Genomic DNA, 70848 nt, shown 5'->3' with positions numbered 1-70848 from the left:
CAGGAGACACAACTAGAGTGCTCCAAAACACCTTCAATTGGAATGTTGTATTCGGATTGTAAATCCCCTATGATCTTGCCATATACACTACTAGAGTGCTTCAAAACACCTTCAATTGGAATGTTGTATTCGGATTGTAAATCCCCTATTATCATGCCATATAGAGACACTACTAGAGTGCTCCAAACACATTCAATTGAAGTGTTTTAGTAGGGTTGTAAATGCCATATTATCTTGCCTTCTAGAGACACTACAAGAGTGCTCCATACACCTTCAAATTGAGTGTTGTATTTGGGTTGTAAATGTCCTATTGTATTGCCATATAGAGAGACACAACTAGAGTGCTCCCAATACATTCAATTGGAATGTTTTATGAGGCTTGTAAATGCCCTATTATCTTGCCATCTGGAGGCACTACTAGAGTGCTCAATACACCTTGAATTCGAGTGTTTTATTATGGTTGTAAATGTCCTATTATCTTGCCATATAGATACACTACTAGAGTTCTTCAAACACCTTCAATTGGAGTGTTCTTTTTGGGTAGTAAATGCCCTATTATATGGCCATCAGGAGACACAACTATAGTGCTCCAAATCACCTTCAATTGGAGTGTTGTATTAGGGTTGTAAATGCCCTATTATCTTGCCATATAGAGACACTACTAGAGTGCTCCAAACACCGTTAATTGGGGTGTTGTATTAGGGTTGTAAATGCCCTCTTATCTTGCCATATAGTGAGACTACTAGAGTGCTTCAAACACCTTCAATTGGATTGTTGTATTAGGGTTGTAAATGCCCTCTTATCTTGCCATCAGGAGACACAACTAGAGTTCTCCAAAACACCTTCAAAGGGAGTGCTGTATTAGGGTTGTAAATGCCCTATTATCTTGTCAGATAGTGACACTACTAGAGTGCTTCAAACACCTTCAATTGGAGTGTTGTATTAGGGTTGTAAATGCCCTATTATCATGCCATGAGGAGACACAACTAGAGTGCTCCAAAACACCTTCAATTGGAGTGTTGTATTACGATTGTAAATGCCCTATTATATTGCCATATAGAGACACTGGTAGAGTGCTTCAAACACCTTCAATTGGAGTGTTCTATCAGGGTTGAAAATGCCCTGTTATGTTGCCATTTAAGGACACAACTAGAGTGCTCCAAAACACCTTCAATTGGGGTGTTGTATTAGGGTTGTAAATGCCCTCTTATCTTGCCATATAGATACACTACTAGAGTGCTCCAAACACCTTCAATTGGAGTGTTGTATTAGGATTGTAAATGCCCTATTATCATGCCATAGAGAGACACTATAAGAGTGATCCAAAACACCTTCAATTGGAGTGTTGTATTAGAGTTGTAAATGCCTATTATCTTGCCATCAGGAGACACAACTAGAGTGCTCCAAAACATCTTCTATTGGAATGTAGTATTCGGATTGTAAATCCCCTATTATCATGCCATATAGAGACACTACTAGAGTTCTACAAACACATTCAATGAGAGTGTTTTAGTAGGGTTGTAAATGTCATATTATCTTGCCTTCTAGAGACACTACAAGAGTGCTCCATACACCTTCAAATTGAGTGTTGTATTTGGGTTGTAAATGCCCTATTGTATTGCCATATAGAGACACGATGAGGCTGCTCCAAAACACCTTCAAATGGAGTGTTTTATTAGAGTTGCAAATGCCCTGTTATCTTGCCATTTAGGGACACAACTAGAGTGCTCCTAATACATTCAATTGGAATGTTTTATGAGGCTTGTAAATGCCCTATTATCTTGCCTTCCGGAGGCACTACTAGAGTGCTCAATAAACCTTGAATTCGAGTGTTTTATTATGGTTGTAAATGCACTATTATCTTGCCATATAGATACACTACTAGAGTGCTTCAAACACCTTCAATTGGAGTGTTCTTTTTGGGTAGTAAATGCCCTATTATATGGTCATCAGGAGACACAACTAGAGTGCTCGAAATCACCTTCAATTGGAGTGTTGTATTAGGGTTGTAAATGCCCTATTATCTTGCCATATAGAGACACTACTAGAGTGCTCCAAACACCTTTAATTGGGGTGTTGTATTAGGGTTGTAAATGCCCTCTTATCTTGCCATATAGTGACACTACTAGAGTGCTTCAAACACCTTCAATTGGATTGTTGTATTAGGGTTGTAAATGCCCTATAATCTTGACATCAGGAGACACGACTAGTGTTCTCCAAAACACCTTCAAAGGGAGTGTTGTATTAGGGTTGTAAATGCCCTCTTATCTTGCCATATAGTGACACTACTAGAGTGCTTCAAACACCTTCAATTGGATTGTTGTATTAGGGTTGTAAATGCCCTATTATCTTGACATCAGGAGACACGACTAGAGTTCTCCAAAACACCTTCAAAGGGAGTGTTGTATTAGGGTTGTAAATGCCCTATTATCTTGTTATATAGTGACACTACTAGAGTGCTTCAAACACCTTCAATTGGAGTGTTGTATTAGGGTTGTAAATGCCCTATTATCATGCCATATAAAGACACTACTAGGGTGCTCCAAAACACATTCAATTGGAGTGTTTTATTAGGGTTGCAAATGCCCTGTTATCTTGCCATTTAGGGACACAACTAGAGTGCTCCAAACACCTTCAATGGGAGTGTTGTATTAGGGTTATAAATGCCCTAATATCTTGCCATAGAGAGATAATACAAGAGTGCTTCAAACACATTAAATTGGAGTGTTGTGTTAGGGTTGATAATGCCCTATTATCATGCCATATAGAGACACTACTAGAGTGCTCCAAACACCTTGAATTGTGGTATTTTATTAGGGTTGTAAATGCCCTATTATCTTGCCATTTAGAGACACTAGAAGAGTGCTCCAAAAAACTTTAATTGGAGTGTTATATTAGAGTTTTAAATGTCCTATTATCTTTGCAAAAAGATACACTACTAGAGTGCTCCAAACACTTTCAATTGGAGTGTTTTATTAGGGTTGTAAATGCCCTATTATCTTTCCATCTGAAGACACTACTAGAGTGCTCAAAACACCTTCAAATGGAGTGTTGTATTAGTGTTGTAAATGCCCTATTATCTTGGCATATAGAGACACTACTAGAGTGCTCCAAACACTTTCAATTGGAGTGTTTTGTTAGGGTTGTAAATGCCCGATTATCATGCCATATAGAGAGACACTACTAGAGTGCTCCAAACACCTTCAATTGGAGTATTTTATTAGGGTTGTAAATGACCTATTATCTTGCATTATAGAGACACTACAAGAGTGCTCCAAACAACTTTAATTGGAGTGTTATATTAGAGTTTTAAATGTCCTATTATCTTTACAAAAAGACACACTACTAGAGTGCTCCAAACAGTTTCAATTGGAGTGTTTTATTAGGGTTGTAAATGCCCTATTATCTTGCCATTAGAAGAAACTACTAGAGGGCTCGATACACCTTCAAATCGAGAGTTTTATTATGGTTGTAAATGCCCTATTATCTTGGCATATAGAGACATTATGAGGGTGCTCCAAAACACCTTCAATTGTTGTGATGTGTTAGAGTTGTAAATGCCCTTTTATCTTGCCATATAGATGCACTAGTAGAGTGCTCCAAACACCTTCAATTGGAGTGTTGTAGTAGGGTTGTAAATGCCCTATTATGATGCCATATAGAGACACTACTAGAGTGCTCCAAACACTTTCAATTGGAGTGTTTTGTTAGGGTTGTAAATGCCCGATTATCATGCCATATAGAGACACTACTAGAGTGCTCCAAACACCTTCAATTGGAGTGTTTTATTAGAGTTGTAAATGCCCTATTATCTTGCCATATAGAGACACTACTAGAGTGCTTCAAACACCTTCAATTAGAGTGTTGTAGTAGGGCTGTAAATGCCCTATTATCATGCCATATAGACACACTGCTAGAGTGCTCCAAACACTTTCAATTGGAGTGTTTTGTTAGGGTTGTAAATGCCCGATTATCATGCCATATAGAGACACTACTAGAGTGCTCCAAACACCTTCAATTGGAGTATTTTATTAGGGTTGTAAATGACCTATTATCTTTCCTTCTAGAGACACTACAAGAGTGCTCCAAACAACTTTAATTGGAGTGTTATATTAGAGTGTTAAATGTCCTATTATCTTTCCAAAAAGACACACTACTAGTGTGCTCCAAATAGTTTCAATTGGAGTGTTTTATTTTGGTTGTAAATGCCCTATTATCTTGCCATCAGAAGACACTACTAGAGGGCTCGATACACCTTCAATTCGAGTGTTTTATTATGGTTGTAAATGCCCTATTATCTTGGCATATAGAGACATTATGAGGGTGCTCCAAAACACCTTCAATTGGTGTGAAGTGTTAGAGTTGTAAATGCCCTTTTATCTTGCCATATAGATGCACTAGTAGAGTGCTCCAAACACCTTAAATTGGAATGTTGTATTAGGGTTGTAAATGCCCTATTATGATGCCATATAGAGACACTACTAGAGTGCTACAAACACTTTCAATTGGAGTGTTTTGTTAGGGTTGTAAATGCCCGATTATCATGCCATATATATACACTACTAGAGTGCTCCAAACACCTTCAATTGGAGTGTTTTATTAGAGTTGTAAATGCCCTATTATCTTTACATATAGAGACACTACAAGACTGCTTCAAACACCTTCAATTAGAGTGTTGTATTAGGGCTGTAAATGCCCTATTATCATGCCATATAGAGACACTACTAGAGTACTCCAAACACTTTCAATTGGAGTATTTTATTAGGGTTGTAAATACCCAATTATCTTGCCTTCTTGAGACACTATGAGGCTTCTCGAAAGCACCTTCAACTGGAGTATTTTATTAGGGTTGCAAATGCCCTGTTATCTTGCCATTTAGGGACACACCTAGAGTGTTCCCAATACATTCAATTGGAATGTTTTATGAGGGTTGTAAATGCCCAATTATCTTGTCATCTGGAGTCACTACTAGAGTGCTCCATACACCTTCAATTCGAGTGTTTTATTATGGTTCTATTATTTTGCCATCTGGAGTCACTACTAGAGTGCTCCATACACCTTCACTATGAGGGTGCTCCAAAACACCTTCAATTGGAGTGTTGTATTAAAGTTGTAAATGCCCATCTTGCCATATAGATACACTACTAGAGTGCTCCGAACACCTTGAATTGGAGTGTTGTATTAGAGTTGTAAATGCCCAATTATCTTGCTTTCTAGAGACACTACAAGAGTGCTCCAAACAACTTTAGTTGGAGTGTTATATTAGACTTTTAAATGTCCTATTATCTGTCGAAAAAGACACACTACTAGAGTGCTGCAAACACATTCAATTGAAGTGTTTTATTAGAGTTGTAAATTACCTATTACCATGCCCTCCGGCGGCACCGCTAGAGTGCTCCATACACCTTCAATTCGAGTGTTTTATTATTTTTCTAAATGCCCTATTAACTTCCCATAGACACTATGAGGGTGCTCCAAAACACCGTCAATTCGAGTGTTTTATTAGGCTTGCAAATTCCCTGTTATCTTGTCATTTATGGACACAACTAGAGTGCTCCACTCACGTTGATTTGAATGTTGTAATAGGGTCGTAAATGCCCTTCTATCTTGCCATAACGAGACACTACTAGAGTGCTCCAAACACCTTCAATTGGAGTGTTGTATTAGGGTTCTAAATGCCCTATTATCTTGTCATATAGGGACACTACAAGAGTGCTCCAAACACATTCAATTGGATTGCTTAATTATAGTTGTAAATGACATATTATCTTCCCATCTGGAGGCACTACTAGAGTGCTCCATACACCTTCAATTCGAGTGTTTTATTATGGTTGTAAATGCCCTATTATCTTGGCATATAGAGACACTACGAGGGTGCTCCAAAACACCTTCAATTAGAGTGATGTGTTAGAGTTGTAAATGCCCTATTATCTTTCCATATAGATGTACTACTAGAGTGCTCAAAACACCTTCAAATGGAGTGTTGTATTAGTGTTGTAAATGCCCTATTATGATGCCATATAGAGACACTACTAGAGTGCTCCAAACACTTTCAATTGGAGTGTTTTGTTAGGGTTGTAAATGCCCGATTATCATGCCATATAGAGAGACACTACTAGAGTGCTCCAAACAACTTCAATTGGAGTATTTTATTAGGGTTGTAAATGACCTATTATCTTGCATTATAGAGACACTACAAGAGTGCTCCAAACAACTTTAATTGGAGTGTTATATTAGAGTTTTAAATGTCCTATTATCTTTACAAAAAGACACACTACTAGAGTGCTCCAAACAGTTTCAATTGGAGTGTTTTATTAGGGTTGTAAATGCCCTATTATCTTGCCATTAGAAGAAACTACTAGAGGGCTCGATACACCTTCAAATCGAGAGTTTTATTATGGTTGTAAATGCCCTATTATCTTGGCATATAGAGACACTACGAGGGTGCTCCAAAACACCTTCAATTAGAGTGATGTGTTAGAGTTGTAAATGCCCTATTATCTTTCCATATAGATGTACTACTAGAGTGCTCAAAACACCTTCAAATGGAGTGTTGTATTAGTGTTGTAAATGCCCTATTATGATGCCATATAGAGACACTACTAGAGTGCTCCAAACACTTTCAATTGGAGTGTTTTGTTAGGGTTGTAAATGCCCGATTATCATGCCATATAGAGAGACACTACTAGAGTGCTCCAAACACCTTCAATTGGAGTATTTTATTAGGGTTGTAAATGACCTATTATCTTGCATTATAGAGACACTACAAGAGTGCTCCAAACAACTTTAATTGGAGTGTTATATTAGAGTTTTAAATGTCCTATTATCTTTCCAAAAAGACACACTACTAGTGTGCTCCAAACAGTTTCAATTGGAGTGTTTTATTAGGGTTGTAAATGCCCTATTATCTTGCCATTAGAAGAAACTACTAGAGGGCTCGATACACCTTCAAATCGAGAGTTTTATTATGGTTGTAAATGCCCTATTATCTTGGCATATAGAGACACTACGAGGGTGCTCCAAAACACCTTCAATTAGAGTGATGTGTTAGAGTTGTAAATGCCCTATTATCTTTCCATATAGATGTACTACTAGAGTGCTCCAAACACCTTCAAATGGAGTGTTGTATTAGTGTTGTAAATGCCCTATTATGATGCCATATAGAGACACTACTAGAGTGCTCCAAACACTTTCAATTGGAGTGTTTTGTTAGGGTTGTAAATGCCCGATTATCATGCCATATAGAGACACTACTAGAGTGCTCCAAACACCTTCAATTGGAGTGTTTTATTAGAGTTGTAAATGCCCTATTATCTTGCCATATAGAGACACTACTAGAGTGCTTCAAACACCATCAATTAGAGTGTTGTAGTAGGGCTGTAAATGCCCTATTATCATGCCATATAGACACACTGCTAGAGTGCTCCAAACACTTTCAATTGGAGTGTTTTGTTAGGGTTGTAAATGCCCGATTATCATGCCATATAGAGACACTACTAGAGTGCTCCAAACACCTTCAATTGGAGTATTTTATTAGGGTTGTAAATGACCTATCATCTTTCCTTCTAGAGACACTACAAGAGTGCTCCAAACAACTTTAATTGGAGTGTTATATTAGAGTGTTAAATGTCCTATTATCTTTCCAAAAAGACACACTACTAGTGTGCTCCAAATAGTTTCAATTGGAGTGTTTTATTTTGGTTGTAAATGCCCTATTATCTTGCCATCAGAAGACACTACTAGAGGGCTCGATACACCTTCAATTCGAGTGTTTTATTATGGTTGTAAATGCCCTATTATCTTGGCATATAGAGACATTATGAGGGTGCTCCAAAACACCTTCAATTGGTGTGAAGTGTTAGAGTTGTAAATGCCCTATTATCTTGCCATATAGATGCACTAGTAGAGTGCTCCAAACACCTTAAATTGGAATGTTGTATTAGGGTTGTAAATGCCCTATTATGATGCCATATAGAGTCACTACTAGAGTGCTACAAACACTTTCAATTGGAGTGTTTTGTTAGGGTTGTAAATGCCCGATTATCATGCCATATATAGACACTACTAGAGTGCTCCAAACACCTTCAATTGGAGTGTTTTATTAGAGTTGTAAATGCCCTATTATCTTTACATATAGAGACACTACAAGACTGCTTCAAACACCTTCAATTAGAGTGTTGTATTAGGGCTGTAAATGCCCTATTATCATGCCATATAGAGACACTACTAGAGTACTCCAAACACTTTCAATTGGAGTATTTTATTAGGGTTGTAAATACCCAATTATCTTGCCTTCTTGAGACACTATGAGGCTTCTCGAAAGCACCTTCAACTGGAGTATTTTATTAGGGTTGCAAATGCCCTGTTATCTTGCCATTTAGGGACACACCTAGAGTGTTCCCAATACATTCAATTGGAATGTTTTATGAGGGTTGTAAATGCCCAATTATCTTGTCATCTGGAGTCACTACTAGAGTGCTCCATACACCTTCAATTCGAGTGTTTTATTATGGTTCTATTATTTTACCATCTGGAGTCACTACTAGAGTGCTCCATACACCTTCACTATGAGGGTGCTCCAAAACACCTTCAATTGGAGTGTTGTATTAAAGTTGTAAATGCCCATCTTGCCATATAGATACACTACTAGAGTGCTCCGAACACCTTGAATTGGAGTGTTGTATTAGAGTTGTAAATGCCCTATTATCTTGCTTTCTAGAGACACTACAAGAGTGCTCCAAACAACTTTAGTTGGAGTGTTATATTAGACTTTTAAATGTCCTATTATCTGTCGAAAAAGACACACTACTAGAGTGCTGCAAACACATTCAATTGAAGTGTTTTATTAGAGTTGTAAATTACCTATTACCATGCCCTCCGGCGGCACCACTAGAGTGCTCCATACACCATCAATTCGAGTGTTTTATTATTTTTCTAAATGCCCTATTAACTTCCCATAGACACTACGAGGGTGCTCCAAAACACCGTCAATTCGAGTGTTTTATTAGGCTTGCAAATTCCCTGTTATCTTGTCATTTATGGACACAACTAGAGTGCTCCACTCACGTTGATTTGAATGTTGTATTAGGGTCGTAAATGCCCTTCTATCTTGCCATAACGAGACACTACTAGAGTGCTCCAAACACCTTCAATTGGAGTGTTGTATTAGGGTTCTAAATGCCCTATTATCTTGTCATATAGGGACACTACAAGAGTGCTCCAAACACATTCAATTGGATTGCTTAATTATAGTTGTAAATGACATATTATCTTCCCATCTGGAGGCACTACTAGAGTGCTCCATACACCTTCAATTCGAGTGTTTTATTATGGTTGTAAATGCCCTATTATCTTGGCATATAGAGACACTACGAGGGTGCTCCAAAACACCTTCAATTAGAGTGATGTGTTAGAGTTGTAAATGCCCTATTATCTTTCCATATAGATGTACTACTAGAGTGCTCAAAACACCTTCAAATGGAGTGTTGTATTAGTGTTGTAAATGCCCTATTATGATGCCATATAGAGACACTACTAGAGTGCTCCAAACACTTTCAATTGGAGTGTTTTGTTAGGGTTGTAAATGCCCGATTATCATGCCATATAGAGACACTACTAGAGTGCTCCAAACACCTTCAACTGGAGTGTTTTATTAGAGTTGTAAATGCCCTATTATCTTGCCATATAGAGACACTACTAGAGTGCTTCAAACACCTTCAATTGGAGTGTTTTTCTAGGGTAGTAAATGCCCTAGTACCTTGCCATCAGGAGACACAACTAGAGTGCTCCAAAACACCTTCAATTGGAGTGTTGTATTAGGAATGTAAATGCCCTATGATCTTGCCATATACACTACTAGAGTGCTTCAAACACCTTCAATTGGTGTGTTGTATTAGGGTTGTAAATGCCCTATTATCATTCCATATAGAGACACTACTAGAGTGCTCCAAACACTTTCAATTGGAGTATTTTATTAGGGTTGTAAATGCCCTATTATCTTGCCTTCTAGAGACACTATGAGGCTGCTCCAAAACACCTTCAAATGGAGTATTTTACTAGGGTTGCAAATGCTCTGTTATCTTGCCATTTTGGGACACAACTAGAGTGCTCCCAATACATTCAATTGGAATGTTTTATGAGGGGTTTAAATGCCCCATTATCATGCCATCTGGAGTCACTATTAGAGTGCTCCATAAACCTTCAATTCGAGTTTTTTATTATGGTTGTAAATGCCCTATTATCTTAGCATATAGAGACACTATGAGGGTGCTCCGAACAACTTTAATTGGAGTGTTATATTAGAGTTTAAAATGTCCTATTATCTTTGAAAAAAGACACACTACTAGAGTGCTCCAAACACATTCAATTGAAGTGTTTTATTAGGGTTGTATATATTCTATTATCTTGCCTTCTAGAGACACTAAAAGAATGCTACAAACAATTTTAATTTGAGTGTTATATTAGAGTTTTAAATGTCCTATTATCTTTCTAAAAAGACACACTACTAGAGTGGTCCAAACACTTTCAATAGGAGTGTTTTATTAGGGTTGTAAATGCCATATTATCTTGCCATCAGAATACACTACAAAAGTGCTCCGTACACCTTCAATTCGAGTATTTTATTATGGTTGTAAATGCCCTATTATCTTTCCATTTAGATGCACTACTAGAGTGCTCCAAACACCTTCAATTGGAGTGTTGTATTAGTGTTGTAAATGGCCTATTATCATGCCATATAGAGACACTACTAGAGTTCTCCAAACACTTTCAATTGGAGTGTTTTATTAGGGTTGTAAATGCCCTATAATGTTGCCTTCTGGAGACACTACAAGAGTGCTCCAAACACATTCAATGGGAGCGTTTTACTTGGGTTGTAAATGCCCTATTATCTTGCCTTCTAGAGACTCTACAAGAGTGCTCCATACACCTTCAAATTGAGTGTTGTATTTCGGTTGTAAATGCACTATTTTCTTGCCATATAGAGATACGAGGAGGTTGCTCCAAAACACCTTCAAATGGTGTTTTGTTAGGGTTGCAAATGCCCTGTTATTTTGCCATTTTGGGACACAACTAGAGTACTCCCAATACATTCAATTGGAATGTTTTATGAGGCTTGTAAATGCCATATTATCTCGCCATCTGGAGGCACTACTAGAGTGCTCCATATACCTTCAATTTGAGTGTTTTATTATGGTTGTAAATGCCCTATTATCTTAGCATATAGAGACACTATGAGGGTGCTCCAAAACACATTCAATTGGAGTGTTGTATTAGAGTTGTAAATGCCCTATTATCTTGCCATATAGATACACTACTAGGGTGCTTCAGACACCTTCAATTGGAGTGTTCTTTTAGGGTAGTAAATGCCCTATTATCTGGCCATCAGGAGACACAACTAGAGTGCATCAAATCACCTTCAATTGGAGTGTTGTATTAAGGTTGTAAATGCCCTATTATCATGCCATATAGAGACACTACTAGAGTGCTCCAAACACCTTTAATTGGAGTGTTTTATTAGGGCTGTAAATGCCCTATTATCTTGCCTTCTAGAGACACTACAAGTGTGCTCCAAACAACTACAATTGGAGTGTTGTATTAGGGTTGTAAATGCCCTATTATCATGCCATATAGAGACACTACTAGAGTGCCCCAAACACATTCAATTGAAGTGTTTTATTAGGGTTGTAAATGCCCTATTATCATGCCCTCTGGAGGCACCACTAGAGTGCTCCAAAACACCTTCAATTGGAATCTTGTATTAGGGTTGTAAATGCCCTATTATCATGCCATATAGAGACACTACTAGAGTGCTCCAAACACATTCAATTGAAGTGTTTTATTAGGGTTGTAGATGCCCTATTATCATGCCCTCTAGAGGCACTACTAGAGTGCTCCATACACCTTCAATTCGAGTGTTTTATTAGGGTTGTAAATGCCCTATTATCTTGCCATATAGAGACACTTTGAGGGTGCTCCAAAACACATTCAATTGGTGTGATGTGTTAGAGTTGTAAATGCCCTTTTATCTTGCCATATAGACACACTACTAGAGTGCTCCAAACACATTCAATTGAAGTGTTTTATTAGGGTTGTAAATGCCCTATTATCATGCCCTCTGGAGGCACTACTAGAGTGGTCCATACACCTTCAATTCGAGTGTTTTATTAGGGTTGTAAATGCCCTATTATCTTGCCATATAGAGACACTATGAGGGTGCTCCAAAAAACCTTCAATTGGAGTGTTTTATTAGGGTTGCAAATTCCCTGTTATCTTGCAATTTAGGGACACAACTAGAGTGCTCCAAACACCTTCATTTGAGTGTTGTATTAGGGTCGTAAATGCCCTTCTATCTTGCCATATCGAGACACGACTAGAGTGCTCCAAACACTTTCAATTGGAGTGTTGTATTAGGGTTGTAAATGCCCTAATATCTTGCCATAGAGAGAAAAGACTAGAGTGCTTCAAACACATTAAATTGGAGTGTTGTATTAGGGTTGTAAATGCCCTATGATCATGCCATATACACTACTAGAGTGCTCCAAACACCTTGAATTGGAATATTTTATTAGGGTTGTAAATGCCCTATTATATTGCCTTCTAGAGACACGGGAGCTCTAAAAAACTTTAATTGGAGTGTTATATTAGAGTTTTAAATGTCCTATTATCTTTGCAAAAAGATACACTACTAGAGTGCTCCAAACACTTTCAATTGGAGTGTTTTATTAGGGTTGTAAATGCCTTATTATCTTGCCATCTAAAGACACTACTAGAGTGCTCCTTACACCTTGAATTCGAGTGTTTTAAAATGGTTGTAAATGCCCTATTATCTTGGTATATAGAGACACTATGAGGGTGCTCCAAAACACCTTCAATTGGTGTAATGTGTTAGAGTTGTAAATGCCCTTTTATCTTGCCATATAGATGCACTACTAGAGTGCTCCAATCACCTTCAATTGGAGTGTTGTATTAGGGTTGTAAATGCCCTATTATCATGCCATATAGAGACACTACTAGAGTGCTCCAAACACTTTCAATTAGATTGTTTTATTAGGGTTGTAAATGCCCTATTATGTTGCCTTCTGGAGACAGTACAAGAGTGCTCCAAACACCTTCAATTGTAGTGTTTTATTAGGGTTGTAAATCCCCTATTATCTTGCTTTCTAGAGACACTACAAGAGTGCTGCAAAGACCTTTAATTGGAATGTTATATTAGGGTTTTAAATGTCTTATTTTCTTTCGGAAAAGTCACACTACTGGAGTGCTCCTAACACATTCAATTGGATTGTAAATGCCCTATTATCTTGCCATCTGAAGACACTATTAGAGTGCTCCATACACCTTAAATTCATGTGTTTTATTATGGTCGTAAATGCCCTATTATCTTAGCATATGGAGACACTATGAGGGTGTTCCAAAACACCTTCAATTGGAGTGTTGTATTAGAGTTGTAAATGCCATATTATCTTGCCTTCTAGAGACACTACAAGAGTGCTCCAAACAACTTTAATTGGAGTGTTATATTATAGTTTTAAATGTCCTATTATCTTTCCAAAAAGATACACTACTAGAGTGCTGGAAACACATTCAATTGAAGTGTGTTATTAGGGTTGTAAATGCCCTATTATCATGCCCTCTGGAGGCACCACTAGAGTGCTCCAAAACACCTTCAATTGGAGTGTTGTATTAGGGTTGTTAATGCCCTATTATCTTGCCATATAGAGACACTGCTAGAGTGATTCAAACACCTTCAATTAGAATGTTGTATTAGAGTTGTAAATGCCGTATTATCATGCCATATAGAGACACTACTAGAGTTCTCCAAACACCTTCAATTGGAGTGTTTTATTAGGGCTGTAAATGCCCTATTATATTGAAATATAGGAACAGTACTATTGTGTTCCAAACACCTTCAATTGGAGTGTTGTATTAGGGTTATATATGTCCTATTATCTTGCCATCTGGAGACACTACTAGAGTGCTTGAAACACCTTCAATTGGAGGGTTGTTTTAGGGTTGTAAATGCCCTATTATCTTGCAATATAGCGACACTACTAGAGTGCTCCAAACACCTTCAATTGGAGTGTTTTATTAGGGTTGTAAATGCCCTATTATTTTGACATCTAGAGACACTACAAGAGTGGTCCAAACACCTTCATTTGGAGTGTTTTATTAGAGTTGTAAATGCCCTATTATCTTGCCATCTGGTAGCACTACTAGAGTTCTCTAAACACCTTCAATTATAGTGTTGTATTAGGGGTGTAAGTACCCTATTAAGTACCCTATTATCTTGTCATCTGGAGACACTATTAGAGTGTTCCAAACACTTTCAATTGGAGTTTTGTATTAGGATAGTAAATGCCCTATTATCTTGCCAACTGGAGACACTACTAAGGTGCTCAAAACACTTTGAATTCGAGTGTTGTATTATGATGACTCTAAATGAGTACTTCTTACTTTTAGTATATATAAATATATTCTTTGTTACCCTAATGCTACTCTATCAGATTACAAGCGCATAATCCTACCGTGTAGTAGTGTCGGGTGTCGATCCACAGGGATAGATCTAAGTTATTCAACAACGTTGGCACTAGTTGATAAGGTGGAAATTAATGCTAATAATATTTATAACCCTAATAAATTGTATCAAGCAACCTCTGTTTCCAATTCTCCCTCTCTTTCTCTCTTTCTCTCTTTCTCTCATCTCGTGCCCTTGGGTACAATCTCTTCCTTTTGCAATCTTTATTTCTCAATTTATTCTCTCAACCAACAATTTGGTACGTGAAAAAAAATCCAATTTGCTGGTAGTTCTTTGTCATTCCCAAGAAACACTAGGAAAAAAAATCAGTGCCTTTGAGGAAGGTGCCTCAGTAGAAAAAGAAGGAAGTTCAATATGGATCTTTCCCAACCAATCTCTGCCTTTTGCTAATCAGCCAACCAGTCTCTATTCACGTTTTACACAAATTAAATTCAATCTCTATTCAATATTCATGTCCTCTCTTTCGCAATCTTTGTTTCCGACTCTCTCTAATCTCTTGCCTTTCTCGTAGGTACGCATTTGTATTTTCCAAATCTCTATTTCTCATCTCAGCCCTCTACTCGATCTGTTGCCATTGGGTACACAGTATCTCTTTCCAAAATCTCTAATTCTCATCTCTCGTGCTTATTAACCAACCAATCTCTGCCTTTTGCTATTTTCATTCTGAATTTAGTACATGTTCTATCATTCACCAATTTCGTACATGTTTTAAAAAGAAAATTACATTTTGCTACACTTGTTATTTGTCATTCCTAAGCAAGGGAAAAAAAATGCAGCGGCTTTGCGGAAGCTGTCGCAGTAGAAGAAAGAAGAAACTTCAAGATATCTCTTTCAACCATTGTTGAGTGGGCGGGGTCCGTTGTTGTCAGTGAACTTATCAGCATGGGTTTTACGTACTTGCATGACCATGTGCTGCCAGATGACAGTACAGTCGAGCTAAAGAGGATAGAGGTAGCTCTTCCCCACATCACAGCTGTCATGGGCATTGCTGAAGCACTCAAGATGAAGCACCCGGATGCTAGCTAGTGGGTCGAGCAGTTTAGGAAGGCTGTTAAAGCACTTGAAGACGTGCTTGATGAGTTGGAATACAAAAAGCTGGAGGATATGGTGAAAGACCGAGATGAGGCGAGCGGATCCGCTTCTAGTTCAAATAAGAGAAAATCATGTACTATCAATGATGGTACTTCGGAAAGGTTGAAGGAGGCTGTCACAATATTGGACCGGGCTACTTTTGGGGTTGAACGTCTCCTCCAACTTGCCCCTGAAAAAGGTACTTCTGATCTTTTTGAATCACAACAAGCAGCTGATGATGTTTTAAGGTGCGAAACTTCCTCCTTTTTGGTTGAAAGAGAGGTGTTTGGTCAGGAAGTTGAGAAGGACAAGATAATTGGTTGGCTGATAAAAGAAAGTGATGCTGCCCCTCTTCTATTAGTATTGTTGGGGTGGGTGGTGTAGGGAAACACCACCCTTGCGCAATTTGTATATAAAGAATAGTGTCTATTTAATTATTTCGACAAAAAAATTTGGGTTTGTGTTTCTTCTAACTTCAGTGTTGAAGATGTAATGAGACAGATACTAAGTGAACTAGGTGAAAGTATCTACAGTGGTAAAACATTAAATGCACTTCAGGAGACTTTGAAGGAAAATATATGATCAAAAAGAAAAAAAAAACTGAGATTCAATCTCAATAACTTGTAAAAAATGTCATGACCCAAGTGAGAAATAAGTTTAAACAACATATTAATCAAGCATAGCAATTACCAAACCAAGAAAAATCAATTCGATTGGACAAGCGATAAATCAACAATTTAAAGCACCCGATTGGTTGTTTAAACCATCCTTGATTCACATAATTAGAAAAATCAAGGAGCTCGAAGGCTTATCAAAAGAAAGAAACCACAGGGACTTGTCAACAACACACTAAGTCCCGGGGCTTTGTTCAACATCAAAATTCACAAGAAAAGATAGAAGGCAAGAGAGCTCGATTGAGATGGAGAGATATATAGTAGAGACAGCCAGAGAGAAGGCGGGGGGGCAAGTGAAGGCATAGGCCACTGACATATGGTGTTAGTTTGTAATAATCTAGAAGTCAATAATACGATAAATTAATCATAAAGCTTTGTTCATGAATTGAATGTTTATTTATATATCATTTTGTTGCCTTGAGTATTATTGAAATTATGGATCATTTCGAGTTCATGACTGAAATTGTGAAACTCCGTAATATAGATAATATATACTCTTAAAAGTCACTGACCAAGGTAATTAGCAGGAACACTAATTACCACGATAAGGTTAGCATGTGGATTAAAAGATGGTTAAGTTTTACAAACCACCTGACACGAGATGTCATTTTAATCACATGGATACATGTTCTAGGAACATGGTATTTGACAGACCCCGAATGAAACATTAAATAAAATTGTGTTCGTGTCATTTATGTTTTCATTCAGTGTCAAAGTTCTACAGTATGAGGTATTTATCGTTCCCACTAAGAAATATATATGAGTAAGTGTTATCTAACGCTGTCCGTAAAAAGCAGCCATAACGGTAGCATTTCCATATATATAACTTAGCTGAGGAAGTGATAGTCTGCCAAGAATACTACTTGTCCCTCGTATCTCTATACGAGCTATAGCATCACTGGGCCCCTTGATAGAGTTAGATTATCTGCATGCGGTATAATTACAAGAGTAATTATATTTGATAATCTACTCAAGATCAAGAAAAGATACAGTTACCAAGGATGACACACATCTACCTTGAAACTGATCTGATAGCTATGAGACAGAAGAACTGACACAAGTAAATTGTTTACTGGATCGTGATATTGTACAGTACAGCATCATCTGTGTAATTGGATGGTCATGATGTGTTGCCAGACGCCACCCATGATTATAGAAGTTAAAACAGTTTTAACTCTGTTTACCAACATAACACACATCCTATTGGGTCACACCATATAGGAGCTACTCGGAGAATCTTACTGATTAATTATAAATTGATTATAATTAATATTAAGATGGTTATAATTAATTATACATGATATAATTAAATTATAAATGTCATTTAGAATGACAAGCAGAAACAACGGTTAATTTATAAACGTACACGTTACGTTGTATAAAAGTTACCGAACAACAACCGAAAAGAAATATAATTGTATATGACAATTATATATATTTGATTTGGATTTTAATTTTTTAATTATGGGTTTGAATTATGGATTTAAAAGCCCAAAATAATCAAAGCCTTAATTAAAATTAAAAGCCCAAAAGTCAAAGCCCAAAATCAAAGCCCAACACTATTCATGCCTTAATGGACCAAGGGTAAAATGGTCTTTTTACCTTGGTGCCGACTTCCCATGTGTTGACATGTGTCATGTGAGGTGGCAAGGGTATTTTGGTCATTTCACATGATAAAAGGATGAGGTGTCAAGGGCTTTTGGTAAATAGATTTGTTTTGAGGGGTATTTCAGTCTTTTGCGAACCTTCTCAAAACTCTATAAATAGAGGGGTAGGGGTAGAGAGAAAGACTCACTAATTCACGTGTTAATCTGATTACTTCGTTAATCGGGTTTTCTCTCTTCCTTGATTTCGGTTATTTCGAGATTAGGAAATAATATATTTTGTGTAATCCTGCGGTTTAGCTTTTAAGCAAAACCGAGTTACTTCGGGACACAAATATATTTATTTCATCATTTTCTCGGTGAATAGTGTTTCTGCAGAATTCTGCGGTTTACGGTATTTCTGACAGAAGAAGTAAATCGCTCTCCGGTTAGTCCTGGTGGATAACCAATAGAGGTATCACACGTGTGATACTGCGAGTCGATTCCATCCCTGGTGAGGCTCTACTCGCTCGGTCTGCATTCCAACCGAGATTTGGAATCAAGGTATAAATTGTTATATTAATCTATTTAATTTGTAAATAGATTTAATGCTTTAGGAAATCAATTATGGAGTAGATCTGTAAATAGGATTAAACGAATCTTCTTGATTCATTTAATCCGTAGCTTAAGTTAGATGTAAAAAAAATTTGTTTTACTCTTTCCGCAGCTTAAGCTAATTAAATGGGTTTGAACCGTTCCACAAAACCCAACAGTGGTATCAGAGCTCAAGGCTCTCCCGCTGATTGATTTTCTAAAGTTATAACTTATGCAAATAAGGTGCATGTACCGCGTATCGGTTTAAATTCTTACATTTGCAGCACAAGTCCAAAACCGATTAGAAATGAGATTTTCTTGGTTCGGTTTTTCCGACTAAGAAAGTTAAATTAGATTTACGCTTTCTTTATGCTTTCTTTATATTTTCGTTTTCAAAAACTTTTGATCGCGTTAAAGTTCATCGAAGAATGTGATGAAGCAATAAAGTACCTTAGTAAGAGCTGCCATTTCCACACCGTAAAAGAGATGGTTATGTCTAGGAAAGATTGAGTCTAAGCGGTCCTTGTGACCCCGATCTTTCCTGGGAGCCCCTTTTACACATCCTAATGGCTGGCCGAAAAGGAACTTTGTCACGTTACCAAATTGCTTTGACGCTTTTGAAATGAAAAAATTTAGTGTAAATCTTTCGCCTTTTCGAAAACCTTCGGAAAATAAAGTTCATCGAAGAATGTGATGAAGCAATAAAGTACCTTAGTAAGAACTGTCATTTCCACACCGTAAAAGAGATGGTTCTGTCTAGGAAAGATTGAGTCTAAGCGGTCCTCGTGACCCCAATCTTTCCTGGGAGCCCCTTTTACATGTCCTAATGGCTGGCCGAAAAGGAACTTTGTCACGTTACCAAATTGCTTTATGGAACGAAAAGAATATCTGTTTTAAAAACATGTAAACTGTTTATATGCTTTAAACGGTATAGAATAAAGAACTGAGCATAGCTGCAAAATAAAGAATTAGGAACTGATAAATATATATACCTGACTTGGTCCCGTATATTAGTAAATTAGATTTACTGCTTTGATATGAACTGAATAAATTAGATTTATCGCTTTCATGGAACCGTGAAAGAACGTGATGTCAAAGAAAGATTTGTGAAGGAACTCACCGTTGTCTTTCTGGCAGACGACTTTCACGTGTCCGCTAGAAATGTCTAAAGTCAGTTGCAAGAACTGACTGCTTAACAAAAGCTAAGTATATGAAAGAGATACTGCTAAAAGAAAAGAAAGTAATGGGGATCATATTCGGTATCCTTTCTAGACTTCCTTTCCACGACTGCTTAATGAAGCATATGAAAGAGGTCTCTTTAGATACGAATAAAATCACATTAGTCGTTCTTTCTGGCACGTTAAGGATAGAAAATAATGCGATCACATTTCGTACTATAGACTTCCTTTCCACGACTGCTTAATGAAGCATATGAAAGAGGTCGCTTAAAGATACGAATAGAATCACATTAATCATTCTTCCTGACATATCTCTTTTAGAGATTGCTGGCACTGTTAAGCATAAACACCAACCCATTAAATACTAAGTAGTATGCCCTTCCCACTCTATCCTCCTCAAACCATTGTTCATTGGTTGATGATTAAACTACTCAGTAGACATCGCCTTTTACCTTTGGTGGTCGAGGGTTATGTTCGACATATCAAACCAAATAGAGTGAGGTTACTTACCAATGATTTCCAAAACAGTTTTGGGCTTGGGGCAAAGTCTTCGTTAAATACACGTGATGTTTTAACGAAACCAAGAATCACAAAGAGGTGTGATTAGCAAGTTTGCTTACCTAAGATAACTGATAACCATGATATGCATACACTGCCTTGGTTATTGGTGAAAATAGGGATCTTGGTCCTACTGCAAAACGGGAATATAACAAATTTGTAGTGGGAGTTTTATCATTAGAATAAAACATTACATGAACAAAGCTAAAATCTTTACATTTAACATTGTAGTAATATGGCTAAAGAAACATCATTCTCTCTACGCTCCCTGCTCGAGAAACAAACACTGAAAGAGGACAGATCCAATTTCACTAATTGGTTCCGTGCTCTCACCATTGTACTAAGACGTGAAAAGAAAGAATATGTCTTAAACTCACCTATCCCTGCTGAGCCAGAAACAGATGGCAAACCAGAGGATATCACTAAGTACAACAAGCACAAAGAGGATGAGCTTGATGTACAAGATCTCGTAGTAAGTATTATGGGTCCTGAATTGCAGCGTCGATTCGTGGACACCAAAACTTATGTCATATGCGATCAGCTCAAGAACATGTTTCAAGAGCAAGCGCGTATCGAGAGATTTAAAGTGACAAGATCTCTACTTGGTCACAAGTTGGCCGAGGGAGGCTCTATGGGAACTCACATGCTCCGTATGACGAGCGATGTTGAGCAGCTCGAGAAGCTGAATGCTCCGATAAGCAAGGAATTTGCAACAGACATTATCCTGCACTCACTCCCTCCAAGCTTTTCGGGGTTCATCATGAACTTCCATATGCTAGGAATGGATAAGAGTCTACAAGAGCTCCAAGGGATGCTTCGGATCGCTGATGGGGACATGAAGAAAAAGTCTTCTGTTCTCATGATCCAAGCTGGTGGGAAAAAGATAAAGAAAGCCCCAAAGAAGGTGGCTCCCAAGTATCAAGGCAAAGGGAAAAAGATTCTTAAACCGAATCCTCCCAAGATAAAGGTTGCTGCTTCCTCTGAATGCTATTACTGCAATAGCAAGGGTCATTGGAAGAGGAACTGCCTGAAGTACCTAGCGGATCTGAAGTCTGGAAAGGTTTCCAAGGCTTCAACCTCAGGTATTTTTGTTATTGAAGTTAACGTTGCTACCTCTATAAATGATTGGGTATTGGATACTGGATCATGTGCTCATATTTGTTCAAATATGCAGGTACTAAAGAATAGAAGAAAGCTACGTAACAAGGAGATACAACTCCAAGTTGGAAACGGAGCACGAGTTGCAGCCGTAACAGCTGGTAGTATAGAGTTGTATTTGCCCAGCGGGCTTGTAATGGAATTAGAAAATGTATATTTTGTTCCTAGCATTTCCAGAAACATCATTTCAATCTCATGTTTAGAGATGAATGGTTTCTCTTTTGTGATAAAGGACAATAGATGTTCTATATACAAAGATGAATTATATTATGGATCTTCTTATATGATGAATGGTCTTTATATACTGGAAATGAATAAACCCGTGTTTAACATAAATAACAAACGACTCAAAGCATCACATGAAAGCACGACTTACATGTGGCATTGTCGCATTGGTCATATAAATGAGAAACGCATCAAGAAGTTATATAAAAATGGACTTCTTGGTAAATTTGATCTGGAATCAATTGACACATGCGAATCTTGTATACGAGGTAAAATGACCAAAGCGCCTTCTCCAAAAAGGGCGAAAGGGCAAGTGACTTGTTAAGTCTTATACACACGGATGTATGTGGACCTATGAGTACTTGCACAAGAAATGATTTTTCTTACTTTATCACGTTTACTGATGATTACAGTAGATACGGTTATGTCTACTTGATGAGACATAAGTCTGAATCCTTTGACAAGTTCAAAGAATTCAAGACTGAAGTAGAAAATCAATTGAACAAAAGTATTAAGGCTCTACGTTCTGACCGTGGAGGCGAATACTTGAGTTTTGAGTTTAAAGAATACTTAAAGGAATGTGGGATAGTCTCACAACTCACACCTCCAGGGACACCACAATGGAATGGTGTTTCTGAGAGACGAAATCGAACTCTATTGGATATGGTTCGATCCATGATGAGTGAAGCCACTCTGCCGAAATCCTTCTGGGGGCACGCACTAGAAACTGTTGCACGAACAATAAACATGGTTCCATCCAAGTCAGTAGAAAAGACTCCATACGAGTTATGGTTTGGGAAAATCCCAACTTATCTTAAAATTTGGGGTTGCGAAGTATTTGTCAAACGTCCGACGTCTGGCAAACTTGATCCCAAAGCTGACAAATGCTTTTTCGTAGGGTATCCTAAGGAAACGAAAGGATATTATTTCTATTACCAATCCGAGAACAAAATAGTTGTTGCTCGACATGGTATATTTTTGGAGAACGAGTTTCTCGCAAAAGGAAGTAGTGGGAGTAATGTAATACTTGAAGAAATTCAAGATACATCACACAATACAATATCTGAACCAGATCAGATTAACCCACCTCTTGATACTTCGGCTGATGAGCATCTGGAAGTACCAAATCCACAAGTAGTTGTGGATGAGGTTCTAGTCCCGAGCTCAAGTACTTCAACGCAAGTTGAAGAAGAACTAGATCCGCAGACTGCTGTGGATCAAGTTCAACAGCCTGAAGAACAAGTGCTACGTAGGTCAACAAGAGTAGTCCATGCACCTGAAAGGTACTTGGGACTGCACGAGATCTCAGCCTATGACACTGAAGATCCTTTGACCTATGCGGAAGCAATGGATAGGCCCGACTCTGATAAATGGCTGGAGGCCATGAGATCCGAAATACAGTCCATGTATGACAACACGGTCTGGAACCTAGTTGTACCACCTGATGGGATAAAACCCATAGCTAACAAGTGGGTTTTCAAAATGAAAACAGACATGGATGGTAAGATGACTGTACACAAAGCACGGCTAGTAGCGAAAGGTTTCAAACAGATTCTCGGTGTAGATTATGATGAAACTTTTTTGCCTGTGGCTATGTTTAAGTCAATTCGGATACTCCTAGCAATTGCCGCGTTTCATGATTATGAAATATGGCAAATGGATGTCAAAACCGCCTTCTTAAATGGAAATTTAGAAGAGGATGTGTACATGACACAGCCTGAGGGTTTTGAGGATTCAAAGAATGCTGGGAAGGTGTGCAAGCTTCTTAAGTCCATTTATGGACTAAAGCAAGCGTCACGGAGTTGGAATCTTCGATTTGACGAAGAAGTCAAAAAGCTTGACTTCGTCAGATGCGAAGAAGAACCATGTGTATACAGAAAGACTAGTGGGAGTGCCATCGCTTTTCTTATCCTATATGTAGATGACATACTACTAATGGAAAATTATATTCCTCTTTTGCAACAAGCCAAGTCTTCGTTGAAGAAAGTCTTTTCAATGAAAGACTTGGGCGAGGCTGTCTATATACTAGGCATAAAGATCTATCGAGATAGATCAAATAGACTTATAGGTTTAAGTCAAAGCACGTACATTGACAAAGTGCTGAATCGGTTCAGCATGCAGGATTCTAAGAGAGGATTCCTGCCAATGTCTCATAATGTTCAGCTAAGCAAGACTCAGTGTCCTTCGACAACTGATGAGCGAAGCATTATGAGTAGAGTACCATACGCTTCGGCTATTGGCTCTATCATGTACGCCATGTTGTGCACTCGCCCTGATGTCTCGTACGCTTTGAGTGTGACGAGTAGATATCAGGCTAATCCAGGCCAAGAGCACTGGATTGCTGCAAAGAATATCCTTAAGTACTTAAGAAGAACTAAGGATATGTTTCTCGTCTACGGTGGTGATTCCGAGCTTGTAATAAATGGATACACTGATGCCAGTTTCCAAACTGACCATGATGACTCGAGATCACAGTCTGGGTATGTGTTCATACTCAACGGTTGAGTGGTGCTGTGAGCTGGAAGAGTTCAAAGCAAGAGACTACAGCAGACTCAACCACCGAAGCAGAGTACATAGCTGCATCCGAGGCAGCTAAAGAAGGTTTCTGGATCAAGAAGTTCCTTAGCGAACTTGGAGTGGTTACCAGTGTTCAAGGCCCTGTGGACCTCTACTGTGACAACAATGGAGCTATAGCTCAGGCCAAAGAACCGAGATCGCACTCGAAATCCAAGCATGTTCTACGGCGTTTTCACCTGATACGAGAAATCGTAAATAGAGGTGATGTAAAGATATGTAGAGTTGACACAGTCAGCAACACAGCTGATCCACTCACGAAACCTCTTCCTCAAGCCAAGCACTAGATGCATATTGCCTCTATGGGTCTGAGACACATAGGAGACTGGCTATGAGTTTTTCTTTAGATCTACGAGATTTTTAGAATACTAGAGATTTGTATAAGTAGAGCCTACGATGATTGGCTCCTAGCTTAAGTGAGAGATTGTTAGTTTGTAATAATCTAGAAGTCAATAATACGATAAATTAATCATAAAGCTTTGTTCATGAATTGAATGTTTATTTATATATCATTTTGTTGCCTTGAGTATTATTGAAATTATGGATCATTTCGAGTTCATGACTGAAATTGTGAAACTCCATAATATAGATAATATATACTCTTAAAAGTCACTGACCAAGGTAATTAGCAGGAACACTAATTACCACGATAAGGTTAGCATGTGGATTAAAAGATGGTTAAGTTTTACAAACCACCTGACACGAGATGTCATTTTAATCACATGGATACATGTTCTAGGAACATGGTATTTGACAGACCCCGAATGAAACATTAAATAGAATTGTGTTCGTGTCATTTATGTTTTCATTCAGTGTCAAAGTTCTACAGTATGAGGTATTTATCGTTTCCACTAAGAAATATATATGAGTAAGTGTTATCTAACGCTGTTCGTAAAAAGCAGCCATAACGGTAGCATTTCCATATATATAACTTAGCTGAGGAAGTGATAGTCTGCCAAGAATACTACTTGTCCCTCGTATCTCTATACGAGCTATAACATCACTGGGCCCCTTGATAGAGTTAGATTATCTGCATGCGGTATAATTACAAGAGTAATTATATTTGATAATCTACTCAAGATCAAGAAAAGATACAGTTACCAAGGATGACACACATCTACCTTGAAACTGATCTGATAGCTATGAGACAGAAGAACTGACACAAGTAAATTGTTTACTGGATCGTGATATTGTACAGTACAGCATCATCTGTGTAATTGGATGGTCATGATGTGTTGCCAGACGCCACCCATGATTATAGAAGTTAAAACAGTTTTAACTCTGTTTACCAACATAACACAGATCCTATTGGGTCACACCATATAGGAGCTACTCGGAGAATCTTACTGATTAATTATAAATTGATTATAATTAATATTAAGATGGTTATAATTAATTATACATGATATAATTAAATTATAAATGTCATTTAGAATGACAAGCAGAAACAACGGTTAATTTATAAACGTACACGTTACGTTGTATAAAAGTTACCGAACAACAACCGAAAAGAAATATAATTGTATATGACAATTATATATATTTGATTTGGATTTTAATTTGTTAATTATGAGTTTGAATTATGGATTTAAAAGCCCAAAATAATCAAAGCCTTAATTAAAATTAAAAGCCCAAAAGTCAAAGCCCAAAATCAAAGCCCAACACTATTCATGCCTTAATGGACCAAGGGTAAAATGGTCTTTTTACCTTGGTGCCGACTTCCCATGTGTTGACATGTGTCATGTGAGGTGGCAAGGGTATTTTGGTCATTTCACATGATAAAAGGATGAGGTGTCAAGGGCTTTTGGTAAATAGATTTGTTTTGAGGGGTATTTCGGTCTTTTGCGAACCTCCTCAAAACTCTATAAATAGAGGGGTAGGGGTAGAGAGAAAGACTCACTAATTCACGTGTTAATCTGATTACTTCGTTAATCGGGTTTTCTCTCTTCCTTGATTTCGGTTATTTCGAGATTAGGAAATAATATATTTTGTGTAATCCTGCGGTTTAGGTTTTAAGCAAAACCGAGTTACTTCGGGACACAAATATATTTATTTCATCATTTTCTCGGTGAATAGTGTTTCTGCAGAATTCCGCGGTTTACGGTATTTCTGGCAGAAGAAGTAAATCGCTCTCCGGTTAGTCCTGGTGGATAACCAATAGAGGTATCACACGTGTGATACTGCGAGTCGATTCCATCCCTGGTGAGGCTCTACTCGCTCGGTCTGCATTCCAACTGAGATTTGGAATCAAGGTATAAATTGTTATATTAATCTATTTAATTTGTAAATAGATTTAATGCTTTAGGAAATCAATTATGGAGTAGATCTGTAAATAGGATTAAACGAATCTTCTTGATTCATTTAATCCGTAGCTTAAGTTAGATGTAAAAAAATTTTGTTTTACTCTTTCCGCAGCTTAAGCTAATTAAATGAGTTTGAACCGTTCCACAAAACCCAACATATGGGTCCATTCTGAAATTTAATTTATTATTATATATATTTTGTTTTTCAGGTTATAACATCCTTAATCAAGAGTCAATAAGGACTAATTAATCTGTGTATTAATTAGTTCAGTGTGAACTATGTCACACTGTGGATTTTTGGGAACCTACAAAACAACTTGAGCTAGGTTTCATACTTGATCAAATTTGGCTCCTTCAATCCTTTTGCTTTCTTAAAAAAGAAAAAGAATAATTTTGTAATAATTATCCTAGGCGTTTTTATAACACAAGAAACTTATCTTTCTTAGAAGCATCACCATTTGGTTCTTTCCTGAAAAGCTCTGGCTAGGTTTGTTAGGAATCATATAATTTTCTGGAAGAATCAAGCAGCTTCGATACCATGAAAGAAAAGATGCATCTTGCTTCTTGTTCGTAAAGGATTTGAATTAGGGAACTTTGAAAAATTTTATGTATATTTTTAAAATTATTGAAATTATAAATTTTTCTTTCTAAAATTTATAATATCATATTTAATCTTCTAAATTTTAAAAACTCATTACACAAGTTAGGTATATATATTCAAATTTGAGGCATGATATATTGGATTTTATATTAAAACTCATTTTAAATTTATAAATTTTTTATTTGAGACTTTATTAATATATAAAAGAATATATAGAATACACAAAATAAATGTTTAGTCTTTTAATTTGTTAGTTTGTGACAATAATTAATTCAATACCTCACTTGTTGTGTACAAACAAACATGTATCTTTTATGAATTCTCAATTGAGAATTTTGTGGTACGCTCAGAATCCGAAAGCATTGCAAAGCTATTCTATACATTGATTTTTTAACTTTACATATAAACAAAGTTGAAATGTGATAATTTTTTATGAGAACATAGAGAAAATAATATAAATCACATCTAATGTAAACTTTTGCCTATTTACTTGAGTTTCATTTTGGGCCTAGAAGATAATTCTTTTATCTGAGCCCAATTAACTGAGTTTCATTTTGGGCCTAGAACAATTCATCAATGGATATATATTTGATGGTACACAACAATTAATTCATCAATGGATCTTCTATACCATTCAAGTAAATCAACTAAAAATAAATTACCACAAGTAATTGGGAGTACAAGTAAAAGAAGCCCAAGTGACAATAAACTCTACTTAATTTCTGATTTAGGTTTTTGCGACAACTCTTAACACCTTCAAATCTTGCATCTCCCTGTTCTCCAATCCAGCTTATACTTTACTGTCGTTTTCATACACTCTTATCTTTATTCATCTGTTTATCCCTTTACAAATGTATAACAAATTAAAATCCAACCATAATCTTAACGAGGAAAATATATTTCAAAATTATTTGTTTTATTAATATACAATAAATTAATCAGTGCAAACTCACCTTTGAAAAATAAAATACAATGCTTGAGCAAAATCAGCAAGGAGGTTTGTCATCAGGGGGAGGCAGCATTTTTGCCTCTGTACTATTACCATTCTTTGTTATAAACACAGTATCCATTCCCCAGATTAAGTGTGTTTCATAGTGACAGTGCATGAACCAAACTCCTAATTTAATCGCAAAACCAAAGTATTTTATGATTAGTATCTGAAAAACACTTAAAACAACAATTTTTAACAATAACTAATCTAATATTTGATTAATTTTGCTGATCAACTATCTAATCAAATATTGCTAAAAAGATCGTTCTCATTGTAGTTGTGTAACACCTTTAATTGTCAAAATTAAATCTATAAAAAAGATTCAATAAATTGATATTTAAAAGAAAAAAAGGAAAAATAATAAACTCACCTGGATTAGCTGCCCTAAAGCGAATAGTTGCCCAACCGTTCTTCGGCACACCCAAAGTGTTCTGATATGGTGGATCGACCAAGTTGTAACTCAGAGGATCTGTTGTGTTGTCGAAGTTGCCGGTTCCTCTTCCAATGACATAGAATCTGTGGCCGTGCAAGTGTATTGGATGGGTAACCTGTCCATCTACTAAGTTAGTGCCCTGAAACACAATCTCCACGGTTGTGTTATACTCAAGAACTTTCACTTTTGTCGATTTATCAACAAATTTTGCATTTTCTTGATATTGTGCATCAGTAAAATTGAAGAAGAGCGGTGGTTGGTCAGGGAAGTCAGTGGTGTACACACCGGCAATAGAATTATAATATGCATCTAGCACAGCAATTTTTGGGTTTTGGAAACTAGCATTGTTCATACTAGCAGCAAGTGTAGTACCGTTTTGACCATTACATCTACTTGTAGGGCACCGTTGTTCATTCGCAGATATTGTGATATACATTTTGACATCGACAGTTTGGGTTAAGACAGCTGGGTCATCTGAGCCGGCTAGCGAGCGAAGACCACTAATGAACGCAGCGGATGCATTAGTGTCATTGTAGTTTGGTAAGGATGTGTAAACCGGTCTTATTGATGGAGAGAAATGATTAGTTTTGTATTCTAAAATAGCTACACTTTCATTCCTATCTCTAGGGGCTGCAGAACTTCCATCAAAGTATAGATCCGCGATCATGTAATAACGGAATGGGGAAGAAGAGTTTTTGAATTGATTGGCCTGTAAGAGGAGGTCCATTGTTTGGCCCGGGTTGATCATTATATATTTATTCATGTAAGGCTTCGTATAGCTGGCGTCAATTCCAACCACCGTTACATTGTGGCCGGAAACCCCAAAAAGGAATGCATTTTCCATGGCTGCATTTATTACACGGAGGAGGTACATTTTGCCTTGTTCGACTTGTGCCTTAAAAGTTTCTGCAACAAAAATAAAAATGAAAAAATATACATAGTTAGACAACATTTTATTTAAAAAAAATAATAAATTTTGATGCTAATTTTGTTTAAATTGATAAAGTAAAGCACATTGTCAAAGAGAATCTCCATCTTATGAAATATTATAAATAAACAAATTCCTATACCAGGAACAATAAATTACCATTTGCTGAGCATGGCATGAAGTCACCAGGCTGTCCATTGATGGTGTTGGCATCAGAAAGTTCGATTTGACCGCGATATTCAGCTGCACTTTGGTACATTTCTGTTATGTTTCTGTTCCACCATTCTCCTAGAATCAAAGTGAATTCTTTATGGGTTTTGTGGAAGGGGAAGGTGGTTCCGAGCTTCGGGTAAATAACAATAGCACCGTGAACAGTAGCACGATCATATTCGCTATGTGCATGCCACCATAGCGTGCCTTCTTCTTCCGTAAATTGGATCCGTTGTGTGTAGTTGGCTCTTGGTTGGATAGGGCACTGAGTAATGTATTCCGGTCCATCTGACCACGGGTCCCTAGGCTGGTTTATGCCATGCCTATAGAAATTAGATGAATACTTGTTAGTCTTGCATGTATTGAAATAATTCCTTAATAGTGCAAATAACATATTCTTTATGTATGTACTATGTATATATACCAGTGGATGGTGATGTTCTTGTTCCCTCTGTTGATGATCTTGACAAAGACTGTGTCGCCTCTGCGGGCGGATATAGTGGGTCCCGGATATGATCCATTGACAGTTAGCATGCTCTTTGTATGATTGCAGAGCCGGGTGTAGGTAGCTTCTTGAATCTGTTTAAGGGAAATATAAAAAAAATAAAATATATATATATATACATATAGCAAGTTACAAGTTCATACTTCATAGTTTGGTTTCTCTAGCTGTAAGTATATTTTATTTTGAACTGGTTCCGATCACTAGTTGGATCTGTGATGGATACTTGCTAGAAAAGCATGCATAGGGAAGAGCTGGCATTCATTTTATTGTTTAATTGTGTTATGTAAACCAAAGCCTGAATTGGATGAAGACGAGCCGGTCTTCTAGTAATTTTATCGCCCGAGCAAATTTTTGCCGAAAACTCGTCTGACTCGTATTGATCTTGTGATGATCATAGATGTAGCTATTGTGAATTCGAATTGAAATGTAGTATAAATTAGAGAGATAAGTGAGTTTGAGGAAAATAAGAAAGACGATATATGAGTAATTAAGGAGAGGTAGCACAGTTTGTTGAGATGTAATTCAAATATGCAGGGGTATTTTAGTCATAGTCTGTTTTATTTTTAGCCAGTTTTTTTATTTACTACGAATAGGTGTGTGTTTTTAATTACAGCATGTTTAATTGAGTGATGGAGGGAATAGCGGTTATTTTTAGAAAAGGAGGGAGATGCCAGAGTTAGTTTTCTTTTTATTATTCCGAACTCTATATATATGTATGTTCTGTAATAATTGGATCCATCGAGAGAAATATATTACAGAGATAAACTAGTTCTTGTTTTCTTTCTTCTTGATCAAGTGAGTTTCTGTGAGTGATTATTGCCAACATTGTGGTATCAGAGCGAGGGATTGAGGGCCAAGAATGAGTAGTTCTAATCAATTGTCAGTTCCTTCGTTCAATGGTGACAATTATGATTTCTGGAAGATCAAAATGACCACTGTATTCAAATCGCAGGGGTTATGGGATATAGTTGAGAGTGGTACTCCAAATCCAAATCCAAATCCTGATGAAACCAACAAACGTGATGCCAAAGCCCTGATGTTGATTCAACAAGCCATGGATGACTCCATCTTTCCTAAAATTGCATCGTGCACTAAAGCAAAAGATGCGTGGGTGATTCTGCAAAACTCCTTTCAAGGGACTGCAAAGGTAATGGTTATCAAACTACAAAATCTGAGAAGAGAGTTTGAAACTCTACAGATGGGGAGAGATGAAAAAATGCAGCAATTTCTGACAAGAGTGCAAAAGATTGTGAATCAGATGAAGATCTATGGAGATCAATTGTCAGATCAGACAGTAGTGTGCAAAGTACTGAGAAGTCTGACTGATAATTTCAACCATGTAGTTGCAGCCATTGAGGAATCCAAAGATCTTACAACTTACACCCTTGATGAACTCATGGGCTCTTTGATGACCCATGAATCCAGACTGATGAAAGCAGAAGAGAAATCAGAAGAGAAGGCATTTTATACACAGAGTCAGTTTTTTAGAGGAAGAGGAAGAGGCAGAAGTAGAGGAACATCAAGTGTATTTGGTAGAGGAAGAAGAGGAAGAGGGACAAGTGCAGGAGGAAGAAATTCAGATTCTTCAGGGTATAAGTCGATTGATGAAAATAGTAGAAAGGTGAGATGTTACAATTGCAATTAGGTTGGGCATTACCAGTCTGAATGTCCTACTTCAACCAAGAAGCATGTAGAATGTTTTCATTGTGGTAAATTTGGTCACTATCAGTCTGAGTGTTACAAGAAGATGAGGGAAGAAGAACAAGCCAGTTATGCCAAAGAAGAAGAAAGTGAGAGGGATGAAGGTGAAGCAAGTATGTTCATGGCTTACACTGACTGTCAAACAGCAACTAATGACATTTGGTTTGTTGATAGTGGGTGTTCAAACCATATGTCAGGACAGAAAGAGTTCTTTGAGGATTTGGATGAGACTCACAGATTGAAAGTGAAGCTGGGTGATGACAAAGCAATTCAAGTAGAAGGAAAAGGTATTGTAAATGTCAAAACATCAATTGGTTTGAAAAGGATAAAAGATGTGTATTTTGTTCCAAGTTTATCTCACAATCTGCTGAGTGTGGGACAGTTGACCAAAAATGGTTACTCAGTTGTGTTTAAAGAAGGCTTATGTAAAATCATAGATGAAAACACATCTCAATCTGTAGCAGAAGTGAAAATGTCAGGTAATAAGCTCTTTCCCTTAGTTACAACCAGTGTTAAAGCCTTAACAGTACAAGAAACCAGTATCTCAGACCTTTGGCATTGTAGATTTGGGCATCTGAGTTCAACAGGCTTGAAACAATTAAGCAAAAAAGGGATGGTTGTTGGTTTACCTGAAATTGGAGAAGTTGAATTCTGTGAGAGTTGTGTGTTTGGTAAACAGTCCAGAAGTTCATTTCCAAAAGGGCAAGCAAAAAGGGCAGAAAATGTGTTGGAATTGGTTCATGCAGACCTATGTGGACCAATGCAAACTGAATCAATTGGTGGAAGCAAATATTTTTTGTTATTCACAGATGACTTCAGCAGAATGAGTTGGATTTTTTTCCTGCATCACAAGTCTGAAACGTTTCAGAATTTCAAGAAATTCAAAGCTGTAGTGGAGAAGCAGTCAGGGAAGAATATCAAAACTCTTAGAACTGACAGAGGGGGTGAGTTTTTATCTAAAGAATTCATTAATTTCTGTGAAATGGAGGGAATTCATCATGAGTTGACCACTCCATACACTTCAGAGCAAAATGGAGTGGCTGAGAGGAAAAACAGATCAGTGGTTGAGTTAGGGAGGAGTATGTTAAAGTATAAGAGGCTGCCAAATCGTTTTTGGGCTGAAGCTGTTGCTACAGCAGTGTACATTCTAAATGTTTCACCAACCAAAGCACTTATTGACATAACACCTTTTGAGGCCTGGACAGGATCGAAACCAAGTGTGTCACATCTCAGAATATTTGGGTGCATTGGGTATGGTTTTGTTGAGCAGCACAAGAGATCCAAGCTTGATGACAAGTCCATAAAGTATATTTTTATTGGGTATTGTCTTCAAACCAAAGGCTACAGATTGTTTGATCCCTTGAGTGAGAAGGTAGTAGTGTCAAGAAATGTGAAATTTGATGAGAAGGCCAGATGGATTTGGGATGATGTGAAAGAAAAGTCAGAAGAAAATGAAGTGGTGGAGACAATTGAAGAGGATGATGAGAGTGAATCTGAGAGTGATGAGGAGGAAAGAAATGAAGTAGAGCAGACACCTGTAAGGGTGTACATGAGGCGCAACAGAAGCCAGTTTTCTGATGTTGCTGGTAGGAAAACCAAAACATTAGATGATCTCTATAATGCAACACAGATGCTATTAGTAGTTGATCCTGAAAATTATGAAGAAGCAGTGATTGAAGAAGAATGGAGAGTAGCTATGAAAGAGGAAATTGATTCAATAGAAAGGAATCAGACATGGAGCTTAGTTGAAGCTCCTAAGGGTAAAAATGTCGTTGGAGTGAAATGGGTATTTAGAACAAAATTTGGGCCTGATGGAGAAATTATCAAGCACAAAGCTAGATTAGTGGCAAAGGGGTATAAGCAGCAGCCAGGAATTGATTATGAGGAGACTTTTTCCCCTGTTGCAAGGTTTGAAACAGTTAGAATCTTGTTAGCAGTTGCAGCTGTATGGAGTGTGCCAGTATATCAATTTGATGTGAAGTCTGCTTTTTTAAATGGTGAGATTGTTGAGGAAGTATTTGTGGAGCAGCCAGAAGGTTTTAAAATCAAGGGAAAAGAAGGTCATGTGTACAAACTGCACAAGGCGTTGTATGGGCTCAAACAGGCTCCTAGAGCCTGGTACAGTAAAATTGACCAGTTTTTTTCTGATACAGGTTTCTCAAGAAGCAAAAGTGAACCAAGTCTTTATGTCAAGAAAAAGCAGGATGGCACACTCATGATGGTTTGTCTCTATGTAGATGACATGATCTATCTGGGTACAAATCAAGAAATGGTGGCCGAATTTAGAAGAAGGATGAAGAAACAGTTTGAGATGACCGATCTTGGTCTTCTTAAATATTTTCTGGGCTTGGAGATAATCCAGAGAGAAAATGGCATATTCCTATCACAGCAGAAGTATGCAAGAGACCTGCTTAAAAAGTTTGAAATGGTGAACTGCAATCCTTGCACAACTCCAATGAACGTCAAAGAGAAACTGGTAAAAGAAGATGGTACTGGTGCAGCTGATGGTTTGAAATTCAGAAGTCTAGTTGGAGGTTTGATTTATTTAACTCACTCTAGACCTGACATCACTTTTTCAGTTAGTGTGATTTCAAGATTCATGCAAAATCCAAGCAAACATCACATGGGGGCTGCAAAAAGGGTATTGAGATATGTAGTAGGCACAGTTGATTTGGGAATCTGGTATGGAAGAACAAAAGCAACAAGCCTTGTTGGTTTTAGTGATAGTGACTGGGCTGGATGTCAAGATGATAGAAGAAGTACATCAGGGTATTTGTTCTTTATTGGTACCGCACCTGTAAGCTGGAACACGAAAAAACAACCCACTGTGGCCTTGTCTACAGCTGAAGCTGAGTATGCAGCAGTTGGGTCAGCAGCATGTCAGGCAGTTTGGATAAGAAGGGTTCTAGCTGATGTTGAACAGAAGCAAGAGGAGGCCACTGTGATTTTTTGTGACAATAAATCAACTATTGCAATGTCCAAGAATCCAGTTCAGCATGGAAGATGCAAGCATATTGATATCAAGCTTCATTTCATCAGAGATCTAGTGGCAGAAAAAGAAATATGCTTGGAATACATTACAACTGAAGAGCAAAAGGCAGATATTTTAACCAAGGCTTTGTGTTTACCAGCATTGGAGAATCTGAGAAGAAAATTGGGTGTTACAAAGTTTGAATTAAGGGAGGGTGTTGAGATGTAATTCAAATATGCAGGGGTATTTTAGTCATAGTCTGTTTTATTTTTAGCCAGTTTTTTTATTTACTACGAATAGGTGTGTGTTTTTAATTACAGCATGTTTAATTGAGTGATGGAGGGAATAGCGGTTATTTTTAGAAAAGGAGGGAGATGCCAGAGTTAGTTTTCTTTTTATTATTCCGAACTCTATATATATGTATGTTCTGTAATAATTGGATCCATCGAGAGAAATATATTACAGAGATAAACTAGTTCTTGTTTTCTTTCTTCTTGATCAAGTGAGTTTCTGTGAGTGATTATTGCCAACACAGTTGGCTAGAGAAAAAAGTTTTAGAATTGTTGGTTTACTAAAAATTGAGAGTTCAATTTCACCTCACAACTTGAGATCCTCTGCGCGAAGATTTCCAAAGAAAAAAAAAAGACTATATTATGGCGGCAGTGCGATATAGAACAAGAGAGCTTAGCTTAGAAATTACTTGATTTATCTTTGAATTTGTTCCATAAACAAGCTTTTATAATTATATAATCATCAATCGGGTTTCTAATTTATTTTGTATGCATGAATTGTATTGTACATTTATCAAATCAAAATAAGAGTACTGTACATTTGTACCACTGAACTATGTGGATAAAATAACTTTGTTACCATAATATTTAATAAGAATATGATTTGTAATTTTTCACAACTTTTCTGAGAACAAAACAGTTAAGCTTTTATAGGAACCTGACAACTGTCTGGCAAATTCAATCACTGGTCAAATCTTCCAATTCTTACTACGTACCTTTGATAAGGGCTACCTTCTAGAACGCTAGTTCATTTACAGTTGGTGTAATTGGCATGTGCAAGTTTTTAAACTTATGTGTAAAAATCTTTAAACCTAACATATGAAGTTTTTAAATCTAGTATATCAAATCTCTAAACACTGTAAAATTTAATCTCCAAGTACAATTTCATATGGAGATTATATTAAGCAATTCGGATCGACTGTTTAAACTTTACAAATGAAGATATAGATTAATAGTACGGACCGATCTGCACTTTGCCAATACCATAACATCACTCGTTCCATTTATTCAAGTATAGTGCCTTCAGAGTTGATAATGCTAATATCAAATACATATCCGCCTTTCAATGAGCAAATTATATACAAATAAAAATATGGATAAATGTCAACAAAATTTAAAACCAAATCCATCTTTGTTGAATACGGATATGGAATGAATAATTGATGAATACATATTTGAATACAAATATAAAATAAATAATTGTAAGTCATATGAAATTTAAAATACAAATTTTAATATACAAAATTTAAATATGAGAAAGAAAAATTACTGTCCGGACCTATCATGCTTAAATAAATAAAAGTTAATAAACCCAAATTTGTAAGATAGAATTCGGAAAGAATTTTCCACAAGTAATTCGCTCCGAATTGCTGTCTAGTCCGCCAATCATGAGCTCCTGTCCGGTTTTGAAATTAGTCACACAATGCACATTAAAGTCTAAAGTCTAAGATTAAGCCTATATACAATATCTATTTTCAACAACAAGATTCATTGTGATGAGTATTTGTTTCATGCAATCTTTTAATTATGTTGTTTGATTCATTTGTAAAATATACAATTATTATATTTAATGATTTCGTTGTATAATGGGTAAGTTTGCAGGTTCAATATTAACATTATATTTACAAGATTGAGTTTGAAGAACCAATAAATTCAACAAGACTTTATGAAGATTAAGATTATAAATTATAATATCAAATAGAGAAGTAAATTAAATTTGAGATTGTTGATTTCTAGAACTATCTGTTAAGTAAGTAAACCATTCAGTATAGAATGTATTGAATGGTACCAGACGGGTAGAGGAACATTTTTGTACCAAATAATTATTCTGGTTAGCAATCGTTCATAACGGAATGTTCCATACCATCCTGGAACTCCCCGGATTAACTCCGTTCTAAACGAATGCTAGCCGTATTGTTTGCTATTCAAGTTACACAAAATTATGATGAAAGATAATATCCATTTTATACGGACATAAATGTAGTGAATGATTAGTGTATAATTCAAAAAGGTGAAAACCTAATTTCAATTATATTTGAACTATATGTTTGAACAAAAGATCACTGTACTGAACGGATCTGTTCAAATACCTAGATTTGAAACTGCCTCTATAAATATAGTTAATACTCTAATTTCATATTTGAGCTACCCGCCTCTAAGTTTCAAAATCACTTATTATATGCTCTTGGGAGCTTCAATCTTTCAGAGAGCTAAAACTTTGATACTCTTCAGATAATCTCAAATCCACTTGACTAATCTACTTCTAGATTTAGCTAAGTGTTGGTTCATTGTTCTATATTGTGGAGATCTACTTTAGTGCTTCCTTGGAATAGCTGCGTGACTTTTTGCTTGTAGGGTATTAAGTGCTCACCGGCTCGAGCGTTTACGCTTACATATATTCATAGTTATGTTATAATCCCCTGCGTAGGACTCTTCAACTGGAGCTTCTAGGCTCAACCTTGTACAGGAGTTGTCTGTGACTTCCCATGTGTGTTGGGCTTGCATGTCACTAGTTGTATCATTTTTTCATTGAGTAATAGAAAAGGCGCGCCGACAAAGTTGCATTGTCTCAAAGACATAGCCATTTTAAGCCGAACTCCATTAATATTCCGCGTGCTATTCTCTCTTACTTTATGTATTTACTTTATATTATTAATTGATTGCAATGTTTGTTTGTTTTATCTACTATCACGAAAAATATCTAAAGTTATTTGAGTCACCATATTGATCATCCTCTTCTAATTACCTAACCCAATGAGGTAATGAGTTGGATTACCCTTTCAGAAAAGAAAAAAAGATGCCTTTTTGAGTATGAGGCAAGTGGATTCAGATAGCAAATTACATTGGACATCGAATAATTTTCAATCCGATACCTATTGTTAAATCTAACTCTCAATTATAGCAAGTTATATTTTTCAAGCCCTATATTTCTTGTGAAGATTTTATTTTATTTCTTGAATATTCAAGCTCTATCTCTTGAATTAAAAAATAATAACAATTATATCAATATTAATTGTGAATTGTGATTGCAGAGAAATCACTTACAACAAAAGTACGATGATGAATCTTGGCTCCACAGGGGATGGAGAATAAACAGCATAGCATTAGACCGACGGCTATTGGCCATAACGAGAAAAGCTTACTAATAAACATGGTGCTTGAAAACTAAAAATAAATCAAAAACAATATTGCTCAATATTTTGTAGAGTTGTTTCCTTCCTCCGAGGAGACTGAGCTGTATTTATAATTAAACCATTAGAACCCTTTTCTTTCCATTATTCCAAAAACATTACTATCAAGTGTGGTGGCACTGGCTATTAGCTACCTGTTAATTTTATAACTATATTTTATATATACTTATCTATTTGAAGAAATTTGTGTATATATTGTAATAAATAAAATGCATCAGCTGTACATGTATGACTTCGAACTTGGAATTTTATACACCCTTTTCCTTGCAAATATGGATACTAATGATATAATAGTGTAAAGTGTGTCAATAAAGCCACCTTAATTTTGTCTGCGCATGCATCATACTTACAAAATTTATTTGAAAAATGCTCGTAAGATCATTACTTGTGACTTGTGAGTAATTAATGCTTGTTTAATTCGTGAATCTATTACGGAAAACACAACCATATATGACATATTATATATGCATGTGAAAAAATTGCACATTAATAGTGTATAATGAGAGGAGGCATTCGGGCAAAAAAAAGTTCCAACATACACAACCGGTCTGAAAGTTTTGAACCATTTTCAGAAGTCACATTTATTTGTGCACAATTAAATTAATACTGATTCGTCTACGGTTGTGCTATTTTATACAGTAATTTCTTAAAAACCGTGTATTATTTTGCTCAGATTTCAAACAGTATTTTTTTAGTTCAAGCTGTGTTATTCATTCGCATCTCGCAACCAAAACCCCTATTAGTAATTAATATCTTGTCTCAACCGCCTCTTCACACACTTACACCACTTAAGTCGAGCCTCTCCCTTACTTTGTCTCTTCATTTTCTCTTCATCTAGTCTTCGCCACTTCACACACACCATTCATCTTGTTTTCAATCATCAGATTGTGGAGGTTTAATCATCAGATTGTGGAGGTTTAATCACAGCTTTTGTTAGGAAATGAACCTCTCCTCCATGGATTTGTTTTCAATCATCAGATTGTGAATGTATAATCACAACTTTTTTAAGGAAAGGAACCTTTTCATGGATGTAAGATCTAGACTTCGAATGAGATATTCCTTTGTTGACAAAAGTTGTGAATAACCTTGAAAGAAGTAGGATGGAACTATGGTGATCTATAAGACTGGACATCATCACATTGTGATGGGATATAAATTAGTCGTAACTATAAAGTGTCATTTTCATTCACATAATTGAAAATAGAAGTAGAGTTCATAGTTCATACACAGTTCAACACAAAATGAATCTACGTTTTTTTTATCCTATCCGAAATCTGTATGTCTATATAAATTATTTCAAATTTGTATAAATTAGCTTCTTTTATGTTTCTTTAATGGTAGAATTAAAATACATTGATGCTATCTAGCAAGCACATTATAAAAACAATTAAGAACAAATCGTATATGGTTTTTAAATAATAACTGTGTATAAATCCTGTGTATAAAATACATTGACTATCATGTAAACCTTTGTAAGTTATACACGGTTTGTTCAGGAATTATGGTTCTTGTAATTCACACCTCTTCGATCACAGTCTTTTCTATATAACTGTGTTAAAACAGTAATTACGGTTTGTCAAAAATAATAATAGAACTATCAAAAATAATAAAACAACTCAAGAACACAAGACTCCCATGAATCTCCCTTCCCTCTCTTATTTTTTATTTATTTTCTTTCTTGATTGAATTACACAGCTCTTACATGCCTATTTATCAATTTAGAAATATTTTGTATATCATGCTAAACATGAAAACCAATCCTTAGAATTAATGACAAATAATCAAATACTATTTATTGACTATTTCACTAGATATGATTGATATCCTTCAATTTCTTTTTTTCTTCGTTTGATTAGATATAGATCTTTTAAAGGATTTGACTTGATCTCCAAGTTATGCTAGAACCGAGTGTAATCTTAACACTCCCCCTCACGAGGGTACGTAAATGTCTACCATTCCAATCTTCTCCAGCATTTCTTCAAATGGTTTAGTTGCTACCGCCTTGGTTAAAACATCGGCCACCTGTTCTGTTGATCTAACAAATGGAAGTGAAATAATGTGAGAATCAAGTTTTTCTTTAATAAAGTGTCTGTCTACCTCTATATGTTTTGTCATGTCATGTTGCACTGGATTATGTGAAATGTCAATTGCAGCCTTATTGTCACAATACAACTTCATCTCATTTTCCATTCCCAGTTCTAATTCATTAATCATTTTTCGTAGCCATAATAGTTCGCAAATCCCTTTCACCATGCCTCTAAATTTGGCTTCAGCACTAGATAAGGCAACCAAATTTGGCTTCAGCACTAGATAAGGCAACCACATTTTCTTTCTTACTTCTCCATGTTACCAAGTTTCCCCCAACGAAAGTAAAGTAACCCGATGTTGATTTCCTATCCATGATATTTCCTGCCCAATCTGCATCTGTATATCCTTCAATCTTTGTATGTCCATTCTTCTCAAATTTGATTCCTTTGCCGGGTGTCCCCTTCAGATATCGTAAGATACGTGTGACAGCTCCCATGTGATCTTCACTTGGATTATGCATGAATTGATTTACTACTCCCACTGCATAAGCTATGTCAGGTCTAGTATGTGACAGATATATTAATTTTCCAACTAACTTTTGGTATTTTTCTTTGTTCGTAGGACATTGATCAGGACAAATCTCAAACTTCACATTTTGTTCCATTGGGGTACTAACCGGTTTACAATATAACATTTCAATTTCGGCCAAGAGATCAAGAACATATTTTCTTTGAGAGAGGAATATACTTTTTTTTTATCGTGATACTTCAATCTCTAGAAAGTATTTTAGACCTCCCAAATTTTTCATTTCAAATTCTTTTGAGAGCTTCATTTGAAGCTTCTCAATTTCAACTTTGTCATCACCTGTTATAATCATATCATCTACATAGATAATGAGAATTGCAATTTTACCTTTAGTCCTTTTAAAGAACATGGTGTGATCAGAATCTCCTTGATTGTACCCATAGTTTTTCATAGCCTTGCAGAACCTCCCGAACCATGCTCTTGGTGACTGTTTCAAGCCATACAATGTTTTTTCTAATTTACACACTTTGTTTTTTGATCCAATATAGTTGTAACCGGGAGGCAGCTCCATGTAAATTTCTTCTTCTAAGTCTCCATGAAGAAATGCATTTTTGACATCAAATTGATGTAATGGCCAGTCAAAGTTAGCTGCAAGGGACAATAAAACTCGAACCGAATTTAATTTTGCAACCGGAGAAAAGGTTTCCTGGAAGTCAACCCCATAGGTTTGTGTATACCCTTTTGCCACTAGCCTAGCTTTATATCTTTCAATTTTCCCCTCTGCATTGTACTTGATTGTATACACCCATTTACAACCAACTGTTCTTTTTCCTGGTGGTAAATCAAGTATTTTCCATGTACAATTTTTTTCTAGGGCTTTCATTTCTATAGTCATTGCTCTAGTCCATTCTTTACTTTTAAGGGCATCCTCAACTTTTTCGGGTATGGCGATAGAAGATAGTTGGTTTGCAAAATTCTTTAATGGTTGTGGCAATTTTTCGGTTGAGGTGTAGTTTGCAATTGGATATGTTATTTCTTTACTCGTCCCATCTTCCGGGATGTATCTTTTTGGTGGTTTGCTACGATTAACATGTACAGGATATATAGGCTGGGTTTCAGAAGAACATACCTCATTGTTATCTTCTCGTGGTATTGCCTCAATAAGATCTATCCATGGCTTAATTCTATTTGGTGAATGATCCAACTGACCTGTTTCTGCTGGATTTTGTTGCTCAGAACCTTAATTATTTTTTGAACCTGAGTCAACTGCTGCTGGACCCGAGTTATTTGCTAGATCTGTACCCGAATCGGCTACTGCTGGACCCGAATCCACTGTTGGGCCTATACCTGAATTCACTGCTGTTGGAGCCGAATCAGCTGTTGCTGGACCCGAATCATTTTCTGGGCCTGGACTTGAATCAGCTGCTGGGCCTGGACCTAAATCAGCTACTAGTGGATCGGATAGAAAAGTTAGATCAAAGTCCGGTTCATCATGACTGTTGCCCTCCTGAATTGGATCTTGGATTTTGTTAAAAAATGACTCATTTTCTAAAAAAGAAACATCCATGGTAGTATAGAATTTTCTAGTACCTGGATTATAGCATTTATAACCTTTCTGATCTGATCCCATTCCCAGAAAACATATTTTTCAGCCCTAGGTTCTAACTTTGTGCGAATTGGTTTTTGTATATGGATATAAGCAACACACCCAAATATTTTTGGAGGCAAATTTAAGACAGATGGTATGGTCACATGAGATGATAAGACTTGGATGGGGGTTTTATAATCATTTGCACTTGTAGGTGTACGATTTGAGAGGTATACAGCAAATGAAAGTGCATTATCCTAAAACATAGGAGGTACTTTATTTTCAAGTAGTAGTGATTGGGTCATTTCAAGTAGATGTCTGTTTTTTCGCTCGGCAATGCCGTTTTGTTGAGGTGTTCCTACACATGTTGTCTCATGAATAATTTCATTTTTTCTAAAAAAATTTTGTACCCTCTGGTTCAAATATTCTGTCCCATTGTCGCTCCTTATGGTTTTTATTTCTTTCCCAAATTGAGTCTTTACCAATTTATAGAAATCTTGAATAACTTTAGAAACCTCATCTTTTGTTTTAAGTAAATAGAGCCAAGTCATTTTGGAGCAATCATCAATAAATGAAACATACCATCTACAACCAGATTTGGAAATTATAGAGGATGGTCCCCATACATCTGTATGTATCAAATCAAAAGGATTCTTACATTTATTTTGAGTACTATAATAAGTTGTTCTATGACTCTTAGATTGGATACAAGTTTCACAAACAAAATCTTTAGGATCTAAATGCAAAAATAAATCGGGTAAAAGCTTTTTCATGTATCCAAAAGACGGGTGACCTAGCCTTTTATGCCATACACAAATTTTATTCTTAGTAGATATATGATCCCCCCCTTACTATATAATTGCTACCAGTTTTGACTTCATCCAAGTAATACAACCCATCCCGTTTAGTACCATGACCAATGATCTTTTTCGTGAGAATATCTTGGATTACACAATGGTCAGGGAACATAAGCACAACACAATTTTGATCATTTGTATGTTGGCTAACAGATATCAGTTTTGTTGCAAGGGAAGGAAACACAAGTGTATTTTTCAACCTTATTTGATTTGATAATACAATTTCTCCTGCACCTTCTACAGGATAAACTTTTCCATTTGCATTAATAATTCCAGTTTTATGTGAAGTGCACATGATTTCTAATTCAGTTTTTTCATGTATCATGTGGTCAGTTGCACCTGAGTCAATGACCCAACCTTCATTTTTCATGTTTTTGCTCAAATTTGAGATATTGCACTTACCCATGCTAGTTTTGAAAATACGATTTTTACCTTCACAATGATCTTCTCTTTTTGTTTGTGACTCAGTTCTGACTGCTACCTGCTGACCATATTAGTTTGGTCCTGGCTGCTGCCTTGGCTCTGGTTTAGATCCAGCTGCTGCTCCTTTTAAAAATGTTGGTTGCTGCTTGCTGGTCACCAGACTGCCTACAGCTACAGTTGTTGTTGCTACACCTTTTCCTTTCTCCTCATACTTCTTCTTCTTGTCACCTTTCCACCAATCTGGGTAGCCTACCACTTCGAAACATTGCTCCTTTGTGTGTCAGTTTTTGCCACAGTTCGTGCACCTTAATTTTGTGCTATCAAATTTTACATCAATAGCACTTGAATGAATTATACCCTCGGTCATGGCAACAGGTTAAGGTATGATTTGTGTCGCCGGTTGAGGATTGTTTATGATAGCAATTTTCATAGCTATCATTTGAGTCATCATTCTCATCATCTGCTCAATCAGTGCAACAATGGTGGTCGATTCTTGGGATTCGCCTTCTGACATTGTTCTACCAAATAAAGATCGCTCCTTAGAGCAGTATAGCACAAGAAATTGAAGTTAAAGACAAAAAGGGCAACAATTTCTCTAGCTATACCACCAGGCAACCACGCTCTGATACCATGTCAAAAATAATAATAGAACTATCAAAAATAATAAAACAACTCAAGAACACAAGACTCCCATGAATCTCCCTTCCCTCCCTTATTTTTTATTTATTTTCTTTCTTGATTGAATTACACAGCTCTTACATGCCTATTTATCAATTCAGAAATATTTTGTATATCATGCTAAATATGGAAACCAATCCTTAGAATTAATGACAAATAATCAAATACTATTTATTGACTATTTCACTAGATATGATTGATATCCTTCAATTTCTTCTTTTCTTCGTTTGATTAGATATAGATCTTTTAAAAGATTTGGCTTGATCTCCAAGTTATGCTAGAACCGAGTGTAATCTTAACACGGTTCTTTTAATTCGAGCCTCTTCGATCATTGCCCTGACTTTTAATTCCCACCGCCCTCCTGTACGTCTAGTCAAAGGACTCTCTCTTCTCTTCTCCCTTCAATCCTCTCTCTTAGAGTTTCGGCGCTTCTTTATTTGAAAGCTCGCTATAGAAACCAAAACCACTTTTATTCCACAATCTGATCCATTATTTGTCTCGAAGTAGGAGGCCAAGATGAAACATGGAAGACTCAAAACGAGGGATTTCTGTCAAGATGGGGCATTGATTCTACGATTGCTATTTGAGAGGGAGTAGTCTCTCCTCGTTCAGTATCTAATGGGATAATCTTTTAATTTCTGTTTTAATCAACCAAATCTGGGTTAGGCTTGGAAATGAGTATTGCCCCACTAAAAATTATCTGAATTTTTGTAAACTTCTTAATGTTTTTGTTGGCTATGTATGTTTGTTGTATGATCTAAATTTTACTTTGCAAATTATAATAGGGAATAATGAAAACAATGACTGATCATAGCCATGCCGACAAGCTCAAATTCTGAGCTCAAAGTTTGTGTACATGTTCTTCAAGTTCTTTAGTTATGTTTTATTTCGCAAGTTGCAAATTGCAATAATATGTTTTATATATATGGAATAAGTTCCATTGAAATTAGGGTCACAAACTGATTTTCAAAGTTAAAACTTGTTCTAAAAATTAAATTATGTTTCAAAATCAAGTTTCTGGTAGCTAATGAAAGGTATGTGACAGTACATTGCTGTTTAATCTCTTACATAGATTATCTTGGAAATAAGTTGTGATTTGCGAAAGAGTTTAAACAAGAATGCAAGTGCACTATCACATGACCATCCATACACTGTCAAAAACTTGACTTTAAATCATGATATATTTTTTTGAATATATTAATTGTTTATGTTTGTTGAATGTTAAATGAATATGCATGATTTATGTATGCTGTGATGTTGAATATTTATTGAATCTAAATGTAATATTGTATATTTAATGGCTAGCAAATATGGGGGCTAACCAATTATAAATCGTTTAAAAAATCAAAATGTATACGGTTCTAATTAATAACAAAACGTGTATGGTTGCCAAAATAAAACATTGATGCCTTGTAGAAATAATGTATATAACACTTATTAGAATATACAATTACTTTAACAGTGTAGAACTCACCATTTTCAGCTCATTTTTTTTGGAACCTAGACACAGTTCAGTAACGGTGTACAATGTATCCTCCTATTCATGCATGACATGCACTTGCTGACATGGTCGTGGAACCGTATGTCATTAGCTTTTCGGACTGCGTATAGTCACTTTTTTTGTAGTAGTGTCACATGACCTATAGTAGTGCCTCACCATTGAAATAATCTAGTTTTCCTATTTACTGATAATTAAGTTGCTTGTCTTCAATTGATATTTTTCTTTCTTATTTTTTTCATGGATGCCCCACACCTTTTTGTGTGTTACATATTTTTCCCGTTTAATTCCTTTATTTCTTTTATATCCCCTGACATCCGCTAATTCTCCGCTTTTAAATGTTTCATCCTGAATTAAAATTGATTTGTATTTCAGCTAAAGGTAAATTGTACTATAGCTACAGCTAAACAAAAGACGAACCAACCAACCTATATGGGTAACTGTGGTTGTTAAATTTGACCTGAAATATATAGAGACTCACTTGTTCAAAGAATTGAATTTCAACTTAAATTAATCACCCTAAACAAGAAAAAAATTAAATCTGCTACCAAACCTGACATGATAACCAACCAACCTGTATGGGTAACGTAACTGTGGTTGTTAAATTTGACCTGAAATATATAGAGACTCACTTGTTCAAAGAATTGAGTTTCAACTTAAATTAATCACCCTAAACAAGAAAATAATTAAATTTTGTACCCAACCTGACATGATACATGCCAAGTTGCCAACCCCAACATGTCATAATTTGCCACCTCCACGGATCATCCATTCCAGTGTTCAACAGGAACAAACTATCAGAGGCCAGAAGGGAAGAGATAAGGGCCTTAAATATCTAGGTTGAAATTACTATCCTTGTAAATGGCCACAGCTAAGGCCTCGACAACATCTGTCAGAACCTTCTTGTATATATCCACCATAAATCTGATCCTCCTCTAGTTCTTGCATAACTGTCTTTGTAAATGGCCACAGCTAAGGCCTCGACAACATCTGTCAGAACCTTCTTGTATCCACCATAAATCTGATCCTCCTCTAGTTCTTGCATAACTGTCTTTGTAAATTCTTCCACCTATCCATGCATCCCAAAATATTAAAAGCTTTAAAACCTGTTTTGTTAATTCTTTACATTCAGTAAAAATATTTGTAATCTGGGTGCATAATCAACTAAATTAAGATGAAAGCTCTTGTAAATTTGATGAAAATATGGATGATTTTTTCTTCTCATCAATGAATTCATCTCATTAATATAATGAATCGGACTAAACATTTTCAAATTGAAATTCATTATCTATATTCATCTCTAGCTCCTCCTATGAAATGAACACATTTCTCCTTTATCATAACTCGCGACCATAGCCAATTTCAGGAACATATATGGTTCTTTTAGGCAATCACCAAATACAGTTCGCACATCTGATAATATGAACAAAGTATTGGAAAAAAAAAATGAAACGAACAAACTTGAATAGATGAATTAATAGCTAATAGTGGGGGTAAAATTTTTTTTTTTTTGATCCAAACGGTGAGAGTAAAGAGGAGGGAGGGAAAGAACCGTTTTTTTTTATTAGTAGGCAAATAAAATAAAAAATATTGATAACAGAGAATGAATCTGGCGAAATTTGAAATCTAATAAAACCGTTTTGGCTTATAAGGTCCATCAGACATTACAACCATAACGTCCAAATAATCTAACTCAATTAATCATAATTGATGAAACAAAAATCAAATAAGGACGTTACCAACAATAACATCCAGACATTACCTCCTAATTTAGCATGGCGCTCCAGTCTCCAGACTTAGAATAAGAACCGAATAATATATAATCTGGACGTTACTGTTGGTGATGGCCTGGTTTTTTTTTCTGTTTTCGTTAATTAGTGATTAATTAATTTAATTATTTGGACGTTATGGTTTATAACGTCCATCGGACGTTATAATCCATTACTGTTTTCTTAGATTTCAAATTTTACCAAAATTATTCATTATTAAAAAAATTGGAGCGAAAGATAGAAGGGGTAAATGTGGGTACCATAGAGTTATTTTGTCAATAAATTTAGTTGAGGGGTATTTGTAAATGTGGGTCCCACTGCACCTAAGACCATTACTTGTGACCTGTGAGTAATTAATGTTTGTATTATTGGTCCCAAGACCTATAATAATACCTCACCATTGAAATAATGCGGTTTTCCTATTTACTGATAAAGGGGCTCTCACACCTTTTTGTATGTGTTACATTTTTTCCCGTTTCCTTTTTTGGGGGCTATCATAATTAATGTGTTACATATTGATATCAACATCACCAAAAATATCAGTGAATGACAATAATAGATTTTATGATAGAGAGAATAATCTTGTATTGATTATGTGTATTTGATTACAAAAACACGAGACTAATTATTTGTAGATTTGATTATGCTTAATCTTAGATATCTCAACTAATTATTTTCTAACTAACACCTTCATATTGCTAATCAACTTTTAGAATTTACCGCCACAAATATCTGCATAACTTCTATCATCTCGCCTCAAGCTCATCGGGCGGTACACTTGGTGAGCTTGAAATTCCGAAGAAAAAGATCGATGTTACTAATATCTCGATGTCATTGTTCTTGTGAAATTGAATCGTCAAGTTGTATATTTGGGTCTCCTTAAAGGTAGAAGAAGAGAGAGAGTAATGAGCTCTTTTGGCTCAAGAATTAGAGATGTCAGTTGCACCATTTTACCCGTTTATGCAATCTATATCGTATTCGATATGACAAGTACAGATAAAAAAAATTTCATAGACTTATCGGGTATGGATATGGGTAAAGTTAATTTTTTATCAAAACAGATAACGGCATTCCAAACCCATTAGCTAATCTAGTCATTATTGTGTGTGTGTGTGTGTCTATATATATATATAAATTAATTTGCAATGATTATTTATTCTTCAACTACTCTTGATAGTTCTGTTACACTTTGTTGTATCCTAAAAAGTTGAAAATTAATTATTTGGACAAAGATGCTATTTAATTAACATAAGTAGGAGATGAAATTTGGTACAAAAGTTGATAGTTCTGTTACTCTTGATAGTTCTGTTAATTTGGTACAAAACCACAAAATAGGAGATGAAATTCATAAAATAAGTTCATGGTTAAATTCTACTCAAATAATCATGAAATTTGATACATTATACATCTCCTAACTCAAAATGGTTATGAAATTAATGAAATGGAAAGTTTTTATTGGTGCCACATGGTATGGGGTACCCATAGCATTTACCCTCATCAAAATGGGTTCAAAATGGAGGCCACAAGCAAATCCCTATACCCTGCACCCACAAATCAGCCTCTCTGAGCTGTTTTTCACTAGTATGTTGAGATAGGTGGACATGGCTCACCAAGTTTGAACCTATAGACCAAACTGTTAATGTCTCATAAACCAAGCCTATCCAACACACCAAAAATCATATTTATTTATTTTAAGCACAAAAATATAGACTAAAAAATATTTCGTAGTTTTTATAGTACATCTAAATTTAAATAAAGTTCATCAAATAAAAGATCCTTCTAATTAATACATTCAAATTTTAAAATACTCTATCTATTTTCTAAAATTATTTCTGAGAAACATTCAAAATATTTAAAACAAAGTCAAAATTAGTGCTTTAAAATGCAAACGCATGGACGGCAAATGCGGTCGCATATGCTTATGTAGTGGTCTTCTGCATACAGAATTTCATGCAGTCAAGTTCATACTGTTTTTAATATACGGATACATATACGGTTCATGTGAACTTCAAAAAAGCTTAAAAAATATTTTGCGATAGAGAAGATTAGAATCTATAACTTTTATAATATGGTGAAGATCACAAACCACTAGACTAAACAAGTCTTTAGATATAAATTAGTTTTATTTTATCTATATTTCTTTAACAACACATAGTAAAACCGCATATGTATTTTCTACATACAAATCCGCATATACGACCGCATGCCGCATATGCGGTATGTAGTGACCTTCCGCACACATGAACAAAATTGCATTTTAAAACACTGGTCAAAATTACGCATTTGTAGATAGAGAAAAAGGAAAGTGAAAAGAAATCCGACATCTGTTTAGCTTGATAATTTGATCTGAAAAATCGAAGTGAGGAGTTCACGAGTTGGATTGCCATTTCGGAAAAGAAAAAAAGGAATTGGGATGAGGCACATTATCCAGATCCTTTTTTTATTCAGTTATCAACTTCTGTTATTCATCTACCAGACGAACTACAAAGGAATTGGGATAAAGAATTAAATTATTGTCTGCTCATTTTATTCATTTGACTTGTGTATTGAACCGAGAAACCGGCCCAAAACACTAACTGGTTTCGGTCTAATGCAGGCCCATTGTTTATATTTAGCCTATTTCGGCCCAATTGCTTGTCCTTCAGGGTGTTTAGCCCAATTGCTCAAGTCAAAAATTATAAGAACCAAGTTTCACAATTCATATACCTTGCATGACCCAATTAATACTTCAAGGAAGCCAGTTCAGAAAAAAAAATAATAATCCTCACTCAGTCAATCTAATAAGTGAACTTCTCTCCGAATATATTATATCACTACAAGAATGAGACACTTTTTGCGAGAATAAAAAAATGATTTTTTGCGACGGACTACTTTCATTGTTTAGTTTTTCCTTTTTGCTACGAACGTCCGTCATAAATGCATTTTTTCTCTCGCAAAAAGTATCTACTTCGTTGTAGTTCAAAACAAAGTAAATTTTATGTATATTTGTTGTACTTTTTTGCGACGGACTAAATTTGTTATACTTTTTGCGACAGACGACCGTCATAAATTTTATGTATATTTTTTTACAAATGACTAAGTATTTTTTTTAATAAAATTAATAATATTATATTCCTTCTCTAAATTTAAAAAGTCACGTGCTAATTTTCAGTCTATGTTTGAATTAAGTGCCCAATATCATCTTTTTATTTTTTATTAAAACTCATTTTAAATTTATGAAGTTCTAATTTTATTTTTATTAAAAATTTAAAAAAGTATGTACCATGTCTTGGATAATATTTAATATTCTACATTATAAATATATGAAGACAAATAATAATTTATTTTCTTGAGTTTTTGGGTACACACAAACATATCTTATTTTCTGAATTTGGTCAATTGAGAATTATGTGGTATCGAAAAAGTATGTACCATGTAGCATAGTTGTTCTAGGGCTGTTCTACCCAAAGACCAAGAGTTTGATTCCCTCTCACAACTCTGTAGCTTCTGCAAAGGTTTTAAAAATAAATAAATAAATAAAAACAGAGAATTGTGTGGTATGCTAAAAACTCTGAAGGACTTGTGGTCAAATATCTCTTCTAGGAGGTGAATTATTATCTCGGCCCATTTTGTTGAGTTCTTTTTTGGGCCTAGAAATAATTAACCAATGGATCGTGTACACTATTTTAGTAAATCAAATAAAGTTACCACAAGCTTGTAGTATAAACAATATACATAAGACAATATTCAACATTCAACATATATCCATAATTCAACAAATATAACTCAATATTAAAATAACCATCCATCTTATTCATTATTGGTTGCAGCTTACAATTCAATATCCATTTATAAATGTAACAAATATAACTCAATATCGATTTACAATTGTAACAAATTAGATCCAACCAACCACAATATTCACTCTACGCAGTGCAAACTCATCTTTGACAATAAAATAATAATACAATGCTTGAGTAAAATCAACAAGGAGGCTTGTCAGCAGGAGGAGGCAGTATTGTTGCCTCTGTACTATTACCATTCTTTGTTATAAACACAGTATCCATTCCCCATATTGTGTGTTGTTCGTAGTGACAGTGCATGAACCAAACACCTAATTTAATTGAAAAACAAAAATATATGTTGAGGGTTAGTTGTCTAAATTTGTAACAGTAGCTAATCTACTATTTCATTAATTTTGCTGATCTACTTAATTAGTCCGGATCATATATCTAATCAAATATTGCTAAACAAACCATTCTCATTGTAGTTGTGTAACACCATTGATTGTCAAAATTAAAGCAATAGAAAATATTCAATAAATTTTGATATTTAAATAAAAGGAAAAAATAATAAACTCACCCGGATTAAGTGCCCTAAAGCGGATAGTTGCCCAACCGTTCTTCGGCACACCCAAAGTGTTCACAAATGGCGGATCAACCAAGTTGTAACTGAGAGGATCTGTTGTGTTGTCAAAGTTGCCGGTTCCACTTCCAATGAAATAGAAGCTGTGGCCGTGCAAGTGTATTGGATGGGTAACCTGTCCGTCTACTAAGTTAGTTCCCTGAAACACAATCTCCACAGTCGAGTTATACTCGAGCACTCTCACTTTTGTCGATTTATCAACCAATTTGAGGTTCAATCCTTGGTTTTGTGCATCAGCAAAATCGAAGAAGAGTGGTGGTTGGTCAGGAAAGTCAGTGGTGTACACACCGGCAATAGAATTGTAGTATGCATCTAGCACATCAATTTTGGTTTCTGGGGCTAGGAAACTAGCATTGTTCATACTGGCAGCAAACCTAGTACCATTTGGACCAGCACATGAGCTGTTAGGGCACAATTGTTCATTTGTAGATAATGTGATATACATTTTGACATCGACAGCTTGGGTTAAAAGAGCTGGGTCATCTGAGTTGGCCAGTGAGCGAAGACCTTTAGTGAACGAAGCTGATGCATTAGTGTCGTTGGATTTTGGTAAGGAGCTGAAAACTGGTGTTATTGATCGCGCGGAATGGTTAGTTTTGTATTCTAGAATAGCCACGGCTGTTTTGTTATCTCTAGTGGCGTTAGGACTTCCATCAAAGTATAGATTCGTGATTATGTAATAACGGAAGGGGGAAGATGAGTTTTGCAATTGATTGGCCTCTAAGAGGAGGTCCATTGTTTGGCCCGGGGTGATCATGATAAATTCATTCACATAAGGCTTCGTATAGCTGGCGTCGGTTCCAACTACCGTAACATTGTGGTTGGAAACCTTAAAAAGGAAACTATTTTCCATGGCTGAATTTATTACACGGAGTAGGTACACTCTGCCTTGTTCGACTTGTACCTTAAAAGTTTCTGCAACAAAAATAAAAATGAAAGATATATGTAGTTAGATCATGTTATATTTGAAAAATATAATAAATTTGGTTGCTAATGGTGTTTAAATTGATAAAGTAACAAACATTTTCAAAGAGAATCTCCATCTTATGAAGCATTAACAACTTGCATTATAAATATACAACTTTCTTTTCCGGGAGAAATAAATTACCATTTGATGAGCATGGCTGGAAGTCACCAGGCTGTCCATTGATGGTGTTGGCATCAGATAGATCGAATTGACCGCCATTGTCAAGTGCAGTTCGGTACACATCTGTTGTGTTTCTGTTCCACCACTCTCCTAGAATCAGCGTGAATTCTTTTTGGGGTTTTTGGAAGGGAAAGGTGGTACCAAGCTTCGGGTAAATAACAATAGCACCGTGAACAGTAGCACGATGAAATTCGCTATGTGCGTGCCACCATAGCGTGCCTTCCTCTACTGTAAGTTGGATCCGTTGTGTGTAGTTGGCTCCTGGTTGGATAGGGCATTGAGTAATGTATTCTGGTCCATCTGACCATGGGTCCCTCGGCTGCATTACACCATGCCTATAGAAATTCGATGAATACATGTTAGTCTTGCATGGCTTGTAATAAATCCTTAATTAATAGTGCAAATAAAAGATTCCTTCTGTATAGTACCAGTGGATGGTGATGTTCTTGTTTCCTCTGTTGATGACCTTGACATAGACTGTGTCGCCTTTGCGAGCGGTGATAGTTGGTCCCGGATATGATCCATTGACAGTTAGCATGCTCTTTGTATGATTGCAGAGCCGGGTGTAGGTAGCTTCTTGAATCTGTTTAAGGGAAAACCGAAAAAGTAAATATATATATCAATCGGGTCACAAGCAGATTAGAACAAGAGTAAAGATTAGAAATTACTTAATTAATCCTTGAATTGGTTCCATACACAGCTTTTTATAATTATATAATTATCAATCAGGGATTCAGGTAGCAAATTATTCGGATTTGATCCACGAGATTATCCGAATTATTTTATACGTATCTGGATCTGAAGCGAATCCATACTGCTTACATTGGTCGACCTTAAATAAATTTCAATCCAATGTCTAATAAAAAATCTAGCCCTCATTTGAAGTAAGTTATATTTTTCATGTCCTATATTTCTTTTAAAGATTTTATTTATTTATTTATTCCAACTATATAACTCAGTAAATTTAAAAAAAAATAACAATTATACCAGACATTGTGAATTGTGATAGTAGAAAAAATACTTACAACAAAGGTACGGTGGTGAATCTTGGCCTCACAAGAGATGGAGAACAAACAACATAGCATTAGACCAACAGTTATTGACCATAATGAGAAGAGCTTACTAAAAAACATGATGCTTGAAAATTTAAAATAAACCAAAAGCAATATTGCTCAATATTTTGGTGGGTTGTTTCCTTCCTCTGAGGAGACTGTTAGAGCAGTAATAAGGTTTAGTGAGATTTGGAGAACATGCATTGATGGTTTTTATAGGAAGATTTATTTTATTTTATTTTATTTTTTGAAGAAGAAAAGTAGGATTCAAGCTCCTATTATTGAAGATAGGAAGGAAACCTTTTTTTGAGTAAAAATAACGATCAAGTCCCTATTTGCTTTATTGGTACGAAGGTTTCAAAGTCCCTATATATATTTTTTTAGGAAAAATATAGGAAGAAAAGTAGAACCCTTTCCTTTTCATTGTTCCAAAAACATATTTTATGTACACCTATATTAAAATGGATCTGCTGTATATATGACTTGGACTTGGATTTTTTTTATATACCCTTTTCCTGCAAATATGGATAATAATGTTGAATGCAAAGTTGTGTAAATGAAGCAACCTTCTGTGAATTCGCACTCACCTAATTTTGTCAACCTTCCAAAAAGTAACCTTTTATCAACCTTTTTTCAACCTTTAGTCAAAAGTTGTGTAAATAAGGATATATACGCAATCACCTTTTGTCATCCTTCAAAAAAGCAACCAAATTTTGCCTGCGCCTGCATCATACATAGAAAATTTAATTAAAAAAATGATCACAAGTTCATCACTTATGACTTGTGAGTAATTAATGTTTGTTTGACACGCATCATACATAGAAAATTTAATTAAAAAAATGATCATAAGACCATTCCTATGACTTGTGAGTAATTAATGTTTGTTTAATTGGTTACCGGAGGTCACATGACTTAGTAGTATCTCCCATTTAAATTTTCAATGTTGTTTTCTATCTATGATTATAGTATTTACCATTGAAATTTTCAGTGTAGTTTCCTATCTCTATTCTTATATTAAGTCCATAGATGTTCGGACTTTTCAACGATTGTGATTAAGAAAATGAAATTCCGGATTGAATATCAGTTTCTAATAAATTAGTCTACTATTTTTTTTTTATTCTATGCATCTTTTTTATATTTTTTTTAAGATTACAAGTCACATTTTTTTTTACTTATGACTTGTGAGTAATTAATGTTTGTTTGACACGCATCAAACTTAGAAAATATAAATAAAAAAATGATCATAAGACCAATACTTATGACTTGTGAGTAATTAATGTTTGTTTTATTATTTACTACATTACCTAGTAGTATCTCCCCCATTGAAATTTTCAATGTAGTTTTTCTATCTATGACCTATAGTAGTATTTACCATTGAAATTTTTAATGTTGTTTCCTACATGCAAGTATGCAACCACATATTGAGAAAAAAAAACATCTTAGAGATTATAAACACCTCATCGTGTGGAAGAGATATATTCTCTTCTCAAATATAGACAGAAGACTAGAAGAGAGATGTCTTTTGAGAGTTGAACAAAATTAAGAAATATCATCAAATAAGGAAGTCTGCGCATATTGTTCCATTTTATTTTCTATTTTCTTAACAGTAAGGAATGAATTATATAGAAAGGTGTACACAAAAGATATTATTTAAAGTAACACAATTTTTCAGTGTTATCTTCAAAATTTCAGTACAAATAAGTTTAAATATCAAATATATGAAGCATTCAATGTTAATCAAGTAGAAATCATATTCTTCCGAAATGTTTATATTTGTTTTCATTTTTTTGGATCATTAAGGCAATAATCATGATGATTGATAAAATAATTTTCAACAACAGAGGAGATTACAAGAGATTTAAATAGGCTTTGAGATTTCTTGGTTATAATTAATTATAAATTTTAGTTATAAAATATAAGAGTAGATCATGAGGCAATGATTTAGATTAATATTTTCTATATTTTTATTTAATGTAATTTTTAACCAAGCACCTTATAAATTTATTTGATGATGACCTTAAGTTTATTTTATTACAAAGAAGTCCATTACTATAAATATTTGTAAGCCTAATTAAATGTTATAAGAGTAATGAATTCAGACTCCAATTAATAAAATAGCAAAATAACTAAAATTAATCTGAATATTTAACCAAAATAGTCAAGTTATTATATTTATACTTTAATATGAGCAAATTAATGACTCATCTAAATAGATCATTACACCTATTGTTTCTAGGCGCCGTATACTATTTTATTTGAACAATTAAACCTTTGAAATTTTCACTTGCGTCTTTTACTATATAAAATGAACACGGTAATTTGGTAGGAAATAAGTCAAATACAGTAGGCATTGGAAGTAAGTCAAATACCAGGTATATATATACATTTCTTTTTCCTTGGCTAAGCTATACTTGAACAAGAGAAAAATCACCATATGCATGCATCTTAAGCTTCACAGCATCACCACCGATACATTAGACACAAGAAAGTCCTTCCTGATACTGATATGAGACATTTCCTCCCTAACTACTCACACACACACATATATATATATATAACGGTGGCTTCTAATTTTACTGTTTTGTTAAGCTACCGTTGGATTATCGATTTTCAAAGTGGCTTAATAAATAGTAAAAAAAATCAGAAAAATGTAAAATTTGGTCTCCAAGCACAATTTAATATGGAGAATAACTTGAACGGTTCGGATCGACGTTTTGAACTTTGAAAATTGAAAAACAAATTGGTAGCACCAAAAGTTAGGAACTACCACTTTGATCTTAGCTAACCTCTATATGTATGTATATATATATATAGGAGTTGGCTACAGTACTATGCATAGCATAGAGGGCATCCGTGCAACAGCTCCATATTTGAGTTTTCAAAATCCTACCGGTCGATCCAAACCGTTCAACATCTCCATATGAATATGTACTTGCAAACCAAATTTTATATTTTTTTAGAATTTTTTTACTATTTTTTTGGATATGTAGAAAATCACTTGATAACTAAAATAACTAAAATATCCTCCCTTCTTCTCCTCTTCCTCTTCTCCTGCCTCCTCTTCTTCTTTATATTCTTCTTCCATGGCCATGGCCATGTCGAAAATAGAAAAAAAAAGCTCTCAAATTATAAAGCCGAAAATTTAATTAAGGAAAAATTACAGTTTTTTTAAAGCATGAACTCGGCATATTAAGGAAAAATGAAGACAGATCGGCCCAATTTGGGATATTCTGTAACAAAATCCATGCAGCAGTTGCTTTTCTTCTCTGATAGACGTGTGCTAGGCTTGAAAAGCTACCGAATTATATTAAAAATAGAATAGACACAAAAAAAGGTGCAAAACAAACAAAAATAAGAACAAGAGAGCAAAAGGGAAAAACATATCAGAAGTTACTGTTGACCGCAAGCATATAACGTAGTAAATAAATTCAGTGGAGATTTTTATGTGAAGAGCTGAAAAGAACAGACCCTGTCAAACTGGTAAATACTAGAACAACGCTGTTACTCGTTAATGCCTTCTTCATATGTTCTAAAAAAAGTATAATTTCAGCTTTATAATTTGAGAGTTTTTTTTTCTCATTTTCGACATGATCATAGTCATGAAAGGAGAATATAAAGAAAAAAAGAAAACAAGAATGGAGGATATTTTAGTCATTAATTATTTGAAGTGGCAAAATTAAAAATTAATGAAATTTAAAGTGACATTATTACAAATAAAAATTCAAATTTTGGAATGACATTTTTTGAAGATTTTGAAGTGATAAATAACCATTTTTTTCAAAATTGATAGATAGACTGACTCTATGTGCAAAAATTTTCTGCACATTGAAGGACAGGTGATTTGATTCCTTCTATGTACCCTTTTCCTTGCGAATAATAATGAATAGTGTAAAGTGTGTCAATAAAGCAACCTTTTATCTGCGCATGCATCATACATAGAAAATTTAATTAAAAAATGTTCATAAGACCTAGTACCTAGTACCTCACCAGTCACCAATAAAATAATGTACTTTTCTTATTTACTGATAATTAAGTTGTTTGTCTTTAATTGATATTTTCTTTCTTTTTTCATGGATGCATGTGTTACATTTTTTTTTTCTCGTTTCCTTTTGTCTTTTATATCACCTGACAACCGCTAATTCCAAATCTGTCATTTTTAAAAAAATCTAATTCAAGAATCTTGTACTACAATATATAGGTAGATCTGTCTCGACAGTCAACATTAAAGTAAAAACGAAATAATAAGAGAAACAAGAAAAATCAGAAACTATAGACGAAGAGAAATAATCAGTCAAGTGATTACGAGGTTGGCTAATTATATCAAATCGATAGCTTCCGAGATTCTGTGCAATTAAGTTATTTTTCAATTTTTAAAGTCTAAAAAGTAGAACTAAATCTTTAGATGTGATCTTTATATTAAAATATTTCTAGAGACCAAATTTTATATTTTTTATATTTTTTATATTATTTATTAAGTCATATTGAAAATCGTTGATCTAACAGTCTAGTCTGGTTTTATTTTTTTTGTTAAGTCACCATTGAATCAGCGATTTTCAAAATCACTTAATAAATAGTAAAACAAATTCAAAAAATGTAAAATTTGGTGTCTAAGCACATTTTAATATAGAGATCACATCTAACGGTGTAGATCACTTTTTGAACTTCGAAAATTGGAAAATTACTTAGTTACACAGGACCTTAGAAACAATCAATTTGATATTAGCTAACCTCAGTGATTACTTTGTGTTTGTTATATAAGATAATGTGAGATAAAAAAAATATATTATAACTTGAATCATTGCCATTTAAGTTATAAATTCCATCTTCCCATTGCATCATGCAAGTAAATTGGACAACTGAGGTAGAAGGCAATCCACTTTTTTCCAAAACTACAGATCAGAAATGAATCTGTTCGATCGCTGTTCCAAAACTATGTTTGTAAGAGTTTAAATAAAAAATAACATAACATGTTAAACAGAATTCTCACCATACTAACAAAATCTAAATCAATTTAATTAAATGAAAAGTAAAATTATTAATATATAAAGTGTAAAGTAGCTAGAGAGAATCTGTTTGTCCTTCAAAATTTGACCCTTGTAGGTCAGCCTATGTTGCTCAGCCGATACGTCACATCTATTTTTTTTTTAAAGTAAGAATAGGAGTTATACTCCTATTTTATTAACTACAATTAGTTACATGGCTTCAGAGTTCAGAGAGAAAACCCTGTGATATATTTACATTAGGTGCTTGATGAAACTCTTAAGAGATAATCTTGTTTGTGGTTGTCATATAAATAAAGTTCTTTATGTATTGAGCTAAGTGGTAATAAAAAAAATTTTAAATTGTCACCATATAGTCATACACATGAAATCCCAACATTTATTTTCTTCCCCATCCCTTCCCCTTCCTCTACAAGCATTGGTTCTGAAACACAGCCTAAGTGAACTTCTCTCTGAATATATTATCATAAGCTGAACTATGGGAACCTAACACCAAATTTTGACACTTCTGCTCAGTGTTCTACAACACTGAGACAATCTGCTTTGTATCTGTTAAGCATCGTAAAGTTGTCTCCTTTCGTCACTCCTTAGTTCGCCTTTGATCCAAGCTTTAGATCACTTGAGAGGGTGAGAGAGATGTGGAACAAGTGTGTAAAACTTGGATAAAACCCAGATGATATGGTGGTTGTTGCTCCCCTCTCCTTAATAGGAATTTCTGTGGATTTGGAAGGGAGCCAGAGACAAATCGGAAAATTACTCTCTCAAAATCTTGCGAAGTTGGCAGAATTGAGCCTGTCGGCTGCCCGCCAGGAGAAGGTTCTGACTTCTAGCGGCCCGCGGAGTCAGTGGTGGTGGCACGCTAAAGGCTCAGTCTGAAGCATTTTAGGAATTTGTCTGTCTTCAGCCAGGTAGCCCTTATGAAAATTTTATATTAGGAACCCTTATGAAAATTTTCAGTCGGTGTGTTTGAATTATTAAGTGCTCAATTTCATCTTTTACTTTTTTTTTATTAAAATTCATTTTAAATTTATGAAGTTCCAATTGTATTTTTATTAAAAAATTTAAAAAGTATGTAACATATGTTGGATAAATATTTTATATTCTAATTTATTAATTTATGAAAACAAATAAATTAAAAATTATCGCGGATTTGAATTAAACAATCCAGATTTAAAACTCAAAGATTGAGTTACTTCACTAGATCTGAATTCCAAACATATCTTATTTTCTGAACTCTGAAGTACTTGGTCAAATATCTCTTCTGGGAGGTGATTCATTATCTCGGCCCAATTACTCGATTTCTTTTTTGGGCCTGGAAATAATTCACCAATGGATCTGGTACACTATTTTAGTAAATCAACTAATTAAAGTTAATTACCACAAGCAGGTAGTACAAACTCTACTTAATTTAATTATCACAATAAACATTGAACATGAACAACATATATAAGACAATATTCAACATTCAACATATATATATATGTGTGTGTGTGTGCGCGCGCGCGTGCGCATAATTCAACAAATAGTCAACAAATATAATTCAATATTAAAACAACCAACCATCTTATTCATTATTGGTTGCAGTTTACAGTTAACAATTCAATATCCATTTACAAATGTAACAAATATAACTCAATATCCATTTACAATTGTAACAAATTAAATGCATAATATTCTCTCTACGAATATACAATAAATTAACCAGTGCAAACTCAGCTTTGAAAATATAATAATAATACAATGCTTGAGTAAAATCAACAAGGAGGCTTGTCAGCAGGGGGAGGCAGTATTGTTGCCTCTGTACTATTACCATTCTTTGTTATAAACACAGTATCCATTCCCCATATTGTGTGTTGTTCGTAGTGACAGTGCATGAACCAAACACCTAATTTAATTGAAAAACAAAAATATATGTTGAGGGTTAGTTGTCTGAAAAACACTCAAAACAACAATTTGTAACAGTAGCTAATCTACTATTTCATTAATTTTGCTGATCTACTTAATTAGTCCGTATCAAATATCTAATCAAATATTGCTAAACAAGCCATTCTCATTGTAGTTGTGTAACACCATTGATTGTCAAAATTAAATCAACAGAAAATATTCAATAAATTTTGATATTTAAATAAAAGGAAAAAAGAATAAACTCACCCGGATTAAGTGCCCTAAAGCGCATAGTTGCCCAACCGTTCTTCGGCACACCCAAAGTGTTCACAAATGGTGGATCAACCAAGTTGTAACTGAGAGGATCTGTTGTGTTGTCGAAGTTGCCGGTTCCGCTTCCAATGAAATAGAAGCTGTGGCCGTGCAAGTGTATTGGATGGGTAACCTGTCCGTCTACTAAGTTAGTTCCCTGAAACACAATCTCCACGGTCGAGTTATACTCGAGCACTCTCACTTTTGTCGATTTATCGACCAATTTGAGGTTCAATCCTTGGTTTTGTGCATCAGCAAAATCGAAGAAGAGCGGTGGTTGGTCAGGAAAGTCAGTGGTGTACACACCGGCAATAGAATTGTAGTATGCATCTAGCACATCAATTTTGGTTTCTGGGGCTAGGAAACTAGCATTGTTCATACTGGCGGCAAACCTAGTACCATTTGGACCAGCACATGAGCTGTTAGGGCACAATTGTTCATTTGTAGATAACGTGATATACATTTTGACATCGACAGCTTGGGTTAAGAGAGCTGGGTCATCTGAGTTGGCCAGTGAGCGAAGACCTTTAGTGAACGAAGCTGATGCATTAGTGTCGTTGGATTTTGGTAAGGAGCTGAAAACTGGTGTTATTGATCGCGCGGACTGATTAGTTTTGTATTCTAGAATAGCCACGGATGTTTTGTTATCTCTAGTGGCGTTAGGACTTCCATCAAAGTATAGATTCGTCATGATGTAATAACGGAAGGGGGAAGATGAGTTTTGCAATTGATTGGCCTCTAAGAGGAGGTCCATTGTTTGGCCCGGGGCGATCATGATAAATTCATTCACATAAGGCTTCGTATAGCTGGCGTCGGTTCCAACTACCGTTACGTTGTGGTTGGAAACCTTAAAAAGGAAGCTATTTTCCATAGCTGAATTTATTACACGGAGTAGGTACATTCTGCCTTGTTCGACTTGTACCTTAAAAGTTTCTGCAAAAAAAATAAAAATGAAAGATATATGTAGTTAGATAACGTTATATTTGAAAAATATAATAAATTTGGTTGCTAATGGTGTTTAAATTGATAAAGTAACAAACATTTTCAGAGAGAATCTCCATCTTATGAAGCATTAACAACTTGCATTATAAATAAACAACTTCCTTTACCGGGAAAAATAAATTACCATTTGATGAGCATGGCTGGAAGTCACCTGGTTGTCCATTGATGGTGTTGGCATCAGATAGATCGAATTGACCGCCATTGTCAAGTGCAGTTCGGTAGACATCTGTTATATTTCTGTTCCACCACTCTCCTAGAATCAGCGTGAATTCTGTATGGGGTTTTTGGAAGGGGTAGGTGGTACCAAGCTTCGGGTAAATAAGAATAGCACCGTGAACAGTTGCACGATCAAATTCGCTATGTGCGTGCCACCATAGCGTGCCTTCTTCTACCGTAAGTTGGATCCGTTGTGTGTAGTTGGCTCCTGGTTGGATAGGGCATTGAGTAATGTATTCTGGTCCATCTGACCATGGGTCCCTCGGCTGCATTACGCCATGCCTATAGAAATCAAATTAATACATGTTAGTCTTGCATGGCTTGTAATAATACCTTAATTAATAGTGCTAATACCAGATTCTTTTTAGTACCAGTGGATGGTGATGTTCTTGTTCCCTCTATTGATGACCTTGACATAGATTGTGTCGCCTTTGCGAGCGGCGATAGTTGGTCCCGGATATGATCCATTGACAGTTAGCATGCTCTTTGTATGATTGCAGAGCCGGGTGTAGGTAGCTTCTTGAATCTGTTTAAGGGAAAACCAAAGAAGTAAATATGTATATCAGTCGGGTTTCAAGCTGATTAGAACAAGAGTAAAGCTTAGAAATTACTTGATTAATCCTTGAATTGGTTCCATACATAGCTTTTTATAATTATATAATTATCAAATATCAATCGTGTTTCAAGTGGATTCAGGTAGCAAATTATTCGGTTCCGATCCGTGAGATTATCCGAATTCATTTATCCGTATCCGGTCTGAAGCTAATTCATACTGCTTCCATTGGACATCGAATAAATTTCAATCTGATGTCTATTGAAAAATCTATCTCTCATTTGAAGTTATATTTTGCATGTCCTATATTTCTTTTGAAGATTTTATTTTATTTCTTGAATATTCAAACTATAACTCGAGAAGTTAAAAAAAATAAAATAAAATAACAATTATATATAACAGACATTGCGAATTGTAATAGTAGAAAAAATACTTACAACAAAGGTACGGTGATGAATCTTGGCCTCACAAGGGATGGAGAACAAACAACATAGCATTAGACCAACAGTTATTGGCCATAATGAGAAAAGCCTACTAAAAAACATGATGCTTGAAAATTTAAAAGAAACCAAAAGCAATATTGCTTAATATTTTGGTGGGTTGTTTCCTTCCTCTGAGGAGAGTACTGTTTGGTTTAGTGAGATTTGGAGAACATACATGGATGGCTTTTATAGGAAGATTTTATTTTATTTTATATTATTTTTTGAAGAAGAAAAATAGGATTAATTCAAGCCTCTGTTATTGAATGTAGGAAGGAAAAGTAAAAATAAGGATCAAAGTTCGTATTTGCTTTATTGATGTGAAGGTTTCAAAGTCCGTAAAACATATGAAGAAAATTAGAACCCTGTCCATTAATTGTTCCAAAAACATTGGCCCACTGGCCACGTACTGGTTGTTCATTATTAATTTTATATGACTTGGACTTGGATTTTTTATATACCCTTTTCCTGGCAAATATGGATAATAATGATGAGTGCAAAGTTGTGTAAATGAAGCAACCTTTTGTGAATTCGCCACCTTTAGTCTACAGTTGTGTAAAAAAAGATATGTACGCAATCACCTTTTTGTCAACCTTCAAAAAAGCAACCTAATTTTGCCTGCGCCTGCATTATACTTAGAAAATTTAATTAAAAAAATGCTCATAAGACCATTACTTGTGACTTGTGAGTAATTAATGTTTGTTTCATTGGTTACTGGAGGTCACATGAGTTAGTAGTATCTCCCCATTGAAATTTTTAATGTTGTTTTCTATGTATGATTATAATATTTACCATTGAAATTTTCAATGTAATTAATGTTTGTTTACTTATGACTTGTGAGTAATTAATGTTTGTTTGACACGCATCAAACTTAGAAAATTTAATTAAAAAAATGATCATAAGATCATTACCTATGACTTGTTCAAAGAATAGCCCATTCTTACTCCAACCAAATATACCCCAAATATATACTAGCTAAGCTTCTAGAACAGATGATTAAAACATAATTTATTAGTATATTTTGGATATTACTTTGATTATAATAACAAAAATAAGTATCTCCGTTGTTATATTAAGCACGTAGATGTCTTGGTTCAGCAACGGCTATGATTAAAATGTGAAATTTCGAATTGAATATCAAACATCAGTCAAATAGTTTGTATTTTTTTTATTCTATACATCTTTTTTATTTTTATTTCGTGTAGATATCTAAAGTTAATTACATACGTACTCATCATACATACTTGCCACAAGTTTATTTAGTTTGCCTTCTTTTGATCTCGATTTTTTTTTTTAAATATCATTTAAGAAATTTTTAGATTGATCCACAATTGATTTGTCATGTTCTGTTTGATTTCATTTTTTTAATATCATTTAAGGGATGTTATTTTTAAGCTCTAATTCGATATGCATAAAAAGTAATTGTTAGCTTAAATCTATCAGCTTCAGTTGTATATGTTTTGGCGTCCATTTTATACGAATTTTCATTTTTTTTTCCAGCTGGTTCGTGGTTGTTGAGTAATTATAAAAAAGATTCTAGAACAGTCCAAGAAGAATAGTCTAACTCTCCTATCACATTTGGAATTTTCTAAATTATTCTAAACAATATCTAAACCATTTTGGGAATTTCTAAATTATTCTAAACTATTTTGGAATTTTCTAAATTATTAGGGCAATATTCTAAATCATTTTGGAATTATCTAAATTATTCTAAACCATTTTTGAAATTTCTAAATTATTCTAGACTATTTTATAATTTTATTACAAAGAAGTCCATTACTATAAATATTATAAGCCTAATTAAATGTTATAAGAGTAATGAAATCAGACACCAATTAATAAAATAGCAAAATAAATAATCTGAATATTTAACCAAAATGGTCAAGTTATTATACTTTAATATGAGCAAATTAATGAATAATCTAAATATATAGATCATTACACCTATATATTGCTTCTAAATTACTGTCTATTGATCAATAATAATAAGTTGAATTTTCTGTATATCTGATCATAATTAATAACCTTTTTAATTAACAATAAACATTCTAGGGGGCCCATACTATTTTATTTGAAAAATTAAACCTTTGAAATTTTCACTTACGTCTTTTACTATATAAAATTAACACGGTTTGGTAGGAAACAAGTCAAATATAGTAGGTATTGGACCTAAGTCAAATGCCAGGTATATGCATGTCTTTTTCCTTGGCGCCTAAGCTATTCTGAACAAGAGAAAAACCATTTGGTAGCATCAAGGCTCAGGACCTACCATTTTAATTCTAGTCATGAACCCCTCTCTCTCTCTCTCTCTCTATATATATATATATAATGAGGAGGGATCCAATTACACCCTTTTTTGGTGACACCGAATTACACTCTCTATTTTCAAAGTTTTCAAATTCCAAACAGTCGATCCAAACCGTTCAACATAATGGATATGTTAAAATGTGCTTGCATATCAAATTTTACATTTTTTGAAATTTTTTTACTATTTATTAAGTATTTAACAAAATCGCTATATTCAGACCATTAAATTTTTGTACCCATCTTAATAAATAGTAAAAAAAATCAGAAAAATATAAAATTTGATCTGCAAGATCAAAACGTTTGTTCTTAGGCCGTGGAACAAACGATTCGGTTTTTACATTTTAAAAGTCCAAGCAGGCGATCCAAACCGTTCAAAATTCAATGTATATTAAAATGTGCTTGGAGACTAAATTTTATATTTTTTTTTGGAACTTTTTTTAATATTTATTAACCCATTTTCAAAATCGTTATTTTTTAATGATCCATAATTTCTTCATTATTTATTAAAATCAGCGATTTTAAAACTGACTTAATAAATAGTAAAATAATCTAAAAATTGGATCGATCGTTTGGATCAATCGTTTGAGCTTTAAAAATTGAAAAACCAATTGGTTAAACATGGCTCCGGAAAAAAAAAAGTTTTCATATTAGCCAACCCCTCTCTCTCTCTCTCTCTATATATATATATATATATATATATATATATAAATTTGCAATGAATATTCATCTCCAACTACTCTTGATAGTTGTGTTACACTTAATTAACCCCTTTAAAACACGTATATATGTGTTAAATGAATGTATTATAATGTTTCATTTAGTAAATAATAAAAATAATTATTATATTAATTATCATTACTCGTTATTTATCTACTACCGTTTCGTTTTCTGATAATTATAACGGATAAGGGTAGAATACAGGTAAAATAATTTGTAGTGAATATGAGTAAATACAATATGTAGTGAATACGGGTACAAAAATACTTTCACCGACCTTTATTATACCTATTGATACTTGGGTTGTTTGAGAATATTATTATATTAGCACATGTTGTAGGAAAATAGAAAGGAAATAAAAAATAAAAATTTACCGAACCAGTGCTTCGGTGGAGGAAAAAAATTAAATTTGGTCCACCGAAGCCAACTTATGGTCTCGCTGGTTATTTTAATATTCAAATTCCCGAAGAAAAATAATTAATAGCAAGAAGCCAAGAACCGTATCAGAGAATTATTTCGTAACATGGATGTAGAAAGCAACGCTCTGAAAATTACAGCCAGCGTGCCAATGCAAACAAATTTTATTTCAAATCCAACTCATGAGTCCAATAAAGTTGTTAGATATATATGCTAACATTTCAGGGATTTCCAAAACATGATGTCATTTTGAGAACTACCCGGTATGAAAACAGGACCGGCTGATGGATTTTAAACAAACCGGCCCAGCCCGGCCCAGACCATTTTGGGCTGAATTGAGATAACATTTTACATTACTTACAACTGACAACGCAACAAGCTAGTGTATCTGTAAAAGAATTCATAGAAATTAAAACAGTTCTCATTTTGAGCTGAATTAATAATTAAATTCAAAATGTGTGTATATATAATATATATATTTAAACAAGGAAAACTGGAAATTGTGTGTTAATATGATCATAATAAGAGAATTAAAAATTGTTATACAATAAAAATAAAAATAAACTTAAAATGTTAAGCGTTGAGGTTCAATTTTCATATATGCCTAAAGAATATACGAAATTACAAGTAATTAGGTTCTATTTATGTTACTCCTATACTCATGTATGGGTTTCGTACCCATATCAGGTACGTATCCAAAATCGATACCCACTTGATACGTGTCCGATATGGATTGACTCGTCTAGATACGATCTACGTGGTGTATTCTTAACCCCTTAATATGGTCTCTGATACAAATTGACTCGTCTAGATATATATCGTCTTAATACGTCTGAATACGGTGCACCGTGCATAGTCCACCATACACCAGCGACGCGCATGGTCCACCATAGATCGTTATGCACCGCATCAAAACAAATTTGCTAGCGTTCCACAAGAGAATCGAACCAATACTTTGGTACCAGCAACAGAGACCTTAAGCACCACACTAGTTGACATTTCACATTACAATCTATTAAGTTATATATTTAGCGTATATCAAAAAATTTAGATATTTAATTTATATTATACAATTATTAAATTAACAATATAATATAATAGACGTATCGTATCTTTAATTTTAAAAATTACCGTAACGTATCCGATATGATATCCGTATCTATATCCATGCAACATATATGGGGTTTTATTAACTGATAGTTTATTGAATGCGACTTGTCATAGTTATTTCATTTTTGTTTTGTTTAGAGATTAATAGCTTATAATGCATGTGACTTTAATGCTTGTAATGTTGTGCATAATGAGACAAGATAAAATATATATATATTGTTGGCGTTGATCATTCTAGAAAATTACACGTTGGAATGTGTTGGACTTGTTATCCTTTGACCAAAACATATTTAATTAGTCAAGTTCCACATGGACGGCCATTTTTTTAGGAAAATTATGAAAATGCCACTGCAAAACTGTGAAAATGTGAAAATGCCACTGCAAAACTAAAAATTGAGAAAATGCCACTGCAAACTTCAGAAATTATGAAATTGCCATTATTGATGTATTAATCTTAATAAAAAAAACATAATACCTAAAATACCCTTAATGAAGAATACTGGAGACATGCCTTTCCTTCCGCGTGGAGCCCTAACCCTAGCCCCAATCCGCCTGGAGACATGCTTTACCATTTATTGAACTTTTTTTTTAATTAGAAGTCAATCACAATTAACTGGTATTTTACTATTTCAAATAATTTTGAAATAAAAAATTCAGGAAAACTCAAATTGCATATTGTTTATTAATTAGGTCAAGCTAGCTAACATTATTTAGGGTTGTTATGCTATAAAACAGAGATTTATGAGTGAGCTTAACTCTAAAATCTATTATATCAGTTTCAAACGATTAATTCAAAATTGTTAAAACTGATCTACTTTATGAGTGATATGTGTACATACAAAATTTCAAAATTTTAAAAATAATTTAGTACAAAGTCAAGTGGTCATGAAATGACGAAAATGAATGCATTAAAATAACTTTTAAATATTTTTTTTTCCTGCTTGACTTTTATTAAATGAATTTGGAAATTTAAAATTTTTGTATGTACATGCATCATTCGTGATATATATTGGTTTTGAGTAAAGGTGTTACGTTACGAAATTTTTACAATTAAATTGAAATGATTTAAAAGGAAGAACCGATAAATTGTGTTAATAAAATGGAAGTTTAAACCTTAATTAAGGTTTCCCTAAATAAGTAAGTTAATTGTGAATTGAAACCGCGTCGAAATTTCGAGATTTCGGAACCTTATGGGCTCAGTGCGGATTAGATTGACCGCAGTGCGGATCAACCTCATCCGCAGTGGCTCAGGATTTTTCTGGAATTTTGACAAAAATATGACTAAGTAGTGAGTGCGGGTGAGGGATCCGCAGTGCGGATTAGTTTAGCCGCACTCATGAATTTCTGTATTGCACTGAATTTTCCTGAAATCGACTAAGTAGTGAGTGCGGGTGAGGGATCCGCAGTGCGGATTAGTTTAGCCGCACTCATGAATTTCTGTATTGCACTGAATTTTCTTGAAATCGGCTAAGTAGTGAGTGCGGATGAGGTTGAACCGCAGTGCGGATCAGGTTCATCCGCAGTAGGCTCGGACTTTTCCTGAATTCGGCTGACAACCGACTAAGTCTCGAGTGCGGATTAGGTAACCCGCAGTGCGGATTGGCTAATCCGCATTCAGGGTAATTTTAACCCTAAAACCCAAATTAAACCTTCTCTCTCTCTCACTTCACCATTATCCCCATTTCTAAGTTATTTTCGGTTAAGAGAGAAGGAAAAGATCCCGTGAGTTTCCGTTTCTTCCAGACTCCCGATTGTTGCGAGAAATCGAGTTTGGAACCGAGAAAGCAGCCGAGGATCTCTCAGAACCCTTCTATTTGGTATTTCTTTCTCTCCTTTTTACTTTCGAAACCTCGAATTTTCTCGATTTCTCGGATTCTCGTTTTAAACCCGAGATTTGTGCTCGAATTGCTCGAGGACTAGTTCCTCTACACTTCTTACTAGTTTGTTTGTCATTCTTTTTCCCGATTTCTTCCGATTTATGAAATCTGATTTCTAGGGTTTCGTGCCAAAATTGAAAGTTGGCCTAATCGTGATTTGATTTGCTTAACCCGACCAATTAGACTTGTAATCGGTAGGGTTGTCTCCTGATCGTGAATTTTTAGAACATTTAACAGCCGATTTGAGGTTTTGACCAAATTAGGGTTAACCAAACGGTAAATTGAAATGAACCGAGAACCAAGGTAGTGAACCGGTGATTGATGGTCACCAAATGGAGAGTTGTATGGTCCCGAGGACCTAGAGGATTTTGGTAAGAAATAATGAACCGAACGAATTGATACCAAAAACATAGAAATTGAATAGGGAAGGTATAAGCCCTAGCACCACTCGATTAAACTCCTCGATCCTGAACCAATGTTAAACCTAGTATACGTATAATATAGGTGTAGGCTCGGTCGAGCAAGAACTTGCGAGACCATACGAGACGTCCGACCCTTAGCTTAAGCGGTACGCTCGTCATAATAAGGTGCGGGATTCTTGGACTTGTTTGATACTTTGTTTTCAGGAATTAAACTGTTTATTCGTTTGTCATGTTGAATGATTAATTGTTGCATATTTTGGAATTCATGCTGTATATTGATTATTGCATAAATGAGAATGATTTGAATT

The 70848-nt window shown here is 35.0% G+C and overlaps 3 protein-coding genes across 3 annotated transcripts; all 3 read right to left on the bottom strand.

Annotated features, from left to right (window-relative positions):
• Positions 1 to 27680: 27680 nt before the first annotated feature.
• On the bottom strand, positions 27681 to 38331 carry LOC144557614 (putative laccase-9). The gene is made up of 5 exons (XM_078306210.1): positions 38130 to 38331; positions 30042 to 30196; positions 29567 to 29940; positions 28417 to 29385; positions 27681 to 28172 (listed from the first exon to the last, which is right to left on the bottom strand). Exons 1-5 carry the CDS (start codon positions 38235 to 38237, stop codon positions 28042 to 28044), a joined length of 1737 nt encoding a protein of 578 aa, XP_078162336.1. The 5' UTR covers positions 38238 to 38331; the 3' UTR covers positions 27681 to 28041.
• Positions 38332 to 51557: 13226 nt separating this feature from the next.
• Positions 51558 to 54426, bottom strand: LOC144557608 (putative laccase-9). The gene is made up of 5 exons (XM_078306204.1): positions 54218 to 54426; positions 53621 to 53775; positions 53154 to 53527; positions 51983 to 52960; positions 51558 to 51734 (listed from the first exon to the last, which is right to left on the bottom strand). Exons 1-5 carry the CDS (start codon positions 54323 to 54325, stop codon positions 51604 to 51606), a joined length of 1746 nt encoding a protein of 581 aa, XP_078162330.1. The 5' UTR covers positions 54326 to 54426; the 3' UTR covers positions 51558 to 51603.
• A 6469-nt stretch (positions 54427 to 60895) lies between these two features.
• On the bottom strand, positions 60896 to 63807 carry LOC144557610 (putative laccase-9). Its single transcript, XM_078306206.1, has 5 exons — positions 63649 to 63807; positions 63030 to 63184; positions 62567 to 62940; positions 61396 to 62373; positions 60896 to 61129 (listed from the first exon to the last, which is right to left on the bottom strand). Exons 1-5 carry the CDS (start codon positions 63754 to 63756, stop codon positions 60999 to 61001), a joined length of 1746 nt encoding a protein of 581 aa, XP_078162332.1. The 5' UTR covers positions 63757 to 63807; the 3' UTR covers positions 60896 to 60998.
• Between the last annotated feature and the right edge of the window lie 7041 nt (positions 63808 to 70848).

Source organism: Carex rostrata, chromosome 7, assembly GCF_964058835.1.
Source record: "Carex rostrata chromosome 7, lpCarRost1.2, whole genome shotgun sequence".
In the NCBI taxonomy this organism is placed as follows: domain Eukaryota; kingdom Viridiplantae; phylum Streptophyta; class Magnoliopsida; order Poales; family Cyperaceae; genus Carex; species Carex rostrata.
Note: the sequence above shows the minus strand (reverse complement) of the source record. Positions and strands in the feature narration are given on the sequence as shown.

Bases quoted from the DNA above. Each gene is read 5' to 3' on its own strand.
- LOC144557610 (XM_078306206.1), bottom strand. From the start codon at position 63,756: ATGTTTTTTAGTAGGCTTTTCTCATTATGGCCAATAACTGTTGGTCTA. The intron at 63,185-63,648 runs GTAAGTATTTTT...TCCCTTAAACAG, and splicing joins TTCATCACCGTACCTTTGTT to ATTCAAGAAGCTACCTACAC. The intron at 62,374-62,566 runs GTAATTTATTTT...TTTTTTTTGCAG, and splicing joins CCAGCCATGCTCATCAAATG to AAACTTTTAAGGTACAAGTC.
- LOC144557608 (XM_078306204.1), bottom strand. From the start codon at position 54,325: ATGTTTTTTAGTAAGCTCTTCTCATTATGGTCAATAACTGTTGGTCTA. The intron at 53,528-53,620 runs GTACTATACAGA...GAATTTCTATAG, and splicing joins AAGAACATCACCATCCACTG to GCATGGTGTAATGCAGCCGA. The intron at 51,735-51,982 runs GTGAGTTTATTA...CAATTAAATTAG, and splicing joins CTTTAGGGCACTTAATCCGG to GTGTTTGGTTCATGCACTGT.
- LOC144557614 (XM_078306210.1), bottom strand. From the start codon at position 38,237: ATGTTTATTAGTAAGCTTTTCTCGTTATGGCCAATAGCCGTCGGTCTA. The intron at 30,197-38,129 runs GTAAGTGATTTC...TCCCTTAAACAG, and splicing joins TTCATCATCGTACTTTTGTT to ATTCAAGAAGCTACCTACAC. The intron at 29,941-30,041 runs GTATATATACAT...TAATTTCTATAG, and splicing joins AAGAACATCACCATCCACTG to GCATGGCATAAACCAGCCTA.